The sequence below is a fragment of the Acipenser ruthenus genome, chromosome 2 (genome assembly GCF_902713425.1).
Source record: "Acipenser ruthenus chromosome 2, fAciRut3.2 maternal haplotype, whole genome shotgun sequence".
Taxonomy (NCBI): domain Eukaryota; kingdom Metazoa; phylum Chordata; class Actinopteri; order Acipenseriformes; family Acipenseridae; genus Acipenser; species Acipenser ruthenus.
Window position 1 is genome coordinate 66,153,033 of NC_081190.1, and position 62,303 is coordinate 66,215,335.

The 62,303-nt window shown below is 38.1% G+C and overlaps 2 protein-coding genes across 2 annotated transcripts; one reads left to right on the top strand and one right to left on the bottom strand.

The window, feature by feature from the left end:
* The first annotated feature begins 17,272 nt into the window (after nt 1-17,272).
* Nucleotides 17,273-24,672, top strand: elmod2 (ELMO/CED-12 domain containing 2). Its single transcript, XM_034014222.3, has 9 exons — nt 17,273-17,473; nt 18,302-18,449; nt 18,803-18,831; nt 19,205-19,302; nt 19,982-20,111; nt 20,417-20,550; nt 21,530-21,598; nt 22,390-22,523; nt 23,806-24,672. Exons 2-9 carry the CDS (start codon nt 18,305-18,307, stop codon nt 23,961-23,963), a joined length of 897 nt encoding a protein of 298 aa, XP_033870113.3. The 5' UTR covers nt 17,273-17,473; nt 18,302-18,304; the 3' UTR covers nt 23,964-24,672.
* ucp1 (uncoupling protein 1) lies at nt 24,091-36,752 on the bottom strand. The gene is made up of 7 exons (XM_034015937.3): nt 36,654-36,752; nt 35,931-36,083; nt 29,329-29,536; nt 28,847-29,044; nt 28,160-28,261; nt 27,781-27,961; nt 24,091-27,400 (listed from the first exon to the last, which is right to left on the bottom strand). Exons 2-7 carry the CDS (start codon nt 36,054-36,056, stop codon nt 27,286-27,288), a joined length of 930 nt encoding a protein of 309 aa, XP_033871828.1. The 5' UTR covers nt 36,057-36,083; nt 36,654-36,752; the 3' UTR covers nt 24,091-27,285.
* Between the last annotated feature and the right edge of the window lie 25,551 nt (nt 36,753-62,303).

The window sequence follows — 62,303 nt, forward strand, 5'->3', positions numbered from 1 at the left end:
AGAGTTGCAGTAGTCGAATCGAGAGGAGATGCATGCATGACAAGAGTATTTCTGCATCTGGGAGGGAAAGGTAGGGACGGACCTTTGAGATGTTTGGGAGGTGGCAGAAGGAGGATTTGACATACACCAAGGCTTCGTATAGTGGGGGAAGGCAGCAGCAGCAGTGCTTGAAATGGAAAAAAAGTGGTGGTACTCACAGTACTCTCAGGCTCCCTGCCCAGCTCTCTTTCTGCCTCCCTTTTCATCTCTATGTCTGTCTCCCTGTCCAGCTCTCTCTCTCAGGCATCCTGTCCAGCTGCCTCTCTTTCCCTCTCTCCTTGTCCCGCTCATCTCGTCTAATCAGTACTGCGTCTAATAGTGACTTGACCTGGACCATTCAAAATAAATTCCCCCACTCTGTTTTGCAATACAGTCTGGGAGTTGCAGTTGTTTTGTAATGCTCTCTCAGAGTTGCAGTCTATGCTCTGCTGTAAATCTTGCAGCTGCTGCTGGGACAACAAAGTAACAACTAGAAAGTCACATAAATGCAGCTGACAGTTTGGAAAAGAAAATGAGCAGATAGTCAGTGATAAGCACCAAAGTGTTACTCAAATGTTTTAAATTCAGAAGTGGCAGGACTCAAATATTTGAAATTGAGAAGTGGCGGTACTCCGTACCGGTGAGTACCACACCATTTCAAGCACTGAGCAGCAGCTTCCAAGGTTCAAGGCAGCAATATTGAGATTCTTGAGTTGAGTTTTCAATCCTACTAGAAGTTCAGATTTGTTAGTGTTGAGCTGAAGAAAATTGTCAGACATCCAAGCCTTGATGTCTTCGATGCAAGCTGAGAGTCAGACCATGGCAGAGGACATCCAGGGTCTAGTTGTAGGTAGAGCTGGGTGTCATCTGCATAGGAGTGAAACATGAGGCTATGTTGGTGGATGAGGTGACCCAAGGGAAGAATGTAGATGTTGAAGAGAAGAGGCCCAAGAACAGACCCTTGATGGACACCGCAAGTGAATGGGTTTGCGTCAGCACTGCTTCCATCATAGAAAACAGACTGCATGCGTTCAGATAGGTAAGAGGACAGCCAGGAGAGACAGGTCCAGAGACACAGCATTCTTCTGAAGGCGGTCAAGAAGAATGCTATGGTCTATGGTATCAAAAGCAGCAGTTAGATCAAGGAGGACAAGGATGGAGGGAGTAACAGCATCAGTATTAAGCAGAAGATCATTTACAATCCAGAGCTGAGCAGTTTCAGTACTGTGATGTAGCCGGAAGGCAGACTGCAGAGATTCAAGTAGATTGTTATCTGTGAGATGTTTCATCAGCTGACTGGCTACATCCCTTTCGAGAGTTTTGGAGAGAAAAGGAAGATTGGATATGGGACAGAAGTTAGATAAGACAGCCTGGACAAGGGAGGATTTTTTGAGCACTGGCATTACTCAGACAGTCTTGAGGGCAGCAGGAACCAGGCCTGGAACCAGGGACAGGTTGAGAGTGTGCATAATGGAGGTAGCAAGGTCAGAAGGCCAGAGACGGATGAGAGTTGTTGGCCAGGGGTCCAAAGGGCACGTGGTAGTAGTTGATTTCAACAATAGGCTGGAGACATCAGTAATGGAGAGAGGAGAGAAGGAAGAGAGAGCAGGAGGGGCAATTGGAGGGGAGTCAAGGTGGTCAAGTACTATACTGGGTTTGTGGCAGGAGAGCATAGAATAAATGGTGTCAATTTTGTTAAGAAGGAAAGAGGAGAAATCATGGGAGGTAAGAGGAGGATGAATGGGAGATGGATTTATCGATGGCTGGATGCAGGATTTGATCAATGGTTTTGAAGAGAATATTTGGTTTACCGTGTCCCGTAGATATGATTTCTGACAAGTACTTCACCCTGGCAGCAGCGAGTGCACGCCTGTAGCTACTGAGGTGATCGGTCCAAATCTCTCTGTGAACTGTTAGTCCAGATGACCTCTATTTGTACTCAGACTTGGGGCAGGCAGACTTAAGCAGTCGAAGTTCAAGGGTATACCATGGACAGTTGAGATGTTTCTTCACTGTTCTGGTTGGAAGCAGGGTAACTGTGTTGATGATCTGAGTAAGGGTGGTGTTGTAGAGGGACACTGCATCATTTACCAAAGATGGAAGAGTACCAGTCAGAGGGGAAGAAGAGACACATTCCGATAGTATTGTAGGATTTAGCAGATTTCTGGGACGGAAGGAAATAACAGAATCAGTAGTAGCTGAAGATGCGGGAAGATTAATATTGACAGTGATTAAGAAATGGTCAGAGATAGAGATAACCGTGACTGAGAGATTGGAGATATCAAGACCCCTGGTGATGAGCAGATCCAGGGTGTGTCCATGGGTGTGAGTGGGAACGCTGACCGATTGAGAGAGTCCAAGACAGTCCAGGAGTGTGACAAAGTCGGGCACTAGAGGGGAAGAAGGCAATGTTGAAATCACTTAGGAGTGGGATTTTGTCAGTTGAAGTGCAGATTAGGGAGAGGAATTGCAAGAACTCAGCAATAAAAGCAGAATTATTCTTTGGTGGATGATAGATAACATTAAGGGTGAGGGACATAGGAGAGGGGAGCTTGATAGCGAGATGCTCAAATGAAGAGAAGGCGGGCATAGAGAGAGTTGAGGTGGCAAGCACAGAGTTAGCAATAACAGCAGTGCCCCCACCTTTACCCGTGAGACGTGGCTTGTCAAAGAGTGAGTAGCCATTTGGGGTGGATAGATGTAGAGAGTGCTTATTATTTACAAAGTGCCAGGTTTCTGCCAGACAGAGAAGATCAAGATTTGCATCAGTTATAAGTTCGTTAAGCAGAGATTTGTTAGTCAGTGAATGGCAATTCAGGAACCAGTGTTCATTCTAGGAGGGGAGAAAGAGAGAGCATGCTTTGTCCAGGGGATCCAGACATTTGGTGTCAGAGTAAGAATGAGGCCTCTAGTAGCCACTGGGAGAGGTTTGGAAAAAGTCCTCGCTCTATCTGTCCTCACTCGAACTGCCACAGCTGTGGCCCTTAGACTGCCACAGCTCAGACCGCCCTTGGACGTGTGGCCCTTCGACGGGTGGCGTCCTCTGTTTGCCAAGTTAGACCTAGAGCTGCATACTTAGCCGTAAACATAATATTCTCATCAACCTCACAATTCAACACAGCCCAGCACAGTTTGGCAAACTTAATTACAATTGTAATAAATAGTTACATTAGCAGACAACGATTTTAACTATCAAATTAACTGAAATTAACTGAAAAGATAATGCACTGAAGGTATTTTGATTCAAACCCCTGTGCTTTCAAATGTTAATAACGATCTGTAGGTGAGGTAAATAAATATATTTTAGCCTACCCTAGAAATAAATATTTTATAAAATTGAAAATAAAACGAATTAACAAGGCTCCCGTGCCACTACAAAAAGCCTTGTGGGCTGCCGGTTCCCGACCCCTGCACTAGGCTATAGCTTCAGAATCACTGATCATTAAACTGTATATACATCAATTACCATACATTCTTAATGTTCTTAAAATACCGTACTATATTCTTAAGCAAGATTCTGGCTACATCTAGTTTGCCTGCATTTTCACTGACATTTGCTTCAATAACTTACTGAACATACTATCCATGTAAATCACTCTGAGTGCCCAGGGTCTTACAATTGTTAAAAATGATCATGTTTGTCAGGGGATACATATTTATTTGTTTTTGGTGTAGGGATTTGTTTTCTTTTGTCTATGAAATGTGAAGAATACCATACTTGTCTTGTATGTTTGCTAATCAAGCCAGCTTCTAGAGCCATCTGTCTGTATTCTTGAACTGCAGATTGTCTGTTTTGTTTTTTACTTTTGATGTACTCACAGTGGATATATAATTAGTACTACATAGGCCACAAGGGACAGCTTTTTACTGCTGATGCACTATATCAGAGAAATCTGAGTTTGCCGCCTAGGGTCATGTCTGTCTGTGAAGCACACTAGAAGCATTAGATGTTTTCAGGGTGTAACTGTGACACTTTGCTGACAAACGCAGTGAGACGGAATAGCAGTTTGCTGGAGAGGGAGACAACGATCAGGCAAATGGACACATGAAAAAAAAAAAACACCTTTCTTCTTGGCTGGCAGCTACACTGAGGAGCAAGTCACTGGTGGCTCCTCCAGCTAAGACACAGCTGATGTGCAGGAATGCACCTGCTAGCTCCTGTAGGAGAAAAGCAGAAAGCAGAATTGAACAGGAAATCTTTATTTATTTATTTATATATATATAATAGATGGTAATAGATGGGCTTCAGTGAGTTACAGGAAAATAATTTCATCTAGGGTTTCTGTGACGTCATGAATTATGAGACAGAAGGTTGAGTAGTTTATAAACTGTATATTCAAATATTCAAAGATATGAAGATATTACTGAACCAGGGATTTGGCTGGGGTTAAATGACTAATAAATACCCCCTCCCCCCCCCGCCCCTGCCCCCGCCCCCACCCTCTGTACCTAAAACCAGCTACTGATTGAAAGCCAGAGCAAGCTGTTGCAGAACTCGTATTTTATTTGCTGCACATTTATAACTGCAGTGAAAAAAAAACCTGCTGGAGTAATCATGTGCCAGATACTGTAAGAGCTCACCTTATAAAGCCACAGTGCTGTTTGACATTATACGATTTGTCAGCTACAAAAGGAACACATACTGGTATAGAAAATACTAGAGCAAGTAACCACATAATACAAATGGCAGAGATGAATGTCACTTCTTGTACTGGAGCTTTAATGGAAATAAAAAAAAAAATACTGAGGTTAGCTGATGCTAGGTTCAAAGTTGCAGAGTTATGTTAGGAAAACAGAAGATTTAGGAGACTTGGAGATTTAGTTTTCAGGCTCCCAGATCGCCATAGCATCCACCAATTTGTTGGTACGGCCATCTAGCTCTTTCCTGAAACGGGAGCTGCAATAGGCTGGCACCACACAATATATCAAACCCCCAGACAGCCATATGTGCTGGCTGCCAATGGGGTACAGCCATCTATCTAACTCTGCATGCAATGGGCACACAAACACACACAACTTAGCCACACTGATCTGTGAGCTGACTTACAACTCGCTCCATTGAAGACCAGTTATATTGCCAATAGGGTTTGAGCATTACAGTGCAAATATCTATTTTCTAAATAGTAAGACACATAATAAAAAGGTAAGGGGACAGTAATAAAAATAAGAAAATGAAAGCTTCCTGTACTTACTCTTTAATTGGTTTTAAAATTCTGAAGAAATCTCTTCATATTTTAGAGAATGCACTGTAAATATATGGAGATTATAACCCGATATTATAACCTGATATTAACAAGGAAGGGGGGCGCTAGTGAGCTCCTCTCTGTTTCCGAATTTATAGCCTTATTTTAAAGTATTTGACCCAATTAAATTAACTGTAACTGTAAAAGTGAATGTTTAATTTCATCCAGCAAACAACATGTCTTCGCCGCAATGACCAAACCAAAATATGCAAAAACATACGAAAAAACAAACTGAGACTGAAGACAAACCGTCCTCAGATCAGGAACAACCAAATACCGCCAGGCCGCATAACGAGACCACGGGAACGATTGCCTCAGACATACTGCTTGCAATTGAGAATGTGAACAAATCGCTAAATGACAAATTTAATATCACGTCAGCGATTTTAACATCAGTGAGCTGGGCACCCGAGTTTCGGAGGTGGAGAATGCCACTTCTGAGCACGAGGGCCGCATTACAACCCTGGACTGAAAGTGCGCAGATAACAACATAAGAACAGAAGAAAGTTTACAAATGAGAGGAGGCCATTCGGCCCATCTTGCTCATTTGGTTGTTAGTAGCTTATTGATCCCAAAATCTCATCAAGCAGCTTCTTGAAGGATCCCAGGGTGCCAGCTTCAACAACATTACTGGGGAGTTGGTTCCTGACCCTCACAATTCTCTGTGTAAAAAAGTGCCTCCTATTTTCTGTCCCTAGCCAGGGTTCATTATTATCAACAGAAAGAACAATTCTATGGCTGGCACGTCAAAAATTCCCTCTGCACTGCAAGGATAAACAAATCTTCATTTACCCTGACTACACTGCAGAGGTAATGAAACAACGTCAAACCTTTGATGCAGTTAAGAAAAAGCTCAGGCCTTCTGTTTCCAGCTCAGCTGTGAATCACTTGCGGAATGGATTCTGCCATATTCAACTCACCTGAAGATGCTGAACATTTTTTGGATGACAGGCTTTTGAAAAAATGAGGACAGTGCATGGTTCGTGTAAGGATTAATAAGATCTCCAGGAACCTACCTGGTAAATGTCCGTAGCCTACTTGCATTGCCTGCTCAGCAGTTATAGACATGTTCGTAACACCAAATAAACAACATCCTTTTTATTTTTTTTTACACTGGACTAAGGATAGCACGAACAATTAATCCATACATATTAATGATTAAAGGGGTTGAATGACTGGAATACAATTGGCTATTTGATTTATTTCATGGATATTAACGCTTCATGCAGAAGGGAACAGGGAGGCAGCACCATTAGGGAGTATACGTGAAATTGTGTATGGCCTGGTTGTCCCAGTGTGAGTATGTGGGGTTCTTTAAACCACTTTGTTTGGGGAAGTGGGGGGGAGGGGGGTTCAAGGAGGTATTGCTAAGTAATATAAGTAATATGCTGAGAATGTCACTCTGTTGGTATCTATTTAATGTCATGTGCTGTAATGAGGTTACTGCAGTTTTCATTGCTATGTTGAACCATGTCACATAATGTCCAGGCTGCTGTGCCTGACTGTGGTGAAATTACTTTGGCATCATGGAACGTGAAGGGCATGAGTCATCCTGTTAAGCAAGGCAAGGTGTATTCTCATTTAAAAACTTTGTTTACTAGACTCTTAGATGGACAGACTTTCCACCCGCCCAGCTCCCCAATCAAATTCAAACATTGTCTTGAACAATCTTCTACAACATTTGAATTTAGTAGATATTTGGAGACTACAACATCCCACTGATAAAGAATTTTCATTTTTCTCACCAGTCCATAATTCATACTTGAGAATTGTCTATTTTTTAATAGAATCTAAATTGATACCGATGGCAACATCGACAAAATATCACAATATCTTGATTTCGGATCATTCACCGGTTACATTTCACATTAAACTCTCGGAAGATAGACCGAATTATAGCTGCCGATTTAATCCTTCCCTTCTTGCAGACACAAAGTTTTGTCCATTCATCACTGAAAATATTTCTCTATTTTTGGAGACCAATGACACAACACTTGTGTAAACCGAGAGCTGTAGAGGGTCTGGCACTGCCATACTTTCAATACTATTACTGGGCAGCCAATCTAAGAGCACTGGGGTACTGGCAAGATGGCTTTCCTGATGGCACAATCTCAGAGATGCCCTCATGTCTCGCTGTGGAGGCAAATGTTAACTCTAAATCCTCAATTCTTGCATTGCTATTCTCATTGGAAACTTCACAAATGTAATTGTTAGGTGTTATCTAATGCAATAAGAACACTGTCCACCAGTGGTTACCTTATTTGTATTGTTTCTTCTATGTATATTTTCTTTTATCTTGTCCACATGGTGCCTAAGCATACCAGCTGTTCCAGGTGAACACTGAAACGTTTAATTAAGAATTCAAACACTGAACAATGATAGGGTTCTTAATATTCACTGGCACCAGGCTGACTTGAAACTGAAAAAAGACAGCTTGGCAGCTTTAATTAACTGATGAATACAAGTAGACATTTTCTTTTGTCTCCTGGTTACTGCACTTATGCAGGAACAGCCATTCCCATTGGGGACAGGCATTTGAATTGAGATGCAAAATGAATCGCTAAAGGAGACTCTGTGAAGATATTTTAACTGTACTATTCTGCTTTGAATTATACCCCACTCATTTTTACTATAATTCTGTGATGTTGTATTGCTATGATCGTGACAATTCTTTAGACTTTTGAGGTCAAACTTCTGTGGAGTTTTATGCCTAGGGGGGTTTCCCCTTCATATTTAATAAACTGATTTACATATAAGTAAAAATGACTAAAGCATTTATCCACTCAATTTAAGGAGATAAAAATGTTAAAATCATGTAACAATGATAATGTGTAATTATTTATTTTATAATAGGTCTTTAAAGCTAGTTCACAAAGTATATTTAACCAATATTTAGACAACTATACTCATAAGAAACTGTACAATGTGAAATAATAACGCAGCAGATCAGAGGGCCTGTATTCTGTAACTCAAGGTCTGTATCAAATTAACCTGTTGTTAAATGTTGTTGTTTAATCTATAGGAAATTAGAATGGTACATATTTTCAGCAGGTAACAAGATCACAAAATCATACAATGCTTCCTTGTTATTTTATTATACTTACACATAAAAAAGTGAAATACTGAGGGCAGGGAGTCCAGAAATATTACATGTACAACACTGCATGAAAGAACCATAAATTAAACAAATCTGTGAAATACTGAGATCATGAAATAACCAGTATTTACAATATTTAATTTATTGAGTCACATCTTGTTATTGAGTCACTGTGGCAAAGTGGTTAGCCGTGTGCAGGTGCAGGTGATCAACAATCAGACAGACAACGATAATCCAGGTGCAATGGTGGTTTATTTGTAAATCCAATGGTCTGATGACCCAAATACAGTAAACAATAATGATAATAACAGGCAATACAGCAGCATGTATTGCTCTGTTTACAATCCACGGGTTGGTCCCAAAATAATACACAGTCCCGTTAGTAAACACCCACATGTAACACAAAACACAAACACAAGTCCACAGTGAGTGATTTAATGCTCATGGTGTAATTACAGTTTATTGTGAACAAAGGTGCAGTGTTGTCCAGGTTCATGCTGGCCTTAAGCGACAGCTCCTGGATCGCGTTTAGCCGTCTAATATATCACAAACAGTCACAGTAGTTAGACACGACAAAAACAAACAAACACTCAGGGTATAACAATACGTTGGTCCTTTTGGTTCAGCATTAATCATAGCAAAGGAACAGATCACATCACAACATCCCCTTTTTATAATGTCAACCAATCCGTGGATGCCATGCCGTTAACCTTCCGGGTCAATGGTTTAGTGTACCGTAGCTCCGCCCCCTTTCTAGATGGCCGACTTCCGCCGAACCCTGGGAATGAATTGTCGGGACAACTAGTCCAAGGTACTCTGTTCCCTTTACACAGCGCCCTCACAGGTCGGGGGGGAGATCTAACACCAAGAATCATTCGATCTCTGTCACAGTCACATAAGAAGTATATCCTCCAAACTAATGTTTACGTAAAGTACTATTTATGAAGCGTACCAGCATTAGGAATGTGCTTGCTTTCATAGCATTGGTTTAGTCACTAAATTGCCCATAAAAATACATCTTTCCCCTTAAAAGAGAGCTAACTATGGTTTTAAATGTTTTTGCATTTTATTAGCACAAACAATATTATGACTGTTCCCCTTTAATGTTTTTGTTCTTTGCTTGTATTTTATACCAACAATGTGAATATGGATACCTAATAGATTAATCACCGTCAGCAACCACACAGTGCAGGGAAGCAATCAAATAAGTAAACAGAATGTTTGGGTATATAGCCAAAAGTGTAGAGTACAAATCCAAGGAAGTGATGAAGGTTGTGAAATGCACAGGTGAAACCGCACTTGGAATGCCGTGTCCAATTCTGAATTAACTGAATTTCTTTATCCCGTAACAAAGAAGAATCAGGGGACGAACCTAATCATGCTGTTGAGGCAGAAACACTTGGATCCTTTAAGACCCATCTTGACAAAGTTCTGAGATCAATTCAGCTGCTAGGAACCTGACGAGCTTAGATGGGTGGAAATGGCCTCCTCTCGTTTGTCAATTTTCTTATGTTCTTATGTTCTAAATGCTAAAGAAGCCAATGTTTCTGCTGCTCCCTGGTACAAAATCCTGTGCTGCAGTCCACATTAATTCCTGTGGACTAGCTGAAATTAGGCCAGGGCCTACCATTCAGGAAATGACATCAATAAGAAACAGTTTGATTATATATTTTTTATACAGCTTTGAACTTGACAAATTAAAGTTTAAAACCAAGCAACAAGCGAAAATACCGTAGACACAAGAAAAATATGGAGGGCAGTGATAATTCTACTAATGCTAATTAGAGATTTGTTCTGATCTTTGTCATTAAGTGCTCAAGGGCCACCAAAACTAGGATACTGCTGCTATTCTATGCTTGTTTGTTCATGACCTGCTATCCCTGTAGACATTCTGATTCAAACATTTTCTCCCAGCAAATCCTAAATGAGTTTTGCCCAGCTGTGATCTGATAAATTAATGTGTGTGAGGGGGGAGTGAAATCTACTGTTACAGTTAGTCTCCCTATGGATCAACAAGATATAATTAAATTGGGAACCCAATGAAGCTATAACGGAACAATAGAGAAGCCACATACACTAATTCTACCAGTTAATAGAAATCTAGTTACTTTAGTATCACCCTCAATATGAAAAGTAAATGTTTTGCCTCTACAAACTTTGCTTTTCTTGCTAGGTAATTTGTGTTTTAATGTACAGTTATAATCGAAATTTCCATTCAGTAACATTATATATTTTTTTGGCATATACTGTAGTACCCTTTGTAAAGGTGAATATGTCAGAATAAGACAACTACAGGCATGTGCTTCTGGTAAAAACCATTACCTATGGATCTTCAATAGCAATGTGATGGTTCTGTGTGTGTGGGGGAGGGGGGGTGACTTTAGCACAAGCACAGCTGCAATGGGAATAGGTAGAATGGCACCACGGGCTTATCCAGTGAATTAATTGGAGTGCCAGCATGCTCCTGCTGAATCAAGACCACTGTGCTCCAAAATATGTAGCCCAATTCTTAAAAATATTCTGAAAAATAAATGCCAGACTTGAAAAAGACTGCAGCACAGTGATCAAATTAGAGAGCTAAGTGGTGCAGTGTGCTCTATAGGACAGCACAGTATACATTTCCACAGCTTTGTTTTGTTCGAAGATGAGATTTTCTCTGGCAGGAAAGATGGCTCCCTCTGGTGCCTCTACTAGGAAATAGAGCAAAGAATAAAACCGTTTTTTCTTTTGAATATTGAGAAAACTAACATATATAAGTGAAAACTTATTCTGTAGTACCTTGGGAAATAATACATTTGTGGTTTTATTCGAGCTATTCCATTCTAAACCTCACAATTATCTAAGCTAATTAAGATTTAAAGCAATGTTCTTACCTTTGATAAAGCAGACTCACCTAAAAATAAGGTCTGGAAAACTAAACAGCAAAGTGATAATGGACTTGTAAGAGTGTTATTGTTCTGATGAAAGGAGAAAACATTATTTTAAGGTCATGGTTCTTACCTCTTTAATCCCAAAAAAGGGGCAACACTCATTCAATATCTAATATAAAGTAAGAATATTTAATTAACAGTAATTGAATACATGTTGAAATTATGGACTTTAATGTTGACATTTTCTTTCAATATTGCTATGTTAATGATACGGAGCTGTACCCAAAATGTTTATTAAATTAAAAACTACCAGAAATAAATAAACCAAGAAAGAGTGTTGTGTTTTTTTCAGTTATTGCATTCAAGGTGAAATATATATATATATTTTTAACTGATTAATCCATGAAACAAATAGTTATGGTGCATCCAATGAATATAATGTGATAAACCAGGGTTGCAGAGTTGTGTAAACCACTGGTGGCAGTACTAGACACCCCACTAATGTCAATAGGGATTAGGGATCATGATTGGATGCTAATGGTAGAGCAGGGATTAGTGCAACATTATGCTGTCTACCATCAGGAGGAGGTGAATGTCGTGGATGGGGGGGGGGGGCCATGGAGGGGATGGGGCTTGCTAATTTTCTATTAGGTTAGCAGGTTCATTTGGCACTGGGGCAATGCCCCTGGAGACCTTGTGTGTTAAGTCCTTTCTAGGTGTACCTAAAACAGTATGCATCCTAGTGTGATTCAGCACCACAAACAATACTGTAACATTTCAGCACCTGCCTCCAAGGGGTTAACTGTTCTTGTGGTGCAGCAGTTCAGTCCTTGCTGGGGTCAGCCTCTAATGATGTTGCCCAGATGGTGCTTAGGAAGCTTGAAGGTCATCTTGCAGCTAGTGCCTGATACTCTGATAGATAAGCACATAGTATTTCTACATTTACGAAACATACTGTGTGATCTGCAGTCTGTGTCCTCTAACCATATTGCATGCCTGCTGTTGAAAATAGGTTATATGTTATCATATCAATTACTTACTGTACAAGGGAACATCATTTTCAACATGTGGAGCTTTAATAAATAGCCAAAGTAACCTTTCTATAAACTAAAATGTTCCACAGCACAAAAGGCACCTTTTAAGTTGCTGAGACCAAACAGCTTGCCATTAGAAAACCCATCCCATTTGCCTCTGCACAGTAAACTACTGCTGTAGTTAGAAAATACATCCATAAATATAAAACACTCAATGGAGGTATATGTACAGTAATACTACGCAAATAAACTTTTAGTATTATTACATGCTGACACATGTTAACACAAGACAAAATCCAACCTTTCACATTAGCAAATGGAATGAGGTTTTTTTAAAAAACAATGTACACATTGTGTTGGTAAAAAAAAAAAAAAAAAAAGTCTGAACACCATTGTCTTGTCATATTAGTACTCCTGAGTTTCACTGGGCCTATAACACTACTAAGGGTTGGCAGATGGTATTCAAATGATTTTGGTCCTGTCCTGTTCTAGTCCAGTGGTTGCATGAGACTGTTGTACAGCTGTTGCAAACAGTTTTGCATCACCTAGAATTTTATGAATGAGACATAATTAAAAAAATAAACTATATGAACATAATTTAGATCTTTTATTTAATATCATGTAATCAAAAAAACTACAAAATGATAACGCAAAAGTCTACTGCAAGTCATAATAGTAGTACAGTATTTCATGTTAGATTTCGAAATGTCACATTTCCATTTTTGCCAGTTTTTTGTTAAGTATACGGAAAACTACAAAGCTGTGTGTAAATCAATATGTTAATGTAACATTATTCAACAGGGTTCATTCGACTTTATGAAGCAAAATCAGTTAATTATATAGGGTGATGCAAACCTTTTGGCCATAGCTGTAGTTATTCTTCTTAATTAATGTTAGAATACACATTTAATTGTTAATTGATGGTTAATTAAAACCACTACAAGAAATTGGACTTGAGAACCACTTCTCCAGAACTCAGACCCTGATCAGCACTTATCTTGGTCTATCCAAAGTTACTTTAGGTAAAGTAGTTTGAAATTAGTGCTAATCGTGTTCTGTGAAACCACTTATCATTTTCAGCCAATTTTCAGATTCAGGTTCTCTCCATCTCCCAGGGGATCTCTGTCAGATTCCACTCATTAAGAATCGCTGGGCCCCTTGTAGACTTCCCTCGGCACTCTGTTTAATTGTTATTTCTTCGCAAGACAGTCGTGTCCATCCAAGTGTCTTTCAGTGGGGGTGTTGTGCTTTCAAGGGACTCATTTTGTCTCCTGCTACCTGCCTGTTTTTTCTTCTTCCAAGAAATACATTAACCAGTAAGGTGTGTGTGCAGACTTAAAACAAGTGCATTTTAATGCTGAGTTTTCATCAGTTCAGTAGCTCTCTACCTAGCTAAGTTTCGTACATGTTTTACGTAAGAATATATAGAGAATGCACCACGAATGTCCTAAAGTACAGTAGTTATTCCAAGCAGCCAAATGTTTACACCTATCCTCATGATGGAATGACTGCAGCACTCCCAAGAGCGTTCATGTTTAAACCTAAATTAAACACCTGAATTCAGAAAAAGATTTTTTCTTGGATCAACCTTCACACCTGCTCAGCAACGCAGCATATTTACAACTGTGTGATCCGTCTAGTCATTCTGTTGTTGGATTTGAATAAATGGCAAGGTGTATTCCAAAACACAATCCAGAAAAAAAATAGGCGCCATCGAATATGTTATTTAATGCTTGTTTTATAAAACTTTATAAACATTATATTATTGTTTCTATAGACAGCCAAATGATTTAAATATATTGTTGGATCAGAATGTGTACACATATCTCTATGTCTGTATGTGTGTTTTCATTATTCACTTGAATGGACAGGTCCACTACAAGTTAACTTTTTAATAGTTACACTGTCCTTCACATTTCATGATGATATACGGTAACTGGAAGCAGAACGCATTTATTACACACACTGTCATCCAGTTCCCTCAATGGGTTTGAAGTAAAGGAAGTGCTGCTACTGAAAATCATCTCTCATTGTCACAAAACATTATTAAAAAGCAGAATCCTGGAGTCCAATGACAAGAACAACATACTGTCAGAACAACATACTGTAATGTCCCTCTGAGTTTGAGAGGGTCATTCGAGGAGAATTCATGAGACTGTCGAATGTATTCTCCTATTAGCGAGTCTCAAGAAGGGGAATTTGGGTATTCGCGGTTATTCTAACAAAGATTTTCCTGTTTCCCTTTTAAATTCCACCAGGAGAATACATTCGAATGCTTCATTTACTTACCAATACACCCCTATTTGAATTCCCACGTGTGATTCTCATTGTCACAATTTCAGTTATTACTCCTAATTTTAGTCAAATGTGTTCACCTGGTCAGGAGGTGTTCAATTCATTCTCTTGATTTATATAAAGAATTCTGAATGGTGCTTTTTTGTATCTAGCTAAAATGGAGGTTTTTCCACTGTTTCTGGAAGCTGGCAGCACTCATGCAGAACAGACGAGGCACAATCTAAACAGTTAAAGAATATACAGGGAGTTACAGAAGGGTAAAACGGATTTGTTTTTAATATAGCAGGATTTCCATCTGTCCTGGGGGCTATAGATTACACACACGTTGCTTTGCGGAATCCTGCAGGGAAACAGCCAGGTTTTTTTTCAGTAGGAAGAACTTCCCTTCATCAAATAGGTGGTGTGCGAAGCCAAGTGTACCATCACTCGTGTGTGCCCGCTATCCAGGATCTTGCCATGATTCATTAAAATTCCAATTTAGGGAGATTGTTTGAGTCGCCAAGGAGACCAGAAGGGATATTAATTGGTATAAAATATATAGCCAGATAATAGATTGGAGTTACCCCCTTGTATTCACGATACAATATAATGATATATAGTTTTTAAATCTGTTATCTGGCTATATATTATTTACCAATTAAAATTCCTTCTGGTCTCCTTGTCGATTTAATTGCTGAGCCTTTTTTTTGTTGTTTTTTAACCTTTTTGCGAATATCATAAAAGCGTTTTTGACCATCTCTTTTGGCATAGCCCAAACTGTTTACAGAAGTGGCTGTGGCATCCCATATTTTCTTTTTCTCTTTGGGAACAGTGTGGTTTTATTTGGCAGGACCAGCTCAATTATCTAATAGTTTTCAAAAATATGGTCGCTTCCTTCTCGCTTTGACAGCTTTGGACTGTACATTTGGAGTATTTGCAAGCGCTGAGGTTTCCAGTCATCCATTTGATTCACAGGAGAACATATGCAAATGTAATCAGGGAATCTATAGGAAGAGACACCAATCACCTGTGGTAATGTAAATTGGGAACAGCGAATGCTGGATTTAAATTAATTCGAGTAAACAGATTATCATGCTGCTTTGCAAATGGAGAATAAATTTGAATACTGCCTTGAGGGTCAGTGGAACAGACTCAGATTCCACATTCCAGTGGAGAACCAATTCTACTAAAAATGTGAATGTTTGAGAATAGAGCCCAGTATGAAGAATGTTATGAAAATGAAGTGGGTAACATACCCCCCCTGCACAAATCAAAAGGGTTGATGTGGTCGGAATGAGTATTTTCTGTCTAAAATGGTTCCGCCTGTTTCAGAGAGTCCAAATGAAGATGGGAACCTATTTCAAACAGGCTCTGTCTAAAATAAACCACATGTTTGGACCTTACAGAAAAGCAAATGCTACAAATATATAGAATGCAGAAGGCTACGATATTGTATTTATGTGATGACGTTAAAGAGGATTTAGAGTCAAGCACCCTGAGGGGTGATGCCAGTATCACAGTCGTGTCATTCTATGCCACGGTTGTTTGTATGATATTCTATTATACACGCACGTGTTATTAATTTTATGCCAAAAATGAATAATAAATAAATAAATAAATAAATAAATAAATAAATTAATAAACACATGTCTATATTTATTTATGTATTTGTTTATTTATTCATGTATTTTTCATTTTGACATCAAATATCCACCAAAACCAACCTGAAAAAAGAAACAAGGACCAGGGGTCACAAATGGAGATTAGATAAATGGGCATTCAGAACAGAAAATAGGAAGCACTTTTTTACACAGAGAATTGTGAGGGTGAGGAACCAACTCCCTAATAATGTTGTTGAAGCTGACACTCTGGGATCCTTCAAGAAGCTGCTTGATGACAACCAAATGAGCAAGATGGGCCGAATGGCCTCCTCTCGTTTGTAAACTTTCTTAAGTTCTTATGTTCTTATAATTTAATACAGAACATACATTCAAAATGAGGCTACATTAAAGTGTCCCCTCTAGCTTTAGTTTTTTCTCTCCCTGTCCTGAAATATTTGCTTTATTATTATGTTCTATTAAATGTATCTTCTCCCTTTTCGCCATATCTACTGTAACACTGGCCTGTTTTGTTTTTCTCCGCCTTTACTACCTTTCAATCCCACCTGTCCAATGATTGAAATCCTGAAATGACGTAAAAACGGTCTTTTGCGTCATTAACATACAGGTTTGTCATTGAAATAGTGAATAGTTATTCGTTGGGGGCAGACCATATCGGTGTTATGACTCAGGTAGATTTACCTATACGTTATATTGGTTGCGAAGCTCCAGACAGATTCGTTGATTTGTATTCCAGAAAGTATATAGTTAAACTTATTATTAGAGTTAGATTTGTTTCTGATTAAAATGTAGACTGAACACCACCATAAATATCCGTCATTCAATATACTTTTGAAACTACAATATGCAGAATTGCTAATTTCACGCATGATCAAAGATTAAAAAAAAAAAAAAACAAAACATTTTCACAGCTAAATACTGATGTGTGTGACAGTGAGTTTGTAAAACGTACTAAACCAAAAAAAATTAACAAATTGCATTTTGACGTTTGTGCGTATTTTGAGGGGTTTTTTTCTGTTTGGACAGTACTGAGCTCTTTAAATATATGCTCTCATTTTACCGATTTCTCTATTTATAGTTTCCTCTTCCTACGCATACCACAGACCGACAAATGAACTAGTCACTCACGATGTGCTTTCTCATTGGTCACTGTGCGGTTCCGCGCATGCTTCAGATTGTTTTCTGTTTCCGGGGTTGCAGAGATGGGGTCTTGCTAAACTGACACCGGCTGCTGTTTCTGTGATCGTTTTGTTTTCAAGTCACACCAATTTGTTTTGGGGTTTCAGTCGGTTCTCGGAAATAACGCCTTGTCAATCGGGTACAGTAATTATAAATGTATATGTTTATAATTTTACCGACAGTCGCTCTGTTGTTTTCTTATTTCAAGCTTCAGTCTGTCTGGTTTTTTGCATTTAATGTTTCTACCCAACAGGCTGTCGGGCTACCAAGATCAAGTTTTGTTTTCATTACTGTGACAATAAATTTGGTGGTTTTTGAGTTGAATTGCTTAACTTACAGACTGCTTCTCGTTCATGTTAGCAGCTGTGTAGTGCCACGGGTTCTTGTTTTAATAATGTTTATTATTACGACAACAAAAAAGGTAAAATTGCCGTTAAGTAATGCTACTGTTCACTAGTGTAATACATCTGTTTGTGTTGCTGTGGTGATTTTTCCTAGAGAATGTGTTACTGGTATGCAAAATCCTACCAGGCAGCAATCAGTGTCGTTATCCTAGTAAATGTATTTAAATGATCGAAGCACTCTGGTTAAGTTTGTACCCCTGTCTTTTCCTGTTAATGTTGTGGATTGTGCTGTTAGTATTCTAAAGCACATGCTTGTTAAATAGTACCAAACTATTAATATATATGCTAACATAATAATAAAAATAACTCGATTAATATATATATATATATATATATATATATATATATATATATATATATATATATATATATATAGTAAAAATCACTTGGTTTACAAGACAGGTTCTTCATAGGAATAAAGCTGAATGACATGTTATGCTAATGTATTACATTTAATGTTTCCTAACATCCCAGCTTAACAATGTACGTGTCAGTTGGTGTAGACATTGAGACATTTCAAATGTATTTTTTTCTTTCCTATGGGTATTGTTTGTCTTTTACAGAACATGTTTATGTACATTTGGCAGTACCTCTACACCTCTTTCTTAAGATTTTGGCTGAAGTGGTTTATAAGGCAGATCACAGGAAAGTGTGAGCTGCAGCGGATATGTGATGGATACTCTCAAGGAGCAACAAGGACCATGAAGACAGGTGACATCGCTGAACATCCTAAACATACACAGATTGTATTTACTGATTTGCCACTGAACCGTTAAATATAGTACACCTGTTTCTATTTATTTTCAGTGTAATTAACAAACTATTTAATTGCTTATTCAATTGTAGTCTCTTGGAGTTGATTTGAGTAACCTGTGGCTCACCTGCATAAGCATTTTACAGCACTGCGGAATCACCCTAGACTGGAGCCTGTGGTTATGGTGGATTACACCAAAAAAATAAGTGGTTGCTAAAAATCCAGGGGGGGGGGGGGGTGTGTTGTTATGGCAGTGCAAATTGGGTGTTTATGCTGTTCATAACACTTATTATTAACTTTGTTTTTGCAGAATATTCTCTGGAGTCATCAAAAAGTCAGGTAAGTGATGACCAAGATTTCCATTTATGTTTGAAAGTAATTTTTCGTGTACAGTACGTGTTTTTATGTTAAGTTGTATTTACCTTCTGGAACAGTTATATAGAGATGTGATAATATATTCAATGTATTTATTTTACTAATCTTTTATTTTAATGAATAGGTTCCAAGAATTATCAAAGTGTAAATGTTTCTGATCCCAGATTGAATGTATGATGAGATTGTCTTTTAGAGTAACATTGTTTTTAGGGATGTGAAATTAGTGCTGTCGGTTTCTGGTCATCTTGCCAGGACACTCTGGTAAAAGAGGCCTTGGCCTCAATGGTTTTTTTTCCTAGTTAAAAAATGAATAAATAAATGTTCTCTTCAACATCAGATTTTAAGAAATGCAGTGAATGCTGAAGAATGTGATTTGGAGAAGCATGTTAAAGATATAATCAAAATAAAAAAGATTAATACAGAGAAGGATACACAGTAAGTAAAACTACTTTTACCATTGCTAACCTTCCCAGGCCTTTATTTTAGAAAATCATGCCATTTGGCTATGAATGATTATTATTTTGAAATGACCCCTGCTCAGCTGTAAACGTGTATTTATAGCACTTTGCTAGACTTGATGTAATAATTGCTTCATATTTGCAGTCCCTGCTGTGTCAAAACTAGAGGTTGCCCCATACTTACTTGTAATACCCTACAATATAACAAAAATAGATTGTACTGTGTAGTTAACAAAGCTGATTATTCATTGAGCAAATTGCTGGAAGTAACATGAAATTATATATATATAAATTCCTTTTGGATAATACAAAATGTCTAGCAGAATCATTATCAGTTTAGTACTATTTTAGTATTTTCTGTTTCAATGACTTTGATTAGCCATGTTTTTCAAGCGACCAACACTTCTTGTTGGATTTTCAAGTTAATAAAGGACTTGGCTAATCCCAGTAATGTCAAATCTTTTCCATAAAAAAATTAATGAACTGGCAACCAAATGTAGTCTCTTGGTTTTCTGTAATCAATTTTGTGGTTTTTCAAAATGTATATTTATGTGTGGGTTTTTGTAGTTTGCCACAATGCAAATAAAAACATGGGCCATTAGAACAAAACGAAACAGATTTCTTGAACTTATTTTGTTTGATCGCTTCCATTTCAGGTTTAAATTAAGCCTTCAGGTCTGTTTACTTCAAATATCGGGCTACAAAAAGCTCTTCATAGATGTTGAAAATGTAAGAAAGCAAACATTTGATTCTGAAAACAAGGAACATGAAAACAAGCTTTTGAAGGTAGAGTCTGTTTTATTCTGTGTCGTTTTGTTGAATCTTTTAAAAACATATCTGGAAGGGGAGGTTTTATGCAACATAAAAAAATGTCTGGAGCTGCTCATTTCTTTATTGACTGAATTTACAATTAAAGAAAATATTTTCAAAACACATCAGAGCAGTTCATTCTGAAGCAAAGTGATTTCTTTCCCTTTTACTATTAAGAAAAACCGTATTAGGTGTTCTACTGCTTATTAGCACTTATTTTAGTTCTATATCTGCCATTCTTAGACCCAGTGTTTTTTTGTGTGTTTTTTCCCCAAATAAAGCTGTGGAACCTGTTGATGCCACAAGTGAAGCTGGAGTCTAGGATCACCAAGCAGTGGGGAGATATTGGTTTTCAAGGCGATGACCCCAAAACTGACTTTCGAGGCATGGGCATGCTGGGCTTGACCAATCTTGTGTGAGTTGAGTTACTGGACCATTCCTTGTGAAATCATTACGTTAGGGGGAATGTTTTGAATCACTTTGGTTGGAACTACTGTAGGTGTGTAGAATGGGTCCATAGGAAATGGAAAGACCACCCGGGCTGTGGGTCTCTATCACCCAGGAATGTGCTCACTGACCTTTATCATGTGCTGTCCAGGAGATACTGTATGAGTTTATAAATCAGGAACTAAAGGATGTAGGGGGAAATGAAAAAATAACACATGATATATTCAGCATGTACAGTACACATGGGTTTAGTGTGATTCTGTTGGTGTATGTTGATTTCACATGGATTGACCTTAATAGTTAACATTAAAAAAGAAACAAAATGCAAATTTCACTGGTGGAGGTTTTTTTTTTTAGTTTGTGTTTGTTTCCTCATTTTTAACATAAAACAGACATTTCTATATATTATTATTTTGAATATTGCCTTTTAGAGTATTTGTATTGCAAACATTGACTATTGGCAACACAACCACATACCTTTTTTTTTATTAATTTTTTAGGATGGCATCATATTTTTTGGTCATTTTTTATTTTTGTTTGGGGGGAAAAAAGCATGCAATAATAATAATATGTTGATGATTTTAAAAGTTCCTGTCTTAATAATAAAAAATAAAATAAATAAATAAATAGAAAATATATCCCCCCCCCCGTCTGCCATAATGTTTTATATTTTCATATCTCTCTCTTTATGAACCCATTGGAAAAATTGTAGAGCTGTTAGGAGTCTGATTCAAAAGCCAAGATATTGAATAATCAATTCACTGTAGAGCAAGGACTGTGATATTCATTTTACCCTTTCATGTATAGTGACAACTTCAGTTCAAATCAGTTCTTCAGTTTGGGATCCTGTATCATATGGTGTAATCAAGTTACTGAATTGCTCTACTAGAAGCTTTCAGTGTTTCACTCAGTGTTATAAAACCGATTTCTGGTTTTCTTCCTTGCAGTTTCTTTAGTGAGCATCACTCTGAAGCGGCACGTCAGGTTCTTTCACACTCAAATCATCCCAAACTAGGGTAAGTTGTTGGTAGGGCATTTGTTGAATTTGCTTGTACCATATATCCAGGGGCCAGTTTCACAAAGAACATCTGGTTAACAGTCTGCTAAATCCTGTTAAATTTTGTAGAAAAAACTACAAAATAAACAACTGAAACATAAGAAAACATTTTTTTTTTTTTTTTTTACTAGCTGAGCTGATTTTTACCAAACTGTACTATTGTAATAAAAATTGAAACGGGTCGAAAGAAGATAACCTGCTTAAAAAAACAGCCACTGCACTTAACTGTTAAGTGCTGTGCTTCCTTGTGGTACCACGTTAAGAGTAAAATATTTTTTCTTGTGCCATTTGTTTTTTTTTTCCCTGAAGATCTGCTAACACAGGATAGGATTCAAATAAGAGATAATATGTTGAAGTATCTGATGCAATTTCAACACGCTTGTTAATCCAGCACGTACATTTTGTTTCAGACAACCCCGATTAGCACTAATCTACCTAAGTCTAATATTGGTGCTAATCGGGGTCTGTGACACCAGCCTTAAGAGCTTGTGGTCTACCACTGTCACAGAATACATCATTACTTATTACCTTTTGTTTTAAATGTGGCTTGAAAACATATAATTGCACTTGAGGGTTTTGTCCAGCTTTCTGGTGGCAGCTCTGTAAATAGGTTTCCAGCATGAGTATAAAAATGAAACTGATCAATGTGAGAGCTTTCATACAAGGTTCTCGGGAGACAAGTACGTTTATATAAAACATTTTTAAAAATGAATGAATGAAGTGAACTAATATAATGGCATCCTATTCCAGATATTCATATGCAATAGTGGGAATAAACCTCACAGAGATGGCTTACAGTTTGCTAAAGAGCGGTGCCCTCAAGCCTCACTTCTACAACCTGGTCCCTGGAAACCCTCGGCTGGAGCACTTCCATAAGCTTTACTGTGAGTACTAGTCAACACATTAGGGTCTGTTCAAGCAATATAATGTGTGAAGGATCTAAATACTGTTGTCATATGAATAATAAAAATAGGACCCTCCCTAGATATGTTTACTAGGAGCGTGCCGATACTTGTATATTCCGAGTAATTACTTTAAAGAAGTATTTGTTGGCAGATAATAAGTCCATTCATTGTGTTTTCAAAACAAGAAAAGCTGACCTTCCATCACATTTACAATTGAGTTCCAATCAATGGCAATTAACTGCACTGAGTATTTTAAAAACCGACAAAGTGAATTTTCATCTCATGCTGGGCACAGACAGTTTTATGTGTAAACTGATAATGAAAATATGTTGCAAAAATAGCAAATGCAATTGATTCATCATGAAAACGTGACCTTTCCTAACACAAGCTACTGCTGTGGAAACTGGGATATGTATCTGTCAAATTTAATCCGGATTACATTTTAACCAGGGCTAGAATCCCACAATTTACTGCAGAGATGATGCATTTCTAAGGAAAATAAAATAAAACATTATTCATATCAAAAGTATAAAAGAAAGGTAAGACAGTAATCACTTCAAATATAAATTCGATTTGTTAATTTGATCATGACAGGGTCTGTATTGAATAATGCTGTTGTTACTGATTGATACTCAATAATTGTGCAAACAAGGGAAACCGAGGGAACATGTTTTTTTATCTTGAGTAATTAACATATTTTATTCCACTTACTACCTAACAACTTCATATTTATTAAAGGCCATTGCTTGGGAAATACGAGTATTTGCACTCACCTAATATTTACACAACCATATTTTAAAAAGACTTGCACTGTTACTGTAGATAACAAAGGAACTCCTTTGCTCCGCTCTTGTGAATTCAGCTTTAATTAATTCCATCATCAAAGCTGAACTTTTATTTCAAAATCATTTTTAATCTATGAAATATGGCATCACTCCAGCTACAACATTGACTGCTAATGTCCAGTAAAAATGATCCATTGCATGGCAAAATCAATGAGACAGCCCACAAACTTTGAGATACTGACTTTACAGTGAAGTGATACTTCAGACATCTTTCAGATTATAATATAAGCAAGACCGGAATATTTTATATATATATATATATATATATATATATATATATATATATATATATATATATATATATATATATATATATGCTCTTAAAAGCTCAAGGGATGGTGTGAATAGTACATTATATCAGTATTTCTGTGACTATATACTATTTTGTCAACATCTCTTTTCACCATTTCTTTTAGGTTACCTGGCATATGAGTTTGACAAGTTTTGGTTTAAGGAAGAACCTGAAAGCATCATGGAGTTTAATCAGTACAGAGAAAAATTCCATGAAAAGGTGAAACGACTTTTACTGGAAGCAGATGTGACCCTCACCTTGAAACTGGATACTAAAGAGTAGCAGTTATTTGGAGTGGATAATTATACAGTAGCTGATTTATATTTGTCATGTTGTTTTCTTTATTAACCCTTTTAAATTAACCCCCCAAACCTATGGTTTCCTAATATGTATCTATACCAAACTCTCCTTGGAAAACCTATGACAATCATTTTGCTGTTTACAAAGATTCTAGTCAGAAAAAACAGAAATACTTTTTTTTTTTTGTATTTTAATATAAAGTAAGACCTTACAACTTTAAAAAAAATGCTAATAATAAAATAATGAACAGGGTTTGACAATTTAATTGCACAACTGGAAATATGAAGACTGCTGTGTAACAAAATTCATCATGCATACAAAGTCTCTTGCTTTAAATAGCATGTACTTCCGAGTGTGCATTATCGCATTCAGTGTGATTAGGTGCTATGTAATTGTGAATGCTCAGGAAAACTATTTATTTCCAGAGTTTCTTGCTGTCTTGTTATACATCATAATTCACATTAATCATGATCAGCATTTCACTGTTTTTTGCTTGTATGTTTTTTTGTGTGTGTGTTTTTGTTTTTTCTTTTAAAAGCACCTGCATAATGTATTATCTAGTTAATATGTAAGAATACATTTCACTTTTATTAGAGCTATGTATAAGCTCTAACAAATGCTGTTAGAAGAGAACCACATCAATGTTAGTCTTCCCTAAATGTGTGTTTAGTAAAATTCATTTGATACTGTATATCTGGTTTGCAACTTTTGATTGAAGTTAAATTCTGTCTTTTTTTTTTTCTTGGAAGTACAGTGCCTTCAAAAAGTCTTCACACCCTTGAACATTTTTCACAATTCAAAATGCATTAAAGTAGGAGTTTGTTTCACTGATCTACACAACATCATCTACACTTTCAACGTGAAAGAACAATTATAGAAATATTCAAAAAATAATTAAAAATAAAAAAAAAACCCAGAAAGTTTTGATCGCATAAGTCTTCACACCCTTTGTCTGTAGCAGCTGTTAATTTGCATTTAACCTTCATAAGGTAACGTGGGATCCATTCGGACACCACAGTGCTTTAGTATCAGTTATTATGTGGATCTAGTGACTTGATTTTTGTTTCCTTTTAGGTAGTTGTCAGGCACCCATCTTGTTACACTATGCAAAGAATAATTCTAGTCCAGGTAGCCTGGTTGAATTTCACACATTGTTTTAGGTTTGGGGTCCGTATGGACCCCAGGCATAGTGTATCGGCAGGCCTGAGCTTCTCGTGTGAATATCTTAGACACTGTAATAACAGAATTAGAGCTTTCCAATGATGTATCGTATGTCCTGAACAGACGTTCCTAAGCAAAACAACAGCAAACTGAAACTAAGGCTGAGTCATGTGACATGAAGCAGCTCCTAAGTTTAGTTTGTTGCCTATTACTCAGTCGCTTTAACAGATATCCGATTGGACCCCAGGTTACCAGGAAAGTCAGTTTTCCAACGTGTCCTTATGAGGGTTAATGGTTTTTTCTGATTCTTTAACATCAGCTAGTCACTATCACTAGAATATTTTGACTTGCCGTAACTTTTAAAGACCTACCTTTTATAACTATAAATGCTTTCACAAATGGGAGCCCCACTTGGCTGAGAGGGTTTACCTAAACCAATTCAGAGTAGATTCTATAAAGCTCCTGGCACCTGCTAATTTTACAATAGTTGCACTTCTATGTTTTAATAGACTTGAATTAGGAATTCGTTAACCATTACAAGCGCAGAGCCACTGGAGTACCACTGCCTGTCAAATCAACTTATGTGCTGTAAATGCAGTCTTCTAGATTTATTAGCTGGGAGATCTCCAAAGAAATTCTGTTGTTGCAGTAATGCTGTCGGTGGCTCATGCTCATTTACAATATGCAGTGCAGAATATTGTACCCATGTTTAATTTCTCCAAAAGTCATTAACTGTTTCTTTTAAAGGTTGGGGTTCAGCTCTCTGTCTTTAATTACCATGTGGGTGAATTCATTGATGATTAAGGTTGCCAGCCAAACATACTATGGAAGTTAGGTAGAGGAATGATCTGTGAATATAATAAAGTGTCAACAACAGAATGTTTTGATAAAAAGGTACATTTTGTTACAATTAATCTTCAATATAAATACATATTTCAATAGCTTCACATTATACAGGCTGCATAGTCTCTAAACATTTTCTCTCAGTTAGGTCTATGTAGTACATCATATGAAGTTAAAAAAGACTTTGATCTTCAGAACATTAGGGCCTGTGAGACCACAATACACCCCCTCTAGTTCCCTCCTCAGGCATGCTGTCCAGTGACTTCCACAGGGAACTGGAAGATGGGTATCTATACGGCCAGTGCAAGCTGGGATCACTGTGCACAGCAGCTAAAAGCAGTTGGCAATGAACAATCTGTTCTTTATTTTTTCGTTTCCTGAACAAAAAGTGAAATCTGTGCTGCACCAGTTAAGAAAGAGCCAACTTGAGATCCCCAAGAAACGGCCTGTGCCTAAACCCTCATCCTCGTAAAGCAGAGGACTAATAAAGGACTACAGGGTTATGGTCAGTCTGCAAATGCCTTAACTAAAATGCATAACCTTCAATCCTCATTTACAAAAGAGTACCATCAGACAGTTGATCAAAAAGTGTGTTGCTCTGACACTATAATGGTATGTTTTCACTTCAATCTGTGAAAGATTAGGTGGACCAAGGTGTGATATTGAGCCCACGGAGTGCTGAAATGCAGGATATTCTTCTAATATCTTTCATGTCTTTTTTTTCAAGGCTCAGGTTTATCAGTCCATTGGATACACTGATTGCAACTAAAGCCCTAAAATTCACCACTTAAACAAGTGTTTTCGGAATTTTAATCTGTGAAATGTAGTCCCGTGCGAACCGTCCATTTCTTTTTATCCCTGATTTTTTTTACAGGACATCAGGACCGTCTGTAAAATTTTAAACTCATAACCAAGCGGGATTGGGGTGAAAATACAAAACATAATTGCCGACTTAACGGTGCATTTCAAGGTATGTATGGAAATACATATTAAGGGACAAAATGGTTATTGTAGCCTTTGGAAAGGAAGGTACAACGAAATTAGTCATTTACACCCAGTTCACTGTTTACAAATCGTGCACAAAAGCGCCTTCTCTGGCCACAACATCGCATTTCATTTTGAATTTGCCGACTTTCTTTGATAAAAACTAATCCACTCCTAGTCTGGGAGGTTACTAGACATCCTCTGCTTTTGACCAACTCTGAGGACACCTCATTTTTAGTCCTGTGCAAATCACGCTTAAGAAAATATAATGGTAGGTTCTGAATTGGGGATTATTGCCCTCCATAGCAAGGAAGGTTTATGCAGTGCCCTCCAAAGACTGCTTGGACATCATCATTGCCCTTTTCAGTTGTTCAAAGGACACAAACATCACTACGTTCCATGAACCCATCCTTAAGAATGAGGGAACAAATCTGCAAAAGAGAAAGATGATAATTTAGAGAAGAATCTTATGGTCTCTTGTGCACCTTATGAATTGTATGTTAGCAGCATGCACAATGAACCCAGACATATGGGAACCAAATTGAATTCATAAAAACTTGAGTAGTTATAGTTTCAGTTTCTGCCAAAGTACTGTTTTTTTTATCCATCAAAGACACTGTTTTTAATCACTGCTTTTTCTTGGCTTGTATCGACTAGAAATCTGTCTCACTGACTTCCAGTCAAAACATTAGTTTCTTTTAACTAAATATACTACCTTTTAGTATTTTATAGTTACAGATGATATCTTGAATAGGTATGTTCTGGTGTTTGTTTATTAGTTGCCCTATTAGTTGCTCTATTGTAAACTCACCCTTTATAAAAAGCTGTTGGTCCTTCTTTAGTAAACATGGTCCAGGCACAGTTGATAGCGCTCTTGTATTGCCCCAGGGGAGAGTTCATGTATCTGGTCTTTACAACGTCAACTGGAGAGGCGACGACTGTGGTGCAGAACCCAGCTCCAAAAGCCGAAAAGAAGTGGCAGGGTAAATTATCTAGGATGCAAAAAAAAAAAAAAAAACACGTTTAACCACCAATCTTACTTTAGCTTTTAGCAAGTGCCTTCAATGAGGGAGAAAAAATCCAGGTTACATTGATACTCAGTTTCTTATGTATAGAATAAAGTCTAACATTTTGGCTAATGCAGCCTTCTTCAATGTAATATATATAGTGTGAATCATACATTCACTCACCTGTCAACAGTTTGTACTTGAGGATTGTCTCCTTAATGATGTCATAAGTTACAAGTTCTGTGGCATTAACAATGGCATTTCTGGTGATGTTTGGTAGAGTGCCTGAAAAAAGAAAGTCCTTTTAATATTTTAAGTTTATTTTAAATAAATTAATAAATAAATAAATAACAATAAAGCATGGATGTGGTGTTACAGTCATGGCATACATTGATTCGTTCATTTTAAATCCTTACACTAGCCATAGTTTTGATGAAGAGACCCGTAGAGGTGTTCCCATTCATGAAGAATGTCCCACAGGTTGGTTATGCAATGTTTCTCAGGTTAGAATAATCATCATGTAACCTCATACTGCCACTTCCAATCACAATACAGTGGGTGTAACTGAGCCACTCAGAGCAGCTCAGTGAAAGAACGCACTTAACGGCATGCTCTGTTCCGCTCCCCCTGAGCAGCTCAGAGTGCGACAGTGCAGATTTTATCTGAGTGAGCGGGAAGATTCTCACGCTGAGATGGTCAATTACTTAATGCACCCATTAAAAAATAGTCTTAGACCAATATTTAAAGTACCAGTACTTGAATAGTTTATTGTAGTTTGTAGTATATATATATATATATATATATATATATATATATATATATATATGTGTGTGTGTGTGTGTTTTTGTCCCATGCTAAAAAGCTATTTACCTTTCCAAAGACCTTGAATCCCCTCTTGCCTGAAAATGGCTTTGTAGGCCTGCATGGTGCCCTTGTACCTCCTCTCAACACCTTTAAGGGTCAACTGCGCTTGAAACCTGACTTTCACCACATCTGTGGGCTGTGCAACAGACACCGCCATTGCACCAGTGGTGCAGCCTGCCAGGATCCTGATTCCAACTCCAGCACCTATGGGAAACCCATCCACAAGCGGTTATGACAGGGTCAAGGGAAATTGAGATGTAAAAAATATACTAATTTTCTTAATTAAGAAAAATGTCTTAAAATGACCTTTTACTGACTATGTTTCACTATCTATACTGTTCTTCTATATACATTACTGATAATGTTCTGCCAAAGTGATGAAACAAATATCTTCTGTTCATTTATAATATTTAGTACTTTAATGTTAAGCTTTTGTATTTTTTATATGCTGTTCATATTGGGTTCACAGGTTTAACAAAGGAACTTACTTTCTTTCCCATTGGAGTAGAACTGCTTGACTGAGTCATAGAGGCCAATGCGAATTGAAGCAAAGGCCATCTGCCTCTGCAGTCCAGCTACTAATCCATTGTATAGACTTCTTGGACCTTCTGTTTTAACCATGGTGGAAATGGTCCCAAACACTCCACTATATCGGATATTTTTAGCAGCTTCAACAGTTGCCTTTTCACCTTGAATCTGAAATAGAAAGCTAACTCAGTAAGCAATGCCAGAAGAGGGGGAAAAACATAACCAATGGTTGAGTCCATAACCCATGAATAGGGCACTGTTTGGAACACTATGAATCCTGGTGTTGCAGCTGCAGGTAGAAAGCAGTGAACGTAATATTTTGAGGGAAGTTCGAGGGCACACGGCAAATGCAAAACGCAACATTGATGAGAGTGCATTGAGTGCTTTCACCTATTGATTGACATGGATATGCTTCACCACATACAATGCTGCATTGAAGCAGAAGCCCAACGACAACTAGAAGATGATCTCTGGTCAATGCCCTTGGAGGAATTAGAAGCTTTCATTGCACTAGTATATGCCCGTGGAGCATTTGGTGCCAGAAGTCTGTCACTGTACAGTTTGTGGTCCAGTAAGTGAGAAGTTTTTTTTTTTTCCAGACAATTCCATGGAATCGCTTTTATGAAATTTTGCGATTTGTGCGTTTCGATCTGAAGCAAACCAGAAGCGCCGATTTCAAAATGATAAATTTTCTCTGGCATCTGAAATTTGGACATGTTTCACTGACAATCCCTTATGGAAAAAACATATATTTTTAATATATGGTATAAAAGTACGATCCTTGTATTTTTCATATACAGAAATTGGTCCCTTTTTATATATTTAAAATATATGGGATATATTTTAGTCTGTAATCCATATATTTACTTTATATGTTGAAAATATATGGTGCACCATATACTTTCATTAGTCTGTAATCCATATAAAATAAATATATGGATTACAGACTAAAATATATTTTAAATATATCCCATATATTTTAAATATATAAAAAAGGGGCCAATTTCTATATATGAAAGTATAAGGATCATACTTTTCTACCATATATTTAAAAATATGTTTGTTCCACAAGGGATAGCATTCTCTGCTACAAACAGGGACAACAGCCAGCCGCAACAGACGACAATGCTAGGTTGCAAAATGTAATGGCAACAAGACTGTTGATAGCTGTGCCAAATGCACAGACAGTCTGCAGTAAGTGCACTGCATAAGTTGAAAAGTGCAAGATCATTTATTTACAATGTTTCAGGTGTGTAGATGCTTTATATGACGTTCCTGAATAAAACTATGACTTATATTCAATTGTTTGTCCTTTCATTATAATATTTATGTTGTTTTTAATACGCTGTTCAAATTGACCGCTCATGGTTGTTCTAGGTATGCCTATAAACGCGGCCGATCTAGTGTTAAAGTCCTTACTTAAATCAATGAAAATCAAGTAATTTATCATTCAGAAAATGAGTTAAATTTAATCAGTTTGTTAAAATGATAAAATATTTAAAATGAAAATATTGGACGTTTATGATTTAATTTGGTACTGCACTGTGTGAAATCACACCAGGAAAATAGAAATGTGATTATCGAGTAAAAATTCATAACTTGGGAAACGTTGTTTCACATAAGAGTGTTTTAACGGAATGCATGTTAATACGTTTTACAACTCTTTGTTTGAATTAATATGGGAGATGCTCTGTAGCGAAAGTACGACATAATCCTGCTTGCATTCAAAAGGGCCAATCATCTATCTAATGATGGGAAATATGCTAATGAAAACTCTTCTGTGATTGAATAATTTGACTAGATTCCCCCCACCCCCCCACCCCCATTTCCCGAGTTCATTTAAACTCATGCAGAGCATGGAAAGGTTAGTCTCTGGAAGGAAAAAAAAAACAGGAAACATCTAAATGTGAAAGCAGTCGGCCTAAAAAATCGCTACCAAGACTCAACGCTACTCTCGCGGACTGAAAACAAACACAGCTGCTGGAGACAACAAGAAAAGGACTTCTGGGAGAAAAGATTGTAATTCAAATGATGAACATTGTAAGCTATAAAACTGTATCTGAATTAACTGCTTAAAAACATTTGCTTTAACAAGACTTGTAATAATTAAGTCAGATCCGAGGTAAAGGCAAATGGAATTGAACTTTCCAAAGAGATATAAATTAATAAATCATCTCTTTTAATGAAGAAAAAGTATTTCCTCAATTAAACTGTTTACTGTAAATCTGATTAAGATACATGTTTTGAACATTGCTTACTAAAGAAAACATTGTTGCTACAAAATCTACAAGTCTGCTAAAACTACTTGAAGATGTATTCAAAATACTGAAGTTACTTAAAACAAAGTGCTTTAGAAATCTGCTCAAGTTAACGTTGCATGCACTGAAACAAACATTGTAACACACACATGGAGGAAGCCATTTTGTGTGTGGTTTTGTTACATTGTGGGGCATTCAGGCGTGTAGAAGAAGCCTTTTGATTTTCTTCAAATTCCTTGCTTACCTAACGTGGAGAAGCAGCTATCTTATCTTTCTTCAAATCTCTCAGATCTAAAATTTCAAAACTGAATCGCTTTTAACCAAGCGGAGAAAGCAATAGAATTCTTCATTTCGGGACTGTTCCAACTTTCTTCAGGAAGGGTAACTAAACAACTTATGAATTTCCATGGTGCATACCTAGATTGTAAGATTAATTCTGTTTAAATTGTATATGATGTAATGATATTAACCCATAACTTGTTGAATTATTTAATGATAAAATATATGAAGGCATTACTAAATGTTTGAATATATTTAGAATCCTAATTACAACTGAACATATGGTTAATTGTTCTTAAATATACCTATGATAATACTTTATTATACTGTAATGTTTTGTGAGAATGAAGACAGACAGAGACAGGGATTACAGTTTTCGAATTCACGGTTTATTATTTACAGGTTTTAGTCAAGTCAGCCATGACCCATGCCTCCAAAACAATAAATCTCGCTGGCTAATGGTGCCCCCTCTTTTAATTGTACTTATCCAGGGCGACTTACAGTTGTTACAAAATATCACAATACAAAGTATCACATTGCAAAATATCACATTACAAAATATCACATTATAAAATATCACATTACAGATAAGAGCAGTTATAAAGTACAATAAAATCAGTAGATAGTAAGATCAAATACAAATAAGATCAAAATCAAGAATACAGTAAATAATTATATTTAAGAGCAAATTCGACTAAGAGCAGTAAAGTTATGGTAAAAATATTTGCTTAGAAGAGTAAATTCCATTAAGAGCATGTAGTAAGTACGATAAGTGGATAAGAATGATTTCAAATAAGAGCAAGTATAAAAAATGTGAATGCAGATACCTTTAAGAGTAAAACCAAGAAAATAGTTAGAATTAAGAGCAGTAGTAGAATACAGCTAAATATGGGGTAGTTCAGTGCAAGTACAAGATGATGCAAGTACTGGTACAATTGAGTGACATATTGTCCATTAGTCGAGAGTTGTGAGGTTTACAGATGCTGTCTGAACAGGTGTGTCTTGAGGAGGCGCTGGAAGGTGGACAGCGACTGAGCAGTTCTGATATCCGTGGGTAGGTAGTTCCACCACTGAGGGGCAAGGGTGGAGAAGAGGCGGGCTCTGGAAGCGGGGGAGCGAAGGGGGGGTACAGCTAATCTGCCAGTGGTGGAGGAGCAGAAGGGGTGAGGGGGGGTGTAGGGAAAAATAATAGTCTGAAGATAGGAGGGAGCAGAAGGGTTGAGGCAGTGATAAGCGAGTACAAGAGTTTTGAATTGGATGTCAGTGGTGATAGGGAGCAGAGCAGCAGTTTAGCGTGGGAGAAACGAGGAAGGGAAAGGACAAGGCGGGCAGCAGTGTTTTGGATGCGCTGGACTGGATGGATAGCAGAGGCAGGAAGGCCAGCCAGGAGGGACAGTACCAGGGACTGCATACTAGCAACTGCGTGGAGTAGTTGGTGAGGAAGGGGCAAATTCTGCATATGGATAGGAAGAAGCGGCAGGAGCGTGCCAGAGTAGGAGAGGGAGGGCATCATCAGTGTAGAAATGATGCGAGAAGCCATGGGAGGAGATGAGGGGGCCCAGGGAGTGGGTGTAGAGAGAAAACAGGAGGGGTCCCAGGACTGAGCCTTGGGGGCCACCTGTCAAAAGAGAGCAAGAGGGTGAGCCACGCCAGGACACCCGGTACATGCGATCGGAAAGGTAGGATGAGAACCAGGCAAGAGTAATGTTGGACAGTCCCAGGTCAGCGACAGACAGGAGAATAGAGTGGTCGACTCTGTCAAAGGCAGCAGAGAGGTCAAAGAGAATTAGGACAGAGGAAAGGGAGGCGGCACGGGCAGAGAGTAGAGTTGGTGATGAAGAGAAGAGCACTTTCAGTGGAGTGTGCCAGGCAAAAACTTGATTTGGAGGGGGTCGACGGTTCAAGGATTTTAGACAGAAAAGGGAGAAGGGAGACAGGACAGTAGTTCTGGAGGGATAAGGGTTTTAAGATGGGGGTGATGCAGACCTGATTGAAGGCAGAACGGAAACAACCAGACAGCATAGGTGTTGAGAAGAGCGGAAATGAAAGGGAGTAGAGCAGGGGCAGCAGCCTCAAAAAGGCAAGTGGAGAGGGGGTCCAGAGCACACGTGGTGGGTTTATGGCTCTGGAACAAGGAGCAAAGATCAGAGTCCGAGAAGGAGGGTAGATTAAGGGTTGTAGATGGCGATGGGGAGTGAGTGAGCAGAGGACAGGGGGTGGGTGGGGAAGGAGGCGGGGTATTGAAGAGTTTGCGGATGTCTGTGATTTTGGAGGAGAAGAAGGAGGCAAAGTCATCAGCCGAGATAGAGGAAGGTGGAAGGCTAAGGAGGGAAGAGAAGGTAGAGAAAAGTTTACAGGGATTGTTAGTAGAATACTGGATGATAGAGTGGAAGTAAGAGCTTTTGGCAGATGCAAGTGTGGAAAAGAGGAGCGAGCGATAGAGATCCAAAGCAGCAGGGAGATTGGTTTTCTTCCATTTCTTTTCAGCAGAGCGCAGTTTAGTATGAGCCGAGCACAGCACAGAGGAGAGCCATGGCTGGGGGGGCAAGTCAAGAGGTGAGAGGGATGGGCGAGTCAAGGGTGAAGAGGGTGGAGGTAGCCAAGTCTACAGAGAGTGAGGAGAAGGAGTCGATAGAGGGGAGGTGCGAGACAGCAGCAGAGGAAAAGACAGAGTGGGAGAGAGAATAGAGGTTTCAAAGGAAGGTGACAGAGGGGGGGGGTCGGCGGAATAGGAAGGGATGGGAGCGACAGAGAGGAGATAAAGTAATGATCAGAGGTATTGAGAGGACTGAGTGAGAGGGCAGGGGGGAAAGCAGTCTTTGATGAAGACGAAGTCCAGTTGACAGCCCGCTGTGTGAATGGGGGGTGGGGGGGAGAAAGACACCGTTGCCAGCTCGAGCTGTCTTCTTTGAATATTTAAGACTCTGGATTGTTCGCCTGCCTCATGCTGCTCAACACTCTCTCCGCGTCCGAACAGCAATACAAGTTCTTAGTTAGCGCAGACTGCCGGATCGTTACAATACGTTGAAAACTAATTATTACAATCTACTTCATATTTTTGTAACTTTAAAATAAAGGAAAGTATTTTTTTTTTTACTTTTAACAAGATTTGTCTGTTTTGTTTTTGCATGTTAAACAATAACTGATAAATGATCATTTTGAATTGAACCAAATTTGAATATTGTCTAAAACACTGTCATATGTCACATGGATCATGCAGCAGTGTGGAGTAGTGGTTAGGGCTCTGGACTCTTGACCAGTGAGTTGTGGGTTCAATCCCTGGTAGGGGACACTGCTGCTGTACCCTTGAGCAAGGTACTTTACTTAGATTGCTCCAGTAAAAATGCAACTGTATAAATGGGTAATTGTATGTAAAAATAATGTGATATCTTGTAACAATTGTAAGTTGCCCTGGATAAGGCAGTCAGCTAAGAAATAAATAATAATAATAGCCAGAATTCTATGATTACTCTAGAATACATATTCATATGTTCAGTGTAACCTTTGATTCCACTTAAATATGAATGCAGTTTTTATGGTGATACAGAAGGATACTGTGGTACCACCCTAGATCATTTGTAGTACAATATTCATCAGACATAACTGAAGGTGTGTCTCGACATGGTATTCAAATATTTGTATACTTGTTTCAAGATAGCGTAATGATTTATGCTTACAATTACTTTATCATAAATTTAACTCCACACTGCATTTAAAAATGTTTTAAAAACATTTCTCCTAATAAGGTACAAAAAAAGTTGTCTTTCTTTTAAGTTTCTTTAATGAATAAATAAATTATTTTGGAATTGTATTTGTTCTAAACAGCAAACATTAGTAATTTGAATTAACATGTCTCTACACTGCAAGGCTTTCCAAACTGTTTATTAGTCCGCAAGTGAATTATACCAGATTTATCACTGAACTACACATTTACAAAAGCGTGTGCTAAAAACTGCAAGTGTTTTTAGACCGGCTCCTTCATATGCAGCATGAATAGGTGATTGATGTTCCAGGTGTAATGTTACCTGTAATCTGACTTTAGCTGTGTCCAGTGGGAAAGTGAAGAGATCTGCTATACAGGCAGCAGTTCCAGCACTGAGGAACTTCACACCTGGAGTAGGGGGGACATCTGAGGGTTTCAGTCCAACCATCTTGAAAGTGTTACAGGGAGGAGAGCTCTGAAACCAAGAAGCACTTGATAAATATCTAGTGTGTTTGAAAATGTTCTTTAACTTACATCTGGCTCTGTGTTTTTGATCATTTGAGAACAGATGTACCAAGCTTTTGCTCCAGGAGTATTTTCCCAACTTTTTTCTAAAACAATCAAAAACTGCTTGCAGTTAAGTAACAAACAAATCAAGACATTAACATATACACTATACAGACAAAACGACTTACAATTTCAGATCAGTAGTACATTTTGCATTCATATTTTTGGGAGAATTCACTATAGTGCTAAGTAACTTAAAACTGTTCTTAATTTAAGCAAACACATTTCTGGACAGGGGACGCAACTGTTTTTCAGAAGAAGTAATACTGTATAACTATTGTAAACCTAAAAGTAAAGTTATTAACCTATCAAACAATAATAAACCATACAATACATATTTTCTTTACAAAGCACTTCAGATGCCTCTTTTTATTTCATGTATTTTAATTCAGCAACATGTAATATTAAACTACTTTACAAAGTACTACCATGACTATTCCTGTGAAAAATAAATATGAATTGTAATAAGCACACTTACATTAAAAAAGTCCGATGGATTTAAATCGGTCCTACTGGAATTGTATCAAGCTCAGCTGATACTGAAGTGAAGTACCGGTTAGTTGTCTTAACTTCTTTTATAACAGTTCCCATCATGACATTTTATGGCATTATTCTGGGCGGTCCTTCAGTAAGTACAGCACAGGCTATCCAGAGTCCAGAATCATTTGTTTGGCTCAGCTTGTTCAATAATTATTAACTGTTGCGTTTTTGTTTTTTTTTCTCAAATACCCTCTTGATCTGTGGTCAGAAACGCCTGACAGGTGGTCATTGTTAATCCATTGAATGCAGCTTCAACAGTATTTAGTCTATAGGTTTCTCAAAATAATAATAATAATAATAATAATAATAATAATTGTATGATACATAAATGTATTCTATTAAAACCAGAATGTTCTAAAATAAGTATTGTTCTAAAAAACTATAAGTAAAAAAAAATAATAATAATAATCATCAGTAGGCTATAAATAAAACATGTGATATAAGGATAAAATCATAATGATAATATAAAAACTCATGAAAATGGTAGAGTTTATAATACCTTTACTGGTGAACTTTAAATTGTGCACAAGTTATAGTTTTTATAGTTTTAATCATTAACTATGATTATATTGCATTTACTATACTTTTATTCTATCTTTTTATTATGTGCCAGCAAATCTTTCCACATCATTTTGTTTCAGCATGCTGTCACCAGCTGTAGAGGCTCGTCCAGCACAGCGAATGATAGAGGGGGTGTGCACAAAAAACAAGAACCAATAGGAATGTGGGAAAGAGGCAAGAGGAGCAGGGATTGCCTGGCACAGCAGCAGAACACGGCGTTCAGTCGACCTCTGAATATGAAATAAATGTAATCGAAGAATTGAGCAAGCGTTGATTGCACTGCTGGGAAGATGTACATTTTTTTTGTAAAACTGTAAATGGAAGTACCCTATAATATATATATATATATATATATATATATATATATATATATATATATATATATATATATATATATATATATTAAACTAACCGTACTGTTGATAATATTATACGTGTTACAATAACATGATGTTTAAGCCTACACAGTATTAGTACTTTAAAAGTTTTCTGGAAATAAATATTATAAATTTTGTAAATTGAAACGTATAATACAATGTATTCATCATTTGCATAAAAGCAACTATTTATGCCTATAGTATTGCTCACAAAAACATAGGCTATAGTAAATTGTTGCTTAATATGCATTCCTACAAAAAGCTATAAGCTGCCATGAGACTTATTAGTTGCCTTTAAACCGGCTTAAAAGTACTGAATACCGTTAGCGTCTACACTACGCAGCGTTTAATACCGTACTCGAGACAACCTCAGGGGGTTATCTCGAGGCCGGTGTAGGGCCAGAAAGTGGTACATTGTTAGAATGTGGTACGCGTACGAAAACATGACCCGAGTAAGGTCAGAAAATGGTACATTTGTATTTCGAGTCTTTTAATGCATGTGCCAGTTTATGCACCAGTTCTTGTTTTTCCGTTTGTCAATATACACTGATAGCGGTATAGCCTAGAGTACAATGTGAAGCGAGAAAGTATTGAATAGGCTACTGATGTATATTTGCTTTAAATATTTACATTTCGGAACCATTAGTTGTGTTCATAAATTGCTACAGACCTTAATATTGCGTTAAAATAATATGCAGATTTAATCTTGTGGAATCTACATTATTTTAAAATTTGTATATGCGATTGTGTTCCCTCATGTAAACAGATGGATATAATATATAAACATTGTATTAAATGAGGTGTATATGCATGCTGCCTGTGTGTCTGTATATCAAGGACTCAACATTGGACATGTTTGGTGTAAGCTATAGCTAGATAATAAGGTTTGTTTGTAGTGTTTGTAGTATACCTATTCACTCTATATAGGAATGTTACCATGTAAATGTAAGCAACATTAATATGTACAGTTGACCCTCGCTCAAATGGTATAAGAGCATACCTGACACCCAATGTAGAGCTTGATCTCCCATCTCCCGGTGAGACTTAAGAAACTCCCAAGAATTTAGATTGTTAATTATATTATTCCCTTAAGTTAATTTTCTAAAACAAGCGTCACATATATGCTATATATACGGTATATTTTGTGGGGCGCACGCACTGCATCACCCTCCCACGCATGATGTAGCGTTGTGTAGATGCCCGCGAAAACTTACGTTGTAGCCACTTTACAGTGTGAATGAGAAGCGGACTTGTACTGTAAAAAAACCTACCTACTACGGAGTAACGAAGCAACTCCTTGTATTGCAGATTGTGAGAGTGTTCGCCATCACAAAAAAACAGGACTGAGGCTCGCAGCGAACTTAGTAATGCGGTGATGAAGGGACTTTTGGCAGCCAAAGTGAGCTTGCGATCTCACTGCTCTTGATCCTAGTGGAAGCCCAGTAATACCTTGATAAAGAAGGCCAAGTCTGCCACACACCACGCCCTACAGGGGAAACAGTAAAAAAAAAAGGAATTAATATGTCAGAATGAATTACTATCTGTCTAAGAATTCTTATACAGTATAATGCTTGGTATTGTCAGATGCTGTAGCATACCACTGCTCTGCTTACAAAAAGTGAATCTGTAATTCCTACCACCCCGCCCCAGCAAAATAAATAAATAAATAAATAAATAATACAGATTTTGTATTTTCAAAAGTTGGCAGGTATGTGCGAGTGCCATTTATTGCAATGAAGTGCCATCATCAGGGCAGTCTAGTGGGTATATTTCCTGACTCCCCTTACATGAGATTATATCATAAACGTGACTGAGGCAAGTCATCGAAATTCAAACACCAAATCAAATTACCCTCCTTCTTGACCTTTTCAGGATCCTTCACTTTATGAAGCCTAATCAACATGTTGACCGCCCGTTGAACTTCACTGCAGTCCAAAATACCAAAACACTACCAAAACACTGATCCAATATGTCCATTACACACATTCACAACATACACCATAAAGCCACATACAATATCAGTTGTGAGAATTACTGTAATTGTTCAAGAGTATAGTGCTAATATTGATGCATGAAATGCATAATAAAAAAAGGAAAAATATACAGAATATTAAAATGAATGCATACAGTATACTGTACTGCATCCCTATGACAAAACAAACAAACAAACAAACAAACAAACAAAAAAACCCATGTGGCCTACAGTGAATAGGATGGCTGTAGGGGTGACGTTAGGCCAGGAAATGAAAGCAACAACACAGGCAATTTCAGGGCAAAACAGACGCAATGGCGCTCAGCATTTTATTAACCAAAATAAAGAGCTTTAACAAAACAAAACACTTTGTCCAGAACAAACAAACAGAACCCTAAATTAAACAAGTATCGTGCTGGTGCGAGTAGCAATTGTGTACTTAAAGATATTTACTTTGACCTCCTCTGTACTCCCGTTCTCCACTCATGAACAACTCCACCCTGTGCAGCCAGAGCAGCAGGTCTTTAGTGGTGACCGAGGGACTGACTAGCTAAACATGATCTTATTATCCCTCGGTCACATTATTGACCACAGTCCATTTCGCTGCTAGGAACTGTAACCAAACTATTTTAATAGTGTTTGTACGCATTAAGCCCGACTAAACACAAAATGGTACTTTAGTGTGGATGCTTTGAGTTGGATTAATTAAAATGTTTTTGAGTACGGTTGTCGAGATCGGTTATGTAGTGTGGACAGGGGTTCTCATCACTGGTTATATATGAGTGGAACTACCACTATCGAAATCACTATGTAACACAATTTTTGTTCCTGGGTAGTAAGTGTTATTTCCTAATTGCTTATGCCTCAAAAGTATAGAAAATGGCTATTATTCCCCACAAACTTTGCTTTTGTGACCAGGACAGTGATATTTAGAAATGTACCTATTTCCAATGAGAAAACGGGCGAATTTGTGTCTTTTCGTTCACATAAAGTCAGAAAAAAACAACATATGAATCCAAATTAACATGTATTTATACTAAAGTAATACAAAAATGACTACTAAAGATTTAGAAGTGAGTAGTTTTTCGAGATTTACGATTATACTGTAAATCACTTTCACGAATCAGCCCCCAAATGTCGTCTCCCATCATGTTCTCGTTATACTGTCCTTGGTAGCGGCGTTCAAAGTCCAGTATATCCTGGTGGAAGCGCTCGCCTTGCTCCTCCGAGTACGCTCCCATGTTCTCCTTGAATTTATCAAGATGAGCATCAAGGATATGGACTTTGAGGGACATCCTACAGCCCATTGTGCCGTAGTTCTTCACCAGAGTCTCAACCAGCTCCACATAGTTTTCGGCCTTGTGATTGCCCAGGAAGCCCCGAAACACTGCGACAAAGCTGTTTCAAGCCGCTTTCTCCTTACTAGTGAGCTTCTTGGGGAATTCATTGCACTCCAGGATCTTCTTTATCTGTGGTCCGATGAAGACTCCAGCTTTGACCTTTGCCTCAGACAGCTTAGGGAAAAAGTCTTGAAGGTACTTGAAGGCTGCCGACTCCTTATCTAGAGCTCTGACAAATTGTTTCATAAGGCCCAATTTGATGTGCAGTGGTGGCATCAGCACCTTCCGGGGGTCCCAGCCGTACTCATCATACTTCAAGGCGTCCAGCAAGGTCTTGATGCTGTTGTAATCCTCTTTGAGGTGCACCGAGTGAGCCAGGGGAAGAGATGGGTACTTGTTACCATTATGGAGCAGCACGGCTTTGAGGCTCCTGGATGAGCTGTCAATGAAGGACAGTATAATGAGAACATGATGGGAGACTACATTTGGGGGCTGATTCCTTAAAAAAAGTGTAATTTGATAAAAGGACCTACTGTATTAATGGTTTATATTATATGTTGACATGGAAACAGAACACTATATTGAAAAAAGTATACAATTATAATCTTCATGTAAATAAGGCCTACATACGTAGGTTAGTGCAAAAAATATATTCCTATATACATGTCCATACATCGTAGTGTTCTAGTTGGTCGTGTAAAAACATAGACATTCAACCAAACAGTGATGAAGTATCTGAAACAATGAGGTTCAGGCCAATAACAGGATAATTGAATGGATCATTTTTAAAAGAGCAAGAAAATAAAAATACAAGGAAAAAAATACTTGTTGATATTATTATTATTATTATTATTTATTTCTTAGCAGACGCCCTTATCCAGGGCGACTTACAATCGCAAGCAAATACAAATACATTCAAGTGTTACAATATAAGTCATACAATAAGAACAAGAAATACAATAATTCTCAAGTGTGACAAACCACAATTCAATAATACAGCAGATAATAGTGAAAGTTACATCAGGATATGATTAAATAGTGATAGTTACATCAGGATATGATTAAGTACAAAATACTACAGATTAAACACTTGGCAGATTACAATATTCTGAGGTACAGGATTAAATGCAGTAAAATAGGGGGCATATAATATAAAGCAGAGAGAACATATTTGAAGAGAAACACAATAAAATAACACAACGCAAAATATCCACTATATGTACCTGAGAGCTTTAATATAATCCACCATTTAGTTTACCACCACAAGGTTTTGTCAGCAACATCGCACATGGTATAGCTGTGTGGTCCAATCGGCGAGTCTGCCCAGCCAACCTTCCCTTATTTTTCTGCTTGCATGCTTTGGAAATATACATTATTTCAGCAGTTTATGAATAAAAACAATGGAAATAAAATAAACCCTTTGTTCTACATTTTTTGATACTCTATCTGCAAAATATGAAAACTGACATAATAAATACATGTTTTATGTTTTATTAACTTTTATATAATTTAAGAAACACAGAATATATCAAATAGCATATGGGCTCCACTACTGGAGTATTACTGCCCAAAACCAACTCAAGACGTATATTATTGTGTGATAATATATTCTGACCCATACATTATTCTATTCATATTATCATAAGTTACAGTGCTCTCAGCTCTACTGCCAGTCCATTTCTAGTCTAGTTTGAGAGAGGCCAATAATGACAAGGGTTGTTGAGTTCAGGATTCACAGTATGTTGTTTTTGAGTGCTGTTAAGAGATTTATACACACTCAAACAGAAGGGAAATATACTTACAGTGTAATTGTAGCACTCATTAACTCAAGGGAATACACAGTGTTGGAAGATTACAACTCAGTATAACCTCTAATGAGACGGAATACTGTATTTTTCTAAGCAAAATATAAAAAGTACCAAAAAAACTACTGTAGGGCTAATTAGGTTAGTTAAAATGTTTTAAAAGTATCGGCCAAAAAAGTACCATTGCACTGCAATTGAGACGCACGTTGACTCTTGGACTCTTGCAAACAGTTTTAAAATAGAAGACTTTGTTCTTAAGTACTCATGCTGACGATGCACCAGGTTAACTCCAAGCCAGTTGGGCAAAGGTCTTTAACTTTATTACAGTTTAGCACCAGTTTAAGCTGACATCTGAGAGATGCTTTCTGAACAGCCTTCGCTTGTATTCTGCTTCGATCCAGTTTTTGTCTAATAATAGTGTAATAGCTGGTGTGTGCTTTTGAACTAATCATCAAAAAGTCATGTTGAGTAATGCAACCTGTCTGATTTTAAAATTATTACAAAATAAATACTTCATCACAATTAGACTTTTCACAGACCAATTTTGTTGCTTTATAAGTCTGCTCTAAAAGAGGGCTAAGTTACTAGCAGTGGGGGCTCAAGGCTCACTCGTCCAATTTCTCTTAGGGTTGCACCTGTCCTGGTATTCCCTGAGTTGTTCGGGGATATTAACAAATTCTGGGTTTGAATTTAAGCCCTCAGCCTGTAAACAGTTCCCACTCCTCTAGAGCGTTCACTGGTTTTTGGTGGTGTCTTCCATGATATACAGTAAATGCTTCAATAGTGGATGACACGGAGTGATCGTAATCCTAAAGTCAAGCAGTGGGTATATTAAAAAAAATAAACAGTCATATCATAATTACACTGAATTGACTTCCTAACTTGCTTACACTTTACTAACTAGAGCTGAAATGTATTAACACCCTGCTCACACCCCCACCCCATTCTTATCAGTCTGTCAGGGTCCAGAGGGTACAGGATAAGCTTATGACGAGGTTGGGAAATGTGGGTAAACAGAACATTTATTTTATTCTTACATAATATCTCCAAGGTGCTGAAAAGTGATAAACATATTAGGTGTGTCTACACTAGCGTTCCGGAATCTTGATAAGATTCTGGGACAGTTTGTAAACGGTGTGTTTACACTTGCAGGTGGTACTTCTCACAGGAGCAGACGTACTTTGAGGGGGAAAGAAGAAAAAAAGAAGAATCTATCGCCCTGCGGCAGTGACGCTGTAGTGACTGATTTTTCCACTGCCCATTTAGTGCTCGTTGGATCCTGTCTTCGCTCCAGATAGATATTAAAACCCTGCTTACTTCATCACAAGCCAGTTTATAAGTATCACAAGCAAATAATTTATTGCATACATAGTTTCAAAATAAAATAACTTGTGATGCAGTAAGCAAGAAAAGACATTTTTTTATGCATCGGTTTTATGAATAAAAATAATACTAAAATAATAATTTGTTGAGAAGACAATGACTAAAACTAGGGTTCACCAAGACTCAAGGTGGACGATTTTCACATTCTGCCATTTTGGGTTAAGATATATAAAGTATGGGTGAAACGTGCGTGTACATGGAAATCTGTGTCTAACTTGATTACACTTTATACACAAGTTTAGCATCCATGCCTTAAATCTTGAAAGTACAAAAAACGAAAAGTCTCTAATACTTTAGAATATTGTTATTTGAGCAGTCACTTCCTGGGTCTAACAGATTGTGTGTAAAGTTCTGTTAATTAAGATGAAATACAGTGCATAACGCTTGTTTTGAACGGAACCTGAAACTCAGTCCCAAGTTCTGTTGATATATTACTGATTTTATAAAACATTAAGACACTTAGTCACCTAGTACTGTCTTAGCACTGGAAACCAAGTATCAATATTTTCCAATTTGATCTGCTGTCTGGACAGTTGTCCAGCCTTTCGCTGTGATCACATTTTTAAACACTAGGCTCAAGTTTAACTTGTAAAATACAGTTTTTCATAATTCACTGCAGGTTTTTTAATTGAATGCACATGGTGTGGCGTTCACATAGTCACATAGATATCAGCAGTATAACCAATTATAATCCTTTACTTTTGTTCTTGTGGATATTATCTATACTTGGAAAGACATTTAATATTTTAAACTGATCCTGGTACTTCAAATTGCACTGCTTACTTTAATATAATGCATGTCCATGCACACCCATACACTGTACAGAGATGGTTGAGAATAAAGTCCAGGCAATCCACTTCAAATAAAATCATTGGTGAAAAATGGCCCCAGCTTTATTTTCCGTAATAAACTACTTTTTCATTCTTGTTACTATCTTAAGTATTAAACTAGGTATTCAGTAGAGTAAGTGTGTTCAGTGATCATGATCAAATCAATGACTGGAATCAAATCCTGATAAATAATTATACAGAGTACAGTGTAAGCTTGATAATAATGAGATACTACAAAGAGAATATCGTAAATACTGTTTTCACTCTCTAGAAAGACTGCAGGCTATTGTTCTTCTTCACACAAGGAGAACCTAAACTGACTAATCCTAGTTTTTGATACACATTAATCAGCATGTGTTTAAATAACAGATTACAACTTCAGGCATTATAAGGGTTTATATGGAAATGACTACAGTCTGCATGATACTGTACATCGCAGTAAAGGAGACACTGTATACAGAGTCTGCTCTTCATGAATTCCTCTTAAAATTAGTAAACTAAATTATCTGGAAACACAGAATAGAATTCTGGTAACATTTATGGCTAATTTCTAGAAATGCATGCATAACCTAAATGTGCATTGGGCATGAATAATGCTGACTGACATTTATTTGGCTGGTGAAATTTTTAACTACAGCTACACATTTTTTGCTGACTGTCTTTGTGTTATTGCTTAGTGCTTTTTCTTCCTATAAATCCAACCTGATGTATGTGTTTTATTCTGCTTTAGAACTTAGCAGTAGATCGAGGTGCAGGATGGACAGCACTGTAGATTGAAGTCCTCTGGTCATCCTCAAAGCAGGTATAGTGAAGCACAAGCAGCTGCTGGGCAGGCATTCCCACTCACTGTGTTTCAGGGAACACTTTCTGGAGATGAGAACCTTATTGGGTGTCTATACTGGTTCTTTTATTTGGCTTTAAAGGGAAAGCTAATAAAGGTTCCATTAAATGACAGGCTGCTCACATCTATCCACAAAGAATTAGCTGAGACCTGAACTGATCAAACTTTCTTTAACAGGGCTTTAAAATCCAATCAGTTTTTTCCTTGAAAGGATGTAGTAAGGTTTTAAAATCTATTATTCTACCCTTAATTGACTGTATTATTTGACTCTTTATACCGGTGAGCAGGTTATAAGACGATATGGTCATGGTTCTCATTTACCCCATTATGCCATTACACTTGCACTTGTATTCTTGTTAAAAACATGGAACACAAATTACATTGTCTGTTACATATGGCTCCTGAAAGCAGCCTTATAAAGGTTAGAAATCCAATTTGGTATACAATTAAAATGTTTTTTGATCAAAGTAACATATTTACATATATTTTTACTTTTTGAATTAGCTGAAAATATCTTTATAATTCTAACCAAATTATGATAACGTAGCCTTTCAGGAGTAAAATAACCTTAAAGTGTGAGCTTGAAAATATGATTATGCTCAGGGTTAATTTGTGCCACATCACATACCGGATCCCAGATTCAATGACAGGAGAGAATTATACAGTTTGCAAATGAACTGTATGAAGAAAAAAAAAGAACTCTATAAACACAACATGTACAATAAAAAAGGTCCTGTTCCATGAATTGAATGACAAATGTGTATCGTTTTAAGATATATTTTAAGATAGCACGCTTCACAACAACAGTGTCATCACTCCTGTTCATCAGATTAGTCGGCCCGCCACTGGTATTGTTCAGATCTGATGTTTATGTTAAAACGTGGCTTGGCAAAGGTGGGCATGCAGCCACCAACACCAACAATAAGGCACGAAACCTACAAGCAGATGAGAACTTGAAGCATATATGGAAGCTACTGCAAGTCAAGGTCAGTACATTTGACCTAGAAACAAAAATGCCATTCCTCTTCCTTAATTATAAGATCCAGAACTTTTTTTTGTTTCCAGCTGAATCCCTGATTATGTTCATAGATCTGCTACCAGCCAGTGGGAGGGTTCTCATGGATTTGGGGGAACCATTTGTTACACCAATCTGCTATATTCCCAGTTTAGCTCGAAGTAAGAGCTCCACTAATTGAAAAATGCTTGCAAATTTCTTTAACCAAGTGTAGTACCAGAGGTCATGTTTTTTTTAATAATGATACAAGTTTACTGTAACGTGTTCCTTTCAAAACTGAACATGTAAGAGTTATGGAATTATTTTGTTAACTACAGTAGCTTTGTTGGATGTTTTTTTTTTGTTTATTTTGCGCATTAAAGAGTAAGTAGTGGGGTTCCAAAAAATATAGCGTGTCACCTCCCCACATGTTGCTACAATTGTTTAAATAACGTACCTGTCATTTTTCTTTCATTGTTAACATCCTGACAACTTTTTAAGCTTAGAACTATAAAGTCTGTTTCAAAGCTCTTTTCAAATGTCTGTTCAATCTTGTACCATACTATATTGAAGAAAGCTCTCAGCTTGCATGCTTTTCATTCAGGTAGTCTATTATGCACTTGCACTTTCTAGATAATTTTACCTGGAGAGTAAAACTCACTACCAGCAATCAACAAGCTGCTTCCCCTAATGGTTGATATACCGGTACTTTGCAGACATGGGAAGACAGCGCTAGTGAATGATTAAGGAAGTGTATGTGTAACAGATACTCAGTTCTGTGTTGTAGCCATTTTTAAGCAGGCAGTGTGGTCCAGTGGTTAAAGTCAAGGGCTTGTAACCAGAAAACCACCGGTTCAAATCCCACCTCTGCCACTGACTGATTCACTGTGTGACCCTGAGCAAGTCACTTAACCTCCTTGTGCTCCATCCTGCGGATGAGATGTTAAATCAATGTCTTATCTTTTTTTTTTTATTGAAGTATCAAACATGAGCAGGAGAATTGATAAATGTGTGTGAATTAAGTATCAAAAGAACATGCAGTCTATAATGGGAGTGTTATTACAGAACCAGAACAGTTTTTTTTACAACATCCCAGATAATGCAATGCATTCACAATGTTCCAAGAATACTTGACACAAGCTGAAGCAATTTGCTTTTGGCTGCTGCAACTTCGAAGACAATTAGGAACCAACTTTGATTGTCTCCCTCTAGTGGAAAAATGCTGAAGCTTTTTTTTTATTATTATTCATTCTGCTGTTATATATTCCTCCTTCAGAGGCATAAACGAGTCAGTCAAAATAATAAGAGAGGCAATGTTGGATAGTAAATATGACTTCATATATAGTAAAGCCATAAATATAGAAGTAATATACTACTACCAGTGCAACAGGTCACCAACATTTCTGGAGCAAAATAGGTTTTATGGGTGTGATTCACCAAATATTTTGGCTGCATACATTTATGGCTTGACAGCATTTTGTTTAAATATAGCTGATACAGCATAAGTAAATAAGTAAATAACATAAATAAATCACAGAAAATGTTTTTGAAGTTCATACCAAAAGTTTTTTTCTTTCTTTTGTAATTGATTTTCTGTTAAGTCACAGAATCGACATTCAGCAGTTTTGTCATTCAGCCATTTTATCTTGTTAGGAGTGGAGGTGGAGGGCGTTCCTTTGAAAAGGGACGGGACTGACAGTGATGTGAACCAATCAAATGACAGATGGCGACTATTGCCCCATGTGGTCTGGCCGGGTGCCTGCGGGCTTGCCTGTAAGCTGCCCAGAGCTGTGTTGTCCTCCAACGCTGTAGCTCTGAGGTAGCTGCATGGTGCGCCTGCAGTGTGTAAAAGAAGTGGTCGGCTGATGGCACACGCTTTGAAGGACAGCGTGTGCTCTCTTCGCCACTCCCGAGTCAGCGTGGGGGTGGTAGCGGTGAGCTGAGCCTAAAAATAATTGGCTATTCCAAATTGGGGAGAAAAAAAAAATAATTATTTCATTTTTTTTATTATTCAGAAAAAAACAACACAGCCAATAAAGTTACCAGAAAAAAAAACCTTATAATTAGAAATTTGATTTGGGAATCAGAGCATATGAGTTTCTTATGTAAAATTCAGGGTTTCTCACAAAGGAGATACCTACTGGTCCATGACTTTACATGTAATAATCACTTTTGTGGTCAGACAATCCTCACGCGATCATTGTGCTTGGCTATGACTTCCATCTGCTAGTTTACTGTTCACATGGATACTTCACTGGTACTTAGGTTTTGGTGTCTGTTGCTGCAGTCTTGTATGGCATTTGGTAGTTCTAAAGAGTAACTGCCCTGTTTTCACACCACTTGGCATACCATCTTTTTAAAATGTGGGAAGAGGATTGTGACACAGAACAGTAAGCATTTCCTTGATTTTTGCAGGAATATTTGAAGAAAACATCAATTTTGTTGGATGTTAACTGCTGTAACTTTGATTAATTATGCTTGCAAAATGTGCTAGCCTAAAGCATTCTTTAAATTGAGATGGTAATAGTGCAACTTTTTTTTCAAAAGTAATTTATTGTTTTTGCAGAAGGGAATGTCAAGCTTCATTCGTATTACTTTGAACTTGTGATTGTACTCTCTTGCTAAATTGCAAACACAGCCAGTCCTATTACATAGAAAGGGTACATAATTTTTTTAGAAGGAATAGGCTACGCAGTAGATAAATTAAGTGGGGCTTTATGGACTAATGGCATGGTTTCATTAAAGTAATAGGTTCAGAAAGGTATCAGATGCTGGACAACTATTTTTTTTCATGGGTTGTGCACATCCATTTTCTTGAGTTTTCATTTGTGAGAGAGTCTTTTAAACCTTTAAGAAATAGCCTTTGCTTATCTTGTGGAAAACAATATGCAGTATGACAGCAGTTTGAAAAGCCCAAGGTATCAATGAATTCAATTATTTTTTTCAGTGTATAGTTTTCAGTACTGCAAGATGTATAAAAGCTTCCCTAAGGCATTATGTTACCAGTCGCTTCATACTGCTTTGTACAATACATAATAAATATGCTGTAGATGAAGAAGTTTAGTTTCTTTATCTGCTGAAAGCAGAACCATACTCATTTCTACAAAATCTGGTGGAAGATCTACTGCAGAATGACTTTTTTTGTACTCAGCACTAGTGTTTAGAATCTGGTTTGCATTCATTCAAATCCGAAGACAAAATGACCAGTCAAATCGTACTCTTCTAATTTATGCCTCATTTCTAAGCAGATTCAGAGCTTGATACAAAAAAAAAGAAATCCCTGTGTTCAGCAGTTTGAGTTAAGTTTAAACTTACCGTACTTTCTTTGCTATGCAATTGGCTTACATACTCTATTGAATATTACATGGAGTGCTGGGTTTATTTCACTCATGAAGATGGCTGTAGATTCCAATAATAATCACAGTTCTGTTATAAAAGTTTGTCATAGTAAAAGCATGACCAAGTTTAATAAAGCATAGTGAAAGCACAGTGAGGCATAGGTAAGCACTGTAAAGCCCAGAGAGAAACGGTAAAAGACATGGCAAGCCGTGGTTAACTAACTGTGGGAAAAGCAAGGGAAAATTGCAACATTACCATGCAAAATGACTCAGGTAAACTTTTATAAGGGTAATCCAAGCATGTTCATGAGGTGTCCGCTGTGTGTTTGTTTTCCTGACAGCCGTGGTGTTGGTAGAAAAAGAGACTATTCCCCAGTGTCCTGGAGTGAATATTTTGAGATGATGGATGATGTGGTTGTGGGATCAGGTGAAAACAAAGATATATCCTTTTTAAAAGTCTTATAATTTGCAAACGGCACAATACTATGGGTTTAGCTGACATTTCTTAGTCAGACTGGTCAACAGCAAAACTGCATATAATTAAGCTGGTATATATTGGTCCACGTTTAAATGTTATTGGAATCCTGGAACTTCAGTCTATCACATTGAAAAATGCCCATGTATTTACCACAGAGAACCGATTAGACCTCAATGTAATATCTGTTATCTGTTTCAGTTGTTTTTTTAGGTGCATTGTAGCCCAACAGTACTTGTATTGCAATGCAATGAAAGAAGGAGAACCCATGTGTAACATGTAAAACACATCCACCCTGTGATTTAATATACGTTCAGAGAGATTGATAGTAAGGGAATAAATGTAACTAAGAGGCTCCAAGTCTTTTTTTTCACAATCCCTTGCAATCATCCACAAGCTTCTTCAGTGTAACTCTTTAACTCCTCACATATCTATTGAGTTTATATGAGTGGGCTAGAAGGTCCCATAGTGGTGCTTATGCATGGCCGGGGACATTCAGCACTCACTTGGGCAGTTTTCACAGTATGGTCTCTAATCTTGTTACAATTGTATAGCATGCTAACTGAAGAAAAGCTAATGCAGAGATCCATTTGTTGGAAAGACCAAATTCCTATCCAGTAAGAGTGAAGGGCTACTGCTCTCAGAGGTTTCAAAGAGATCTCAGTGAAAGAATGAAGGAAGGGGGAAGTGAAAGGGTACTGGGTTGAATTAAGAGTTGGAAAATGGATTTAAAAAAAGCTTAACCCAGGAATCAGTTACAAATATGCTATATCTAGTTTGTTTATTATTTATTTCTTAACAGATGCCCTTATCCAGGGCAACTTATAATTGCTACAAGATATCACATTATTTTTACATACAATTACCCATTTATACAGTTGGTGTTTTTTTTTTTACTGGAGCAATCTAGATAAAGTACCTTATTCAAGGGTACAGCAGCAGTGTCCTCCACCTGGGATTGAACCCATGACCCTCTGGTCAAGAGTCCTGAGCCCTAACCACTACTCCACACTGCTGCCCCGATTAGCCTTGTATTAGCTGAGAAGGCTGTTTGTAGGTTTTTGTGAAAAGTTCTTACTGAACTAACCCTGTCTCCTCAGGCTGTATGACCAGCCGGGTTATCTGCTGAGTTTTAGCAATGGATTTTAAGGGTTAATGGTAAGATAATATTAATATTCCTTCAATTTATTGTCATCACTATCTAATACAGCGCCTTGTGCTTTTTTAGATTTTATGACCAGGGTAGACAAAACATCCCTTGTAAGAGTTTGCTATAATAAAACCACAGCAAAGTGTAATAAAGCAACAGGAAAGCATGGTAAAGCATAAGTAAGCATTGTAATGCACAAAGCAGTATAGTAAAGTATATTAAAACATGGCAAAACATGGTAAACTATAGTAAATGCATATAACCATGAGAAAAGTGCAGACTTTTATAAGGGATGTCAGTCATCTTTTAATTTGTTTGTGTCTTTAAAAACATGCAGGTCAGGGTACTACTGTGTCTAAAAAGCATTTTGTTCTGCTTTACATGAATGTCAGAAAAGAATATGTGCTATGTCCTACAAAGAAGTCCAGGCGCCCCCCAAACACAGACAAAAAATCCTGAACAAAATGTATGTCCTTCAGTTTAATTCAGTTTACCTTGCTCTGTTACTATTGTATCCCATTTCATAGAATGGAAGCCTTCCTCAATATCCTCCACAGGTGACAATCTGCTGACCTCTCAGCCCAGACAATGTCCAAGTAAGTGTGGAGAGCTATTGATTTAGCTAATCATCTTCGTTCACTTCTGTAAACTAAACACCCATGAATCAGTCCCCTCAGTTTTTGTACCCCAAATCTTTTTTTGATGTTGTTGTCTGTTCTTGACTTTTATCCTTTCAGATGTTTGTAACCTTTTCTTTGTGAGGCACACATCCAGGAGTGAGGTGTGTGTTCACAGTGCAGGAGTTATCTTGTGGCAGACTGTATTGAAGTCCTTCTCCCTGACCCTGGCAACTAGGAGTGCAACAATACCATCACAATGTGCAGGTCATGAGGAGTATCACATAGCTTATTGCAAAGGAAAATGTATCCATGTCAACATTACACAGCATTTGCTTATCTTTCTAGAGGGCTAATACCAGAATGTGTAGTTATTTTGACTTCTATATCTAAATATATTTACTTCCCCATAAATTGGGTCAGAAATCCCCAGAACTGAGATGTTGCTGTCTTTAAATATACATTTCTTCCATACATTTTTTTCAAACAGTGGCATCACTAGGGTACATGTGACTCTGTAAGCACTTTTAAATCTAAGTTGAAAACACATTTTTATTCAATGGCTTTTATTGTATGAACAAATTGTTATGTTTTTTTTTATTATTATTATTGTTCAGCGCTTTGAGATGCACATGAAAGGCGCTATATAAAATAATGATTATTATTATTATTATATTATGTGGGGGTCACAAAAACCCTTGTAGTATTGATTCCTCTGCTTAATTTTTGTTTCAGTGCTAGGCTGATTCCTGTTGTTCGGGTGTATTAATAAAGATAATTGCCTAAAAGTGTTGGATTAACAAGATTTCAATTCAAGCCATTCTATCGATTTGAAACACTCACACTCAAAATCAGGTTACAGACTATCAATGACACGCTGTGATTGAAACCAGAGAAAATGCATTCTATTCAAAGGTAGGCAGACTAAGAACTCACAATATTTTCTAAGCTTGATGTCTCTAGGGATGTGGCCAATGTGGTGAGAGCTATCTATGGAGAGATCCCGCCCTCTTTGCTCCTGGTAGGACACAATATGGGCGGAGCAACTGCCAATCTGATACCGTCAGTGGTTGGCTTGGTTGTCATTGACGTTGTAGAAGGTGATGAGATCATTGTCCTTTTAGTTGACTCAGACGGCGTCTCCCTTCTGTGATACAGTCACCGAGCGACAGTATCTGTGCATCTTTGTCCATTCTGTGGTCTTAGAGCACTCAGTCGTGCAGTCAGCCAAGCTGTTGTGTGAAAACACAATGTCAGTGTGACCTCCCCTCTACAAGCATTTGTTTGTAGTTGCTTTGTCTTTAGCAAACAGTGTTTATCTATAGTGTCAGAATAAAGAATGTACACTTACTGTTTACATGTCTTTGTTAATGCAGTAGGGGGTCCACCCCCATATTAAAACGTATTCAGTAGTGTACAGTACAACAGATATCGAAAGTATAGAGCACCTTCCATGGATTGTTTTGTCAAACATTAGTGTATATTTATTGTAGTATTTATGGGAATGCTGTACAAAGGTACTTTTACAGCTTTTGCTGTCGTTTTACTGTCAACTATATTGTGCCCATTCTTTTACTACATAGTGTAAAAAGTGGCCAGATCAGGAACTCAGAGTGTGCAAAAGTATCTATGATTGGTCAAGTAAAAAGGTATTACTTTTTAAATAATATGCTATATGTTTTCTTTGTACTGTTTTTTGTTAAATGCTCATAGAATATGTATTCACATCACCATTTTTTCCCCATCCCTGTATTTCACTTACCGTATGTTTGCTAAGCTTTTGCTTTGTGTAAAGTTTAAACCATTGTTTTTTTAAACAGGAAAAACAAAGAAATTCGTTTTGAAAAAGCAGTAATAAAAAAACTAAATTATCAAAAACATGTGCAGAGTGTATTTACAGAACCTTAACTATTGGTACATAATCGTATTTATTTATTTCAAAGTACTTTTCAGTAAGACTGAGTTTCAAACAGCTGTTTTTAAAATCTGGTTTCCGACATTGTAATATTTAATATTCACTGCACTGCAGGTGTGGAAGTGTGAATTTGGTTCAGTCGGCACCCTATCTATGATGTCATAGCCCAGAGACACAAGTCTATGACCTCAACTATGTCACTTATAAAGCTGAGAATCCAAAACGAGGAAGCGAAACTAAAACAAGGTGTTTGTTTTAAATAAATGGTGCAACGATAAAGAGGTTATTTGTCTTTTAAATGTTATTGGGGTTCATTTTGGATTTACAGTATGAGCAGTGATTTATTAAAAGGTAATATATATTCACCTGCTGTGTGTAGCTGGGTGGAGGCTGGGTGTGAACCGGCGACCCCGCATACCACAAAGCAAACATCTTAACCACTGTACAGAACGCTAGATAATCTTGTGTTTGATACTGATATAAAGCAGACTGATGAGTATGTATGTATTTTACCAACAACTTTAGCACTGTAGTTCTATCTTTCTAACACTAGATGGCACTCTCAATGTTGCACTGTGAAGCACAGACCAGTGGAATTGAATCTAATTTTATTGGCCATGCCTGAATTACGTATTTTAGTATTTGTCAATACATGAATTTATGCAGCTCTATTTGATCACGCATCTTTTGGTTCTTTTACATGGAGCTGCCTGAAGTTTAGAAATGTTATATTGTATTAATTTATTGCATTAGCCAAAGAGAATCGACCTCTCCAAGGCAGGAAAGCACTGGGATGGATGGATATTACTACAGTACTGGTACTGCATATTGAAATATGGCCCATTACTAAGGATTTTTATCAAATAAATAAAGCACGTCTTATTGGTGTACAAATTGTCTTTCAGAGTGTAATGGCTTGTTTACAGATATTTCTCTATGTGGGGTGGATGTAAGTATAGGCGCAGTGGAAATAATTGCAGATGCAAAATTCAAATTGCATTGCGGCCAGGCAATTATTTGGCACTGCGCCCTATGTAAGCTTAAGAGCAATGCAAATTACGCAACATGCACAAATAATGATCTGCAATTATAACAATGAGGGTCTCAATGAGCGTATCAGTCTATTTAGCGGCTACACTTGCAGGCCAGAGGTGACGGAGTTAGGAGTACAGAGAGCAGTAGGCGCTGTGTGACATTTGTGGAGCATGAAAATACAAACCAAAAAAAAGAAATGTCGGTGGAAGGGCAGCAAAATCCTCTTGGTGCACGGAAAAGAAAAGTTTTCTGAGAAGGAGCTGAGAGTCCTTACTGCTAAGGTCACTCGGCATGAAATGGAGTTGTTTGGAAAAGCCTCAATCAACATCAGTTATGCTAGTATCCTTAGGAAATGATATGTATTGGCCTGCCCTTTTCAGCATGACATCCAGAAATGTGCCTAGCACTCTGGAAAAGGTGGATTGGGCTATCCCTCCAGACATTCCAACTGGGGTCTGAAAAGAACCAGGGGCTAAGTAGTGCAGAGAACACAGCACTTTCACAAGTGCAGGGATAGCGGTCCCTAGATTGACACTGAGGCCAGCAAGGATGACCTGCTGAGTGAGACGATAACTCTTTAGCACTGCATCCTCCGGCATCCCACACAAAGTGACCCTGGGATTGAATATGCAGGGTCTTCTATGTCTTGCCCTTCTCTTTGAACGTGTTCCTGTCTCTCCTCAACAAGAGCCAAGTGTCCCCGCATCAGGAAGTGTACCACAGCAGCCACCCTGAAGCCAATGACAGGTCTCTGCAGGTGTGTGCTTTTATACAGCTCTTAGTTACTAGCTTCTACAATGGTTTGCACCTTGTGAGAAGAGGTGTAAGTTTTTGGTGGGTCAGCAAGGCAAAATGGCAAAATCCTTACATCACATTATAATGTTTTCACCCGCTCAATATCCAGATCCTGCCCAATTCCATGCTCTTCATTTGAATGCATTTCAGTATAATTTAAATGGATTAATGACGGCGAAGTGCAAATTTGATAGCGGGTGCACCAGGTGAACACCATTCTTTACATACGCTGCATTTTTAGTGGCCGCTAAAATCAGACTTTACGCCTGCTGAACACTATTTACTGTCGCATTATGGGGGTTTTGCACACAAAAATCACTTTATGCGTAACCTTACATCTACCCCTGTATGTGTGGACTGGCAGTCTGGTTCTGGAAGTAGAATATGAATGAGGCAGTCTGGCTTTGGAAATGTGATATGAATGTTTAATGTGAATATTCTGTGACTTGCAGGTATAGACAGACTGGACAGAGATCTCACTATTGGCCAAGTACAGGGTGAGTTGAAAACATTTTTTACTGGCTTCTAAACCTAATTAACAACTAAGCTCCAGTGATATTATACATCAACAGAGGAAGAAAAGCAATAAACCTATTGAACAGGAAAACATTTTACTAGCCTGGCATTCGCATCTCGTTTTATCATTGAAATGCATTGGATTTTGTGTGGCTGTACCTTACTATTGTTTGTCATTCCACATGACTGACAGCAATCAGATGGGTTTCTTCAGTGGCTGGTCTGTCTATGATAAAGTTAACCACAAGATCCAAGGGCAGAGCAGGACTGCTCCAGTCAAATAGACTGAAGCTGACAACTTGTGTGTCTAGTGGAAAGTGGGGTTCACATCCTTAAATGCGCTTTCAAACTCAATTTATTGAGTACAGGTAACTGCAAAAGGATTGGTATGAAAAAGATAACTGCATACACTGTTCTTCTAAAACATAGAGCTACAGAAAATATTATGAATAGGGGTTTTTGACTGTGTGTTTGTTTCTATTTTCATTTGTGTGTCTTTGGTGGGTGTTTGTGTGTGTGTCTACTGCAAATGTCACTCAGTTCCACGCTAAAGGTTTACATCTAACAACGAAGAGCTGTAAAATTGACAGAAATGGTCTTTAAATTAAACCTGGAACACACAAAATTGTTTCAATCGTCGCTGTTCTAAATAGAAATTTATTGCAGAAATTTGGTTTTTATTTTCATTTACTTTTTGCTAAGCCATTTTGATAGTACACAAGCATAAAATATCAAGTTTGCCAGGATTCTCAAGCAGCTCATTCGATGTCATTTCATGTGTTACAGGAAGGTTCATGGTGCAGGTTCTGCCTCCCTGCGGACATGCAGTACATGAGGACATCCCAGATAAAGGGTGGGCTTTGCTGGAGAACACTGAAAACATAGTCAGGCAGATTAAAAGGGGTTTTATACAAAGCTTCTGTGGACTTCAATTTTTAAGAAATGTAAAAGTTAAGAAATGTAAATGTTTTAGACAGAAGTTCACTGGGCGTGAGCTGGGGGAAGGATAATGCAGAAGAAGCAGTCAGGAGGGGTTACTGACTGAGGGCGACGCTGTCGCACATCCCAGGGGCAGAGGACCCAGCAACCGAAACGGGATAGAAAGATGGTCACTGACTGAGGGCGGCGCTGCCGACACAACTCAGGGGCGAAGGACCTAGCGACCAAAGACAGGATAGAAAAGAGGTCACTGACTGGGGCCGACACTGTCGTGCATCCCAGGGGCGGAGGACCCAGCAACCGAAAATACATATGAGGGTTGGAAAGCCGCCCCTCGAGAGGAGATGAGAGAGGTACCCAGCATCTGAGGCTTCTGTAAGGGGCGCTCGTAAAACCCCTGATTAGCAGAGACGTCATGCTGCCTGGGACCTGAAGATAAGGACAAGGCATTGAGGTTAGTATAGGACTTGGCACGAGTGACCACGTCCTGAAGAGAGGCAGAATAGAAGAGAGCCTCGAGTGAGATAAGATGAGCGCAGGCACTGCGACAGGACAGAGTTTGGCCGGGGGTCCGCTCTGACTCACGCGGTGAGAACCCCTGAAGGTAAGGGAGGCGGCTGCCTAGCCCTGAGGTCGGGGAAGTGAGCCTCACTTGCCCCCCAAAGGATGGACCCCTGGCACCTCACGAAAACTCCCACACCGTGAGACAAACAAAAGACAGCACATGCCAACGCATAACATAAACAAAAGACCAGAAGGACGAACAGGACAAACAGAGGGAGATTAGTAAATTTGTTAGTAGGATGTGACTGTGTATACCTGCCGCTCAGTGGAGAGGAAAAAAACCCTTGAGGCGGATTAGGGGAAAACCTCTGGTGGCCCCGGCGAACAGGTAGCCCCAACTCCGGGCATGCTAGCGATTTTAAAATGGGCGGGGGTTGGTTACGCAGCAGACGGGACCAGTCGACGGAACTTGGATACTAAAAGTGGAGGCCGAAGGGGAGCTGGAACTGACAGTTGAGGTAGCAGCTGGAACTGAACAAACGTGTGTAAATCAACTGCTGGGGAAGCTCAGCACGCTTTGTGCTCCATTTACTGGAATGGAGGGCAGAGATGAGATGTTGACTATCCTATGTATCAGTTAATACGGGATCGATCTGCGATCTGCTACTATCATGTCTGCTTGAAATGGAAAAGGTGAACTCACATTGAGAGACTGGGTTTCACAACTCCAGTTATTCTCCTAGAGTGGAACTCCTTAACTCATAAACAAGACAAATTTCCAGTCTCACCGCGTCTGTCACCATGTATTAATGCTGTAATATTTGAGAGGATGTGTGGACATATGAATAGATTGCTGAGAAAGTCAAGCACCTCGTATTTTTGATTAGATGGGGATTAGCATTAGCCTTGACTGCGGAATGCTTCCACGATCTGCGTATTGGAGGAAAGCGGAAGCATTGGAAGATCTGGAGTAGTGCAGGTACAGATTTAGACTGAACTAAAGCAACTTGCATGCTATAATAGTGAGTAGATCTGAAGAGGGAGCAGAGATCTGCTGCAGTGAGGAGCAATTAACAGCAGAGGACGGGATCTGCTGAACGGTGCAGAGATCTGAGGAAGTAAACAAAGAAGTGCTGTCAATAATGAGCGGTGGTCTGCTGTAGAGAGAGAGAGAGATCTGCTGAAGCAGTGATCTGTTATTGTGAATGGTGGACTGCCATTGGTAGAGCATGGTGGTCTGCTGCAGAACGCAGAGATCTGCTGAAGCAGGGATCTGTAATAATGAATGGTGGATTGCCATCGGTAGTGTGATGATCTGCTGTAGAGTGCAGTGATCTGCTGAATGCAGTGGATATTGGACTTTGAATTAAAGTGATTTAGATGAAGCCAGAGATGAAGAATGCATAGAGCTGAGGCCGCTGTAGAACCTAAGAGGATAAAGAATCTGTTGCTCTGAGGCTGTTAAAATCTATTGATTTGGTCGGGAGCAGTCGGCCTCAAAGGGGCAGGTAAGAGTTGAAATTGAAGAATGTCATTTGATATAGATAGACAGAGGATGAGGCAGGAGGGGAACTCCCGAGAATCCATCCGAGTGAGAACTGCGTGAATAGATAGAAAAGCTGTAGTGTCCGAGCTTCGCAGCGAAACCAAACTGGTTTAATGTATAGAGAGAGAGCTTGTGGTATTATATTGCCATCCAGAGGTTATGATTGGAATTACATCATTGACTTGAGTGAAGCAGGGTAGAATCTATGAAGTTATTACGATTAAATCCTTATCTATGTAGAACAACATTTGCTTATTCCTTTAGATTTGAATAATAAATATTCTAGACATGTTTAGGACAGATAGTCATGAATATAAATAAGTTAACGCAGTATTTAGATGTCATGGTTCGGCGCGTTGAATTCGTCTCCGCGAGTTGTGAAAGCGCAGCAACAGGAAGCCGGAAGATTGCAGTGCTGAGGCGCAGAGCACGCAGAGCCTGATGAAGCTGCCTGGTCACCATGACGACTTACAACTCCCCGCAGTCACTCAATAAGGGCGTTGCCGTGGTAACCACAGTCTGTGAGGCGCCGGTGGAAAAGTTACAGTACAAAGTGTAGTTGGAGAATGTTGTGACCAGTCGAGTCAGGAGCCGCCACTGGTTAAAAATGGAGTTTAGAATGGGCTGGATACGTCTTTAAAAGGTTGAACGTAGCTGATGGAGGTCCAGGGCAGGATCTTCTGATGAAACGGTAATTGTGCTGGCTCTGTGGGAGCGGGGGAGGGGCGTCTGATTGCAGGCGAGGAGTAAAGAAAGATTCCGCAGACAAAACTTTGTGGTAGAATTAAATGGAGCTAAGGTAAGGCAATCGCAGACAACGTGAATGTCAATGTCATGTCGAAGGAGCTTGGAAGTTTAACGGAGGACCAGACTTTCTGATAAGGTTGCAGACAAGTTGAGTAATGAAGCTGCGCTTTGGACGGCTATGATGCCGAGGTGGAGGCTGGATGGAACAGGAAAGAGTAACGTTGGAGCTCTTGGAGCCGAAAAGAGAAGCTGAATGAAAAGAAAGATCACCTGAGCAGGTAAGAAAATGATTGATAATATCTTGGCAGCGAAGTGCAGAGAAACGACCTGCGTGAGCGAGGCAACGAAGTTTAGAAATTAGAGGTGAAGCACGAAACGACGGCGTCTGAGCGTTTGCTACAAAAACGAAACACTACAGAAAAGGTGCAGGTGATCAGGTCTTAAATAGTAAATAGATACTAATTAACGGGAGATTAGAAAATTGAAAGATTAGAAGATTAGAGGCCCCCCAGCTCCACGCCCCCTGAACCTCGCAAGCTAACATAAAGTTATTTGTTCACTAAATTCCCTTGCAGGATTGCAATTGGGTTTAGTTTATTGCAGGAACCTATGGTGAAAGCAAAGAAAAGTCTAGTAAAGTAAAAGCATAATAAAGCATAGGCAAACATGAAGAATCACTGGTAACTATGGTAAATCATGGTTAAAAAAAAAAAGTAAATACAGTATATAGCATAAGCATGGGAACTGCAAAAATGCAGTGCAAATATATTACGATGATCAGATGTCTACAGAAGTACCTCAGGTGAAACAATTTTATGCTTTTGAACATGTCCCTTACATTAAATTCCTTCTAAAGGTCTGAACTCCTGCTGTAACCTTTTTTAAATACATTATAATGTACGGTACATGTTGTAGAACTGTCCTTTTCTGAATAAATCATTTTATAATAAGCATGTGGAAATGCATCTGGAAATAGTGACAATGTATAATACAGATAATAATACAGAACTTTGTTAATACTTTGTCTTAGGAAACTGAAAGATGGGTGTTTTGTCCTCTTTTAGGTGGCCAAGGCCCTTGCAAGCTTCATGATCGGACAAAAGTTTGCTGAATCAAAGAGCGTTTGACACTGATGTTTCAAATGTAAGTATTTCTAAATTTAGCACCTTTATAAAAGTCACCTATAGTAAAAGCATAGCAATGTGTAATAAAGCATAGTGAAAGCATGGTAAAGCATAGGTCAGCATTGTAAAGTACACAGAGATATGCTGAAGCACATTAACATATGATAAATGCATAGTATAACCACAGGCAAAACATGGTAATCAAGTGCAAAAATAAGGTGGTAAACTTTTAGAAGGGCGTGTTTTTAACTTATGGATAAGATACTAAAAGAAAGTTCTACGTCGAACATCTTTCTCAGTAAGAACATCTGAGCTTGTCCTGTTCCTAGTAGCTGATTGGGTCTTAAATGATCCAAGTGTTTCTGCTTCTAAACATGACACGGTAGCCCATTCCATCCTCTCACCACTCTCTGTGTGATGAAGTGTCTCCTTCACTCTGTCCTGAGTCTATCTCCACTTAATTTCCAGCTGTGTCTTATGGTCCTGGTTTCTGTTATGTGCTTAAGTAATGATCTGGGTTAACTATGTCAACTCCTTTTAAAAAATGTTAAGACTTCATGTCCCCCTGATTTTTTATTTTCCGGGCTAAATTGTTCTTTCAACCTTTTTTGGCAGCTCAGCCCTTTAAGTCCTGGTATTATGGTTGCTGTTTTTTGGACTCTCTCCAGGGCCACACTGTTCCTTTGTTGTGGTGACCAGAACTGGACACAGTACTCCAGGTGTGGTCTCACCAGTGCATTATACACCCTCATCATATCCTCCTTGGATTTGTACTCTACACTTT

Bases quoted from the DNA above. Each gene is read 5' to 3' on its own strand.
- elmod2 (XM_034014222.3), top strand. From the start codon at position 18,305: ATGTTTATGTACATTTGGCAGTACCTCTACACCTCTTTCTTAAGATTT. The intron at 18,832-19,204 runs GTAAGTGATGAC...CTTCAACATCAG, and splicing joins TGGAGTCATCAAAAAGTCAG to ATTTTAAGAAATGCAGTGAA. The intron at 20,112-20,416 runs GTAGAGTCTGTT...CCCCAAATAAAG, and splicing joins ATGAAAACAAGCTTTTGAAG to CTGTGGAACCTGTTGATGCC.
- ucp1 (XM_034015937.3), bottom strand. From the start codon at position 36,056: ATGGTTGGACTGAAACCCTCAGATGTCCCCCCTACTCCAGGTGTGAAG. The intron at 29,537-35,930 runs GTAACATTACAC...TTTCTATTTCAG, and splicing joins CAGCTAAAGTCAGATTACAG to ATTCAAGGTGAAAAGGCAAC. The intron at 29,045-29,328 runs GTAAGTTCCTTT...GGTTTCCCATAG, and splicing joins CTACTCCAATGGGAAAGAAA to GTGCTGGAGTTGGAATCAGG.